Source organism: Ranitomeya variabilis, chromosome 6 (assembly GCF_051348905.1).
Source record: "Ranitomeya variabilis isolate aRanVar5 chromosome 6, aRanVar5.hap1, whole genome shotgun sequence".
NCBI lineage: Eukaryota > Metazoa > Chordata > Amphibia > Anura > Dendrobatidae > Ranitomeya > Ranitomeya variabilis.
The window spans coordinates 132,031,965-132,104,053 of NC_135237.1; the positions used below are offsets into that span (position 1 = coordinate 132,031,965).

The 72,089-nt window shown below is 43.8% G+C and overlaps 1 protein-coding gene across 1 annotated transcript; it reads right to left on the reverse strand.

The window, feature by feature from the left end:
• Nucleotides 1-9,535: 9,535 nt before the first annotated feature.
• Nucleotides 9,536-58,878, reverse strand: LOC143783230 (uncharacterized). Its single transcript, XM_077271648.1, has 7 exons — nucleotides 58,702-58,878; nucleotides 55,267-55,329; nucleotides 52,291-52,341; nucleotides 37,822-37,857; nucleotides 31,423-31,485; nucleotides 29,612-29,677; nucleotides 9,536-10,507 (listed from the first exon to the last, which is right to left on the reverse strand). Exons 1-7 carry the CDS (start codon nucleotides 58,876-58,878, stop codon nucleotides 10,388-10,390), a joined length of 576 nt encoding a protein of 191 aa, XP_077127763.1. The 3' UTR covers nucleotides 9,536-10,387.
• Between the last annotated feature and the right edge of the window lie 13,211 nt (nucleotides 58,879-72,089).

Genomic DNA, 72,089 nt, shown 5'->3' on the forward strand with positions numbered 1-72,089 from the left:
ACCCATAGACTTCAGCGCCTGTTACCATGGGAGGAAGCCACGGGCATGGAACACCGTATGCGAGCCCCAATCACCCCTACTCCCTTGCCGTGTGAGGTCAGCGCGGAGCGCACGGTGTGCCGCTGGGTGAACCCTGGATCCAATCTCATGGGGTTCCCCGGGATGGAGACCCAGAAGGGAGAAATGGTACAGGCCCTAAGCTGGGAGGAATACCAGATCCAGCTAGAACAGCGGTGGCGAGAGGAAGAGAAAACACATCAGGCTAAACGGGAGGCCTATCATCAAAAAGATTTGGCGGTCAAGGACCGGGCCCGTAAGGACCCCACCACTCACCAGGCCCCGCGCAGGCAGGGCATCATCACCGTCTTTAAACTCCAAGGAGGCTGGGGCTTCATCAAAGAACCGGGGCTATACGCAGAGGTCTTTGTTAACCGACGGGATGTCGAGTCACACCTTAGAGAGGGTCACCCCGATCGAGACCTCTATCCGGGAGACAGTGTTACCTACACCCGGCACCTTGGGGAAAAGGGGTGGTTCGCTCTGAACGTCTACAAGAAAGAGAAACCAGCCCCTGTGGCCAAAGTGCCGCCGTGTGACCGATCTGTAACCACCCTGGTCGGCCCCACCTGCCTGACCACAGAACTTGCGATCTGCCACCCGATCGCCGCCACCACTGTCGTGCCTAAAGGGGTGCCCCTTCGAGTGACCGATGTTCCGGATGTGCCAGCACAGAGAGAAGTGGGAACACAGACCTTGATCGCCGCGCACGACCTGGTCGTGCAACAGACCCGAACCCATGGGGTGTATCTGGCAGCGGGAGTGGACCTGAAACCTGGATTGCAGGGGTCCGCCCGCCAGGAGGCGCCTCATGGAAACTTCTGAAAGAAGAGTCACTTTGTGAAAATGTAAATAGTTACTGTTTGTCTTTTATTCCTTTAAGTTGCTGCTAAACCCGCCCAGGGTTAATGGATCCCTCTGTTGACCCGGGATCCTCTTTGTTTTCCTTTTCTGAAGTTGTTGCACAAAAGTTATACAAACTGCAGAAATCATGGACGGTGCATGATTCGAACTTCCCTTGTAAATAGTTTGCACCTTCTTAAAGGTGCTCCCTACTGGTTTTAGCCAAAGACACTTTGCGAAGATATTTGCCCTATTTGTTTGAGCCAAAGACACTTTGTGAAGATATCTTTCCTACCGGTTCTAGTTAAAGACACTTTGCGAAGATACCATACCGGAACCTTTGCATGGGCCGGTAGGCTGAGAAGACGAGCTACCTAAGAAAGACTTGGTCTCCTCTTAAAGGGGATGTGAGAAACTGAACTTGAGAGAGATACTGTTGCAGAACAGTAATGCCATAATGATGCCTTGAAAAGAAATGTAACTGTTTTACATGCTAAGTTATATGTGTTGAATTTGTTGAAATGTGAAATCTAAATAATGTTTTGCAGAAAGAAAAGATGCAGAGAGCCCGTAGGGGTAGAGATAGAGATCTGCATAGCTGAAAGTAAGCGAAGTAATAATGAAGGTGAGGATAGAAGGTAAACCCCGCGTCCCCATTGAAAGTTACTTTGTTACTAAGGACAGAGAGTGAACCCGTAGGGGTTAGAGAGTGAGTCCTTAAAGGAGCCGAGTAGAGCTGGCTCAGAGTTCTTTAAACGAAAGGAATGTTATGTCTATACCATGTATAGTAGAGAAAGGCAGTAGGCCCTGGATGAACAGGGCGGTCCTGTAAAAGAAAGGAGAGGCAGTAGGTCTGGTGCCATAGGGACAGGCGGTCCTGCAGGTTCAAAGTAGGAGAATGTGAAGTTACCTTACCCTGTAATGTGATTATAGGAAGGCCTTTGGTAAACTAAGAGTGTATGTTTCTTAAAGGCAATGTTAATTTATTGTTCCAGAATTTGCACTAAGTAGAATACCCGGTTGGGTAACAGGAGTTATGCATAGCCTGTAATTTATAATGTTGACTATGTTTGTAACGTTAAAAGTGTCCTCACCTCCCATAAAGGGAAGCCTGTTCAAGTATACTTATTGTTTTGCACTCAACAAAATTGTATGTCTGTTTACTAATCTGTATTGTTGTTTTTCTTCCCAGTCCCGGAGTACTGTGTTTAACCAGGGGGGAGTGCAGCGCCCCAGAGTTCTGGTCGTTGCATTACTGTGGCTTCGCCGCTAAGGGGAGCCATGGTACGTTCGATGGCACCGAAGGAGTTCCTCCAATCAGGTATCACAGACACCAATATGTTTCACAGCTGGGCCTCCGGGGGGAGCTAAGGGTGCTATTCATTAGGCCACTCCCCACCATAGTGGGTAAACTGGGGGTCAGGCAGGAAGTTAGAGAGAACGCTGACGGGATTGAACGGAGCAACACCCTGTGGCAGGGGGTGTTGTGAAGGGAGAGACTGTAGGGTCTCTGCCAGGGGTGGGATCCTGGCAGAGGCTTGGCATTGAAAGAACGTAACGGGTCCGCGCAGGCTCCTGGAAGCGGCGGGACTCAAGGAAAGGACTAGAAGCGAGACAGATTGTGCTGAGTGAGAAACGAGATCAAGCAGAAGGAGAATACCAGCAGGGGTTTTGTTGAAAGAGGCAGCACCCTGCTGAGGCGCAATACCGGTGGCCGGAACGCCGAGGGAGTGGATTAGAATACAGCTTCAAGCCATACTCCAAACAGCGGCAGGACAGTCGGTCTCAGGCGGGCTGTCTACCACATATCACCTATGAAGTCTTGGGGGGCAATTGCGGGAGAGGGGCGACTCTAGGGTCCCGGAAGAACTCCAGGCCTACCTGACAAACGGGTGCCATTCCAACCTGAATACAGGGAAGGGGTGGATTACAGAGGAACATCAAATCGAGTTGTGAGGGAACTTAAGAAACAGACACAACCGTTGTGGGGTTACTTTCCGTAAGCACAGCAGGGAAGGACTACAACACATAGCGCTAGAAGGAAGGCACAGATTTCCACCTGAGAGGAGAACTCTGGAGGTGCCATTGGACCGGCCGGACTTGCGTAGCCTGGTGAACCGTGTTCTGGACTGAGGACTCAGAGATCTCCAGTAAAGAGGTAAAGAGACTGCAACCTGGTGTCCTCGTTATTTACCGCGACTTACACCCCACCACTGCACCGCTCCATCGCTACTATTACTACCACCTATTACACCGGACGTCCCCCACTGACGGACAGGGCCACGGACCGGGTCTAGCCACCGTGACAACCCCGAGACTGAGAACTAGAGGCCCGGCTCCGGGTACCCCTCGGCCCTGCGGCGGTGTGGGGGCGCGCCGCAGTATGTACTTGAAATGAAAATCTACTTAGGACTACAGATCCGGAGGACTTGGATATTCTGGTTACAAATAACCTAAGCAGCAGCACTCAATGTCAGGCAGCAGCGGCAAAAGCCAATAAGATGTTAAGTGTATAAGATGAACGTGGCTGTGATCCCAATATAATATCACCTCTATTAACCCCCTAGTGACGGAGTCAATTTTGACATTAATGACCAGGCCACATTTTTAAAATCTGACCAGTGTCATTTTATGTGGTAATAACTAATGCTGCAACATATCACAGTGATTCTGAGACTTTTTTTGACACATTGTACTTTATGATAGTGGTGAATTTAGGTGTATATATAATTTGCGGTTATTTGTGAAAATTCCAGAATTTGGGGAAAAATTTTGAAAAATTTTCAAATTTTCAATTTTTACGTCTTTAAATCAGTTAGTCATGCTGCACAAAATAATCCATAAACAACATTTCCCATATGTCTACTTTAAATATGCATCATTTTTCAACCATCATTTTATTTTGCTAGAATGTTAGAAGGGTTTCTCATTTATTAAGAAATTTAGAAAACCTGTTTCTTTAGGGACCTGTTCAGATTTACATAGACTTTGAGGGGCTTATATATATTGGAAACGCTTTAGCTGCTACACAGCAATTAATGCAATGTGGAGTGAAAACATTTGTTTCCTCTAAAATGCTTCTTTAATCCCAATTTTTTGACTTTTATAAGAAATGGCACTAGAAAATGGACCATAAAGTGGTTTACCCGGTTTCTTCTGAGTGCGCTGATACCCCACATGTGGCGAGAAACCTCTTTTTGACAAATGGCAGGGCTTGGAAGAGAAGGAGCACCATTTGAATTTTGGAACACAAATTTGGTTGAAATTGATTGCCGGCGCCATTTTGCATATGCAGGGCTCCTGAGGTGCCAAAATAGCATAAACCGCGCACAATCAACCCTATTTTGGAAACTACTCCCTCAAGGATTTTATCTAGGAGTATAGAGAACATTTTGAACACACGGGTACTATACAGAATTTGATAATGTTAGGTCATCATATTGAAAATTTTCATTTTTTTTCACAAAAATATTGCTTTAGCTACAAGTTTTTCCTGTTGCAAGAAGTAACACGAAAAAGTGGACAATACAGTTTGCTACCAACTTTCTTCTGAGCTTGCTGATACAGTCAAAAAGTTCTGTTTGGACACACAATTGGGCTCGGCAGGTAAGAAGCGATATTTGGTATTTGGAATGTAAATTTGGCTAGAATAGATTGCAGACAAGATGTCTCATTTCCAGAGTGCCTGAAGTACTAAAACAGCAGAAACTCCCATAAGTGGTACCATTTTGGAAACTAGAACCATCAAGGAATTCATCTAGGGGTGTTGAGCTTGTTGAACCCGTAGGTGCTTCACAGAACTTTTTAAAATGTGCATGTGAAATCAAAAATTATGATTTTCTGCTAAAATATTGATTTGTCCCCAAATTTGTAATTTTAACAATGGATAATAGGAGAAAACAGACTCCATAATTTGTTGTGCAATTTCAACCAAACTCGATGATACCCCATATGTGGTCAAAAACTGCTGTTTGGGCACAAGGCAGGGATGAGAAAGGAAAGAGCATTATTTGATTTTTGGAGCGTACATTTGTCTGGAATAGATTGTGAATGCCATGTCGCATTTGCCGAGCCCTTGACATGCTGAAACAGCAGACACCCATCCAAAATGACTCCATTTTTAAAACTAGACCCCACAAGGAATTCATCTAGTGGTGTTCTGAGTGTTTTTAACCCACAGGTGATTCATGAAACTTTATAACATTTAGATGTGAAAACAATTTTTTTTATTTTTTTCAACTAAAATACTGATTTAGCACCAAATTTTAATTTAAGCGAAGGGTAATAGGAGAAAATGGACCTCATAATTTATTATGCATATTTTACCGAACATGGCAGTACCTCATATGTGGTTGTACACTACAGTTTGTGCACATGGCAGGGATCGGATGGGAAGGAACGCTACTTGGCTTTCAGAACACAGATTCTGTTTGAATAAATGGTGGGCTCTCTTAGCTGAGCACCTGAGGTGCCAAAACAGCAGAACCCGCCCCCTCTCATCATTGACCCCATATTGGAAACTTCACTGCTTAAGGATTTCATCTAGGTGAAATGAATGAGTATTTTGAGCCCACAGGTGCATCACAGAATTTTACTGGCTAAAAAAGTAATATTAACAATTGTAAGTACACAGTACTACATAACATGATGGTTGCAATATATTTAGATGATAAAAACATTGATGGTAGTGCTTTTTTAAAGAATGAGGAACATTGTATCACTGGCGTGAGTGTCCGAACACCTCACCAGAAATTTTACTCCAATCGATGACTGGGCAGATATTACTGGCGTAAGTTACGCAACAACTTTTGATTGGATGGGATATGACATACCCCGTTCTCCCACAGCTCTGCCCACTTTGGTAGAGCTGGCCAAAACTGTTTTGAAAAACTAAAAGCTGATTTTTTTTTTTCTGCAACTTCATGTTGTGCAAAAAAATTGCGACATTTGGATGTATCTTACCCCAGTATTCTGACGAAAACACCTTCATAAATCACAGGCGTTATTTTAAGACTAGGCTTATTTAAAGTTATAGTGGCACATTATTTAGTGTAGGGGAGCAGTCAGGTTTCCTGTAAGAATTTTATGTATAGTAGAAAAGGTTTATTTCATCACATTCCTATTCCGAGATTTGTGTTTACAAGAGAAAAGTAAATCTACTTGGATAAGAACACTGTAAGTTTTATGTGTTATCCGGATTCAGTTTCTTATACAGACTTTAATCTTGCATGCAGTCTAGAAATGTCTACACTATGACAAAATGAATGATACTCATTAATTTAACAATAGAACTTGGAAAAGTAATTGGAGAAGGTACAGTATTAAAAGTATCAAAAGTATTGTATTAAAAATGCTAATAAAGACAAATACTGTAAATAAAATATTTGTGAATATTTGGCCAACATTATTATTTTTATTGTGCAAAATTCCATACTTTAAAATGTATTCATGTTGACATTCTCATAAGGATCATCATTAGAGAGATTTTTTCTGCACTTTACATTTGTAGGTAGAATATACATGGACTGCAGTGTTCGGTCAGAGAGGAGTCCGAATGCTGATGGGCAATGCTGGTAAGCAATGGCACTGTATGTCGCCTACTGTAAGGTCCTGCGTGAGATATAAAAATACTTCTATCTGCTGATATGGCTTTTCGCTATCTTAGGCTGGTTTCACATTTGCGGTTGTGTCCGCAGCGTTTATGCCGCATACTTCCGCATGCGTCGTCTTTTCCTATCTTTAACATTAGGAACGCAGTTACATGCGATTGGATGCTTTCTGCGTTTGACAACGCATGCGTCATTTCGTTGTCTGCGGCTTGGCGCTGTAAACACTACATGTTGCAATTTCAGAGAAACGTATGCGGTTGTTTGCAGAAGAAATGCTCTCTGTATATGTACTAATAATTTTTGTCTATTTTTTCTTGCTGCATTCATCAGAATGTCGTCTTCTTCCGAAAAGTGTCTTGGTCCTGAACATGGTGGAAACGAAAGTGAAGTGAGTACTCACCTCTTCAGATTGGTAAGTATTCTCTGTCACATCTACACATGTGACAATTTTTTTTTTCTTTTCCAGAATAGTTCTTCAACTGCAGCAGAGGCCGAGCAGGAGCAGCATGGACAAGTTTGGGTGGCAAAGCGGCGTGTAATTTTACCTGACTGATTGGGCTCTGTTTATTGTATCCTGACTGTGCTATTCTTGACTGTTCATTTCTTTACTCTGCTTATTTCTTTACCTTCTTTATTTTACTCCTTTTTTTTCTTGACTTTAATATTTCTTGCCTGTTTTCTGTCTCTGTTGTTTTCTTTATTTTCCTTATTTTAATCTCTCCAACATTAATGTATTTCTTTATTTTCTAGGTTCTAGAACGGGATGAGGACCTCATTGAAAATTATATCCTCATCTCCCTGGTCCATGAACGAGTCCCGTTGTGGGACACCCAGGTTCCGCAGCACTCGGACAACGTGACGATCCAGCGACTATGGAGTGAGGTGGCCCAAGCGATGATGGATGGCTGGGATAACACCCCCGCTCGGGTCAGCAAGGCATTTCGTAAGTATTGCAATGCGATGTGATGCAGCAGTGACTTTGGCTGGGATCACACAACTGTGTGTGATGAGAGAAACTCCTGAAAGTTTTCTCAGTTGTGTGATCCTGGCCAAAAGTGCATTGTGTAACCATTTTTTTTTTAAAAACAGTGTTCAAAGTCAGAACACGTTGGCGTTCGATAAAAGATCGCTTCAGCAAGGCCCTTGTCGAGAGAGCCGGGTTCCCAGTGGTTCAGAAGCAAGGACCAGAAAATATAAGCATCATCGCATTCTGTCATTTTTGAGACCGGTTAGTGGCTTCAACCTTATGAATACACTTATCCAGGATGTCACCCGAAGACTTGACCAAGTGAAAGCCGACCTCCAGAGGCTAGCACATAATTTTTTTAATCAAATAGAAAAGGGCATGTCAGAACACCTTACTCCTGATCTCTAGCTCAGTGTCATGCAGGCCTGCAATGTTGCTTACGTGCAGGCTATGCAGCAGAGTCGGTAGTTTTAGCAGTCAGCGGTGGCATTTACACCTGTGCCAACACTGACACGCTTGACCTCAATGCCGAGCTCTGCTGCATACCACTGCACGGCCACTACCATTCCAAGCACTGCCAGACACCACTACAGCACCACCACCATGCCGAGTGCTGTTGGACAGCCCACCACCACCACCATTTCATCTGCTGCTCCTGCTTGGACATCCTCCACTGCCACCAGCATGCAGCTGCAGCACCCGGACCATGACAGGTCGGCCACCATCACCAGGTCCCAGCTGCAGCAGCAGCACCCGGACCCTGGCATGGCTTTCACCACCACCAGGATGCAGCAGCACCAGGACCCTAGCATGGCCTTCACCAGTACCAGCATGCAGCAGAAGCAGCACACGGAACCTGGTATGGCCTTCGCCACCACCAGCATTCAGCAGCAGCACACGGACCCTGGCATGGCCTTCGCCACCACCAGCATGCAGCAGCAGCACACAGACCCTGGCATGCCCTTCACCACCACCAGCATGCACTAGCACATGGACCATGACAGGCCGGCCACCATTACCGGGCAGCAGGAAATGAGCACAACGAGGATCCCCAGAAAAAGGGGAAAAAAAAGAAACAGCAGACTATCGCAATTCCTCCCCCTCACCTCCCCAATGTGTCTGTGATGTCAGGTTTGTCTCGCCCTTTCAGTGTGTCTCTGCTGTTCCATGCCTCCAGTACCATCCCTGAACTCCCTGACCCCACTACTTTAATCACCCCTTCTCCTGCAACCCCTGCATTGTCTTCAGCCAGCCAGGCCTCACAGTTACATGCCCCCCAGTTCCGTCACTCTACCCCAAGCTGCAGCAGTTAAAAAAAAAATTTTATGTTAAAAATAAATGTATTTTTTCCCCCAAAAAATACTGTTTGGTTCTTTGGGTATTTCACCACCGGCAACACACACCGTGTGCCTACTAAACACACTTCACCGTACACTTTGTGTTTTTGCCACCTCATAGCTCCAGGAGTGAGTCAAGTTGAATATCTCAGCTTTGCTTCTTGTGTTTGGTATGTAGCTGAGTTGTCACAAACTAATATGACTTGTATTTTGTCCATAATCTCTTCAGTCTGCTTAATCTATGTGAAGCAGAGTGAAGACACAATGGAGGCAATACAAGGCATATCTATACTCACCTGAGCAGCTGTCAGAAATAGTGAATTCAGGATGCTCAAAACCCTGCATCCTGAACTCACTATTTCTGACACCTGACCTGGTGAGTATAGATCTGCCTTGTATAGCCTCCATTTTCGCTTCAGTCAACGTAATCTATTTCACACAAACTGAAGAGACGATGGAGCTCATACAAGGCATATCTATACTCACCTGGACAGGTGTCAGAAATAATGAATTCATGATGCTGGGTTTTTTTGCATCATGAAATCATTATTTCTGACACCAGAATATAGGTGAGTATAGATCTGCTTTGTATTATACCTCCATCTTCTCCTCAGTCTGCATGCAATAGATAAAATACAGAAGAGATGCAAGACGTAATGACATCAACTACCTTACCACTGACATAATAAATGGTTTTTAGAGGAAAGACATAGGAGACTTGGTACAGGTATCAAAACATGTTGTTTATTAACAACAAACATTAGTAACATTTAAAACATGACTGGTACAGACCCAAATCCAACAGAAAATTTTACACAATATCATCTTGCCATGCCACACGTCCGATGTCAGAAACAAAGTAGGCAGCAAATTGGTTCCGCATGTGGCCAACTTCAACAGTTGACCGCAGAGGGTGATGCTGGTAATCTGGCAATGGGTTTGCAACTGGTTCATCCAGTTCAATGTTTGGTCACTCTTTAGCCATTATGTAATTGTGGAGAACCAGAAAGGCTTTGACAACCTCATCAACTGTCTCCATTTTTAGATTAATGGCTGTCCCAAGAATGCACCATTTTGAGACAAGAATCCCAAAGGTACACTCAACAGTTCTTCGGGCCCTGGTCAGTCTGTAGTTATAAATTCTTTCAGTGTGGTTCAAGTCCCGACTGGAATATGGCTTCAGTAGGTTTTCACACATCTGAAACCTTAAAGGCCTTATCCCCGACCATAACAAATGGCATCGGTGGGCCTTGAGTGTTGGGGAGAGGTCATGGCAGGAGAAAATTAAAATTTTAGCCATACAAACGTCCGCCCATATCCGAGTTCTTGAAAGTCTGGGAGTCATTGCCACGGCCAAAAGCTCCAATGTCCATGGCGATAAAGCGACAGTCCGCATCTGCTATTGCCATGAGCACTACTGAAAAATATTTCTTGTAGTTAAAGTACTCCAAACCAGATCTGGCGGGTTTGGTAATCCGTATGTGCTGCTCCCAAACAGTTGGGGAAATTACACACTCTCCAGAATTTGTCAGCAATTTCCATCCACATGTCCGCGGTGGGTGAGGGGGATAAATTCATCCCGGAGAATGTTCCACAAAGCCCAGCAGGTGTCCGCAACTATTCCAGTCAAGGTGGAAATTCCAAGCTGGTACTGAAAGTGGAGCGATGATAAGCTCTCTCCGGTAGCCAGGAATCTGAAATAAAATAAAATAAACAAATTACAAACAATTCTATTTATGGTGGGGTTTTGCTAAACCCATAAAGGAAAATACAAATAATACTGTACATGGCAGAACATTAATAATTATGACAGGCGTTTGTTTAGAATTATTACGTACCTTAATGTGACCAAGAGGCGTTCCTCTGCAGGAATCGCTCTATGGAGCTGGGTGTCCTGTCTCCGAATATTTCCTTGGACATGACCAAGCAAATCCCGAAAGTCTCTTGAGACATCCTGGTATATTCCGGGAATTTGTCTGGGTTGGCATTTAGCTCGCTGTATAGCGTGTGGCAGGCTCCACGGCTCTCTCGGGGTGTCTCCAATAACGCCGTGTTCTTCTCTGTCTTTCTCGATTTCTTTGTTGCTCACAAGCAAACGCATAGGCAAGAAACAGCTTTATACTTAAATCCAGGTTGAAATAAAAGCTCTCCATGCGAAGATCCATCGTTACACAGGATACAGTAGCCAGCTGTGAAGATTTCAGCTGTCCAAGGGTCTATATATAGATATCCCATCACACACACCCATTGTTGTCCCATTGGCAGTGTCTGTTTATCTACATTTTTCTCCTGTAAAATTTTCCACCATGCACACAAAAACGCAAACAAATGAAAAACGCATGAAAAAGCATGTAAACGCTGCGTTTTCTTGACCGCATGCGTAAGCTTATGCGTCTAAAAAACTCTGCGTTTGAATGCGTTTGCATGCGGTTTATCGTGCATTTCACGTTGCGGCATAAACGCTGCAGATTCTACGGCAAATGTGATACTGTCAAGGTGAAAATGTATTTTCTTATATACCTTTGTATTTTTATATAAATCTTTATACTCTTTTTGTACTGCTATACTTTTATACTGTGAAACAATAAGTTTTTTCCTATCTGTTAGTTAATGATTTAAAATGGCTGCCAGGCAGTTTCGTTTCTGGTTTGTGTCTGGAGGGATGAATCATTTCTTTGGAAACGAAACTAAAGGAATGATAAGAAGAGGAGGAATTCACCAGGAGACGTTCGACGAATCAGAGAGACTGGGCACTAGATGTATGCTGCTTAAACCCCACCCATTGCATTCCCTTTTTAGTACTATGTATTGAAGAATAAAACACAGTTGCTGCTCAGCTCCTCACTGAGGTGATCGCAAGAGCATCAGCAAAGATTGAATCAGCTACGTGTCTGAATCATTTCTTTTTCCGGTACCAGAAGTTCTGCGCTCACATTACAATTTGGAATGACTGGTGAATGAGGATTAATTGTCGTTATTACGGCCCCGACAATTTTGGCAGCCCAACGGGGGGCGTGGCCAGCGATCCGAGACTCTCTGGACCCATGCCTGGATGTCTGTGGATGATACCCGTAGTGGCTGACCTCGAGGACTGATCACCCTCCGTACACGGTAAGTGGCGATCATGTACACTGTATATGTCACACTTGCTAGTGTCTCAGCCGTTATTGGTTTGTCTGTAGTCTCCTTGGGTCCGGGAGGTGAATGATCGAGTGGTGAGATCAAACGTGATCCTGTGCCACGCTCTGAACCAGCAACTGAGAGACGTCGCATCCTGTGCGACCTCTGTACACCACACCTCCCTCACCGGTCATTGTACTCCGTTCAACCACCCTACCCGTGACTATTGTCCAGTAGTGAAGTGGACTGAAAAATTGAGCCAGTTGTAGATTGTGGGGCAACTTAGAGAAAGGGATAGGAGACGCAGCCTCTGTGATATTGTGCTGACAGGTAAATAAGACGTTCCGTGAGGGGACCACCTGTCCAGGCAGGTAACTAAGGCGTTCCGTGAGGGGACCACCTGTCTAGTTAGGTAACTTAAGACGTTCCGTGAGGGGACCACCTATATTTTTGTGGAGGGGTCTCATTAGGAGGCTGCCTCCCGACTGTTTGGGATATCGTGGCAGGATAGTCTGTAATCACTGTGTTCAGGTTAGGGACAGGAAATATTGAGCGCGAGGCTCTTTTCCTAGTACGTCGAACGTGAGGCTCCGTACTGTGGAACACCGTGTTGGTATCGCTGCCAGTGGTTTTACTGCAGAAAACCATAGTATCCTGGGAGCCAAGCTGCGTATCTTACAGCAAAAGAAGTCAGTGCCCCACAAGTTAGATGAGGATGCCGTGGAAGTCAAGACAATGGTCACGGGAGGGCAAGAGGCAGTCAAGAAGCTTATCTGCGAGTTGCGCGAAGCTTAAAGAACGAAGGATGAAAATAGGTTGAGGGAGGATCAGATAATGTAGAGCCCGTGTTTGGTTATAAAATGCCTTTGAACTGTGATCTTACAGATTGTAAAAATGGCCGCCGTGCCACTGATGATGAAAATGTAGTCTCAGCCAGCGCCCTGTAATGGCGGCGGAAAGAGATCTCCAGAAGTGTAGGTGTGTCCTGTTTGTGTTGTGCAGAATCCAACCTGGGTGGAGACCTGCCTTGTGTGTGTGTACGGACCGTCTTTGGGGCTCCGCCCAGACCACGGAGGATTATAGGAAAGTTTTGTTGAAATTAAGTCTGAAAACTGCTGCCGTTTGTGACTGTAGAAGATACGGAGCTTTGTGTCAGTGTTGTGTAGTATGGGGGAGGGGCAGCAGCAGACCGCTGCGAGATTTCTTTGTCAGTTTTCCTCTCTTTTCTACTTATCTACGCTACAAGCCGGAGAGAGGGGGGCAAGGTGCTGGGTTTCGTTTCTCCCTCTTGCGCTGTGGATTGCAGTGAAGGTTCTTATCTCCGCGTTACTAGATGGGAGGGGCTGTGTGAATCCCTGCGCGACTTGCTTGCAATTTTTCCCCTCGGTGCTGTGGGCTACGGGGGAGGGGGGGGGCCATGTATTGCATTCCAAAGTTTTCTCTGTCCTTGGTTTAGTAAAGACAAGGGGTTAAATCACTAGCCCCCACCTTTGCAGCTGCGAGATCAGTGTTTCTTATCTCCATGGGCAAACACCACTGCCCCCTCCTATTGTACATGCAAGTCCAGCTTCACACTCCAATATCCCTTTTAACCCTGTCTGGGAATCTCTCTCCCCAGCCCCGACATGCCAATTCTCAGATCAAGAGCTTGTTTTAATTAGAGTAGATGACAGACCCAATGAATATACTCTTATAAAACCTATCCCTGTGGGACCTTTCCCTGAAGTTACTGCTCAGTTCGTAATCTTTTCTATATGTTCGGTAAATTTACTGGGGGCAGATTTATTATTACAGTTCTGCTCCAGGATATAATTCCAAGATGATGGTCAGATGGTCCTTGCGTTATATAACTCCTATGCAGATGAATATAAAGAGATGTGTATCCTACTTGCCCTTCCCTCAGTTATGATGGTCCTGATAGACCCAGATTCTCCCCCAATAATGCCTGTAGAACCAGTAAAAGTGTTTCTCAAACCTGGTGCTCCTTTTCCCAAAGTCCATCAGTACCCTTTGAAACATGATCAGGAGCAGTGTCTCAAGGGGCAAATACAAATGTTATTCGATAATGGTGCCCTGATACCCTGTGTTTCCCCATGTAACACACCCTTGTTTCCCGTTAAGAAAAACACCCCACCCGGCCAACCCCCTGTGTACCGGCTGGTACAAGGTCTACAGGTATTTAATGCGGTTACTGTTCCAGAAACTCCGGTGGTGCCTAAGCCACATACTCTTTTGTCCCAGATATCTCAGGATGCTGCTTGGTTCATGGTTATCGATCTTGCCAATGTCTTTTTCAGCATTCCATTACACCCAGATTGCCAGTTCTGTTTGCATTCATTTATCAGGGATGATAATTGACGTGGACAGTTATGCCAAAGGGGGGCCAGTCATAGCCCAAGAGTGTCAGGCCTACCTTGCCACTTATGGCCCCTTGCATCCAGGAGACGCTATGTCCACCCAAAGAGGGAATCTGCCCTGTGATATAGTGTTACACACTGCAGGCCCTAGATACTGATTACAAGACACCCGAGCACTGCCGTACAGTATTGCAGACTGCCTTGCAGACAGAGCTCACCTATGCAGGACATGTTACAGGTTTGCTGATTCAGCTTCATGGAGACAAATAGAGACCTGTTGCTTATTACAGCGGCCGCCTGGATAGGGTGGCAAGAGGAAGTCCCTCCTGTATTTGGACCGTGTTGTCTGTCCAGCTGTTGCTACACAAGTCTTCAGAGATTGTTTTGGATCACCCACTGATGGTCCACACCCCACACGATGTATATAGTATCCTTAACCAGTTATAACCTAGCCACATGTCCATGGCTGGACAGCTGCGACTTCGGTGTGCTATTCTCATGCCTACTAATGTGACTTCGAAAAGGTGCACTGTTCTGAACCCCGCTACTTTTCTCCTAGTTCCCCTGGATCCAAAGGGGGGAGGAGTAGGTGACATGAGCAAGGACACTCTTTTTCTTTCTAGAATGGATCCAGAGGAACAAGATTAGGTTTCCAAACCACATGATTGTCTAGAATTGATGTCTCAGGAAACGGCTGGTTTCTAGTGTGCCTATTCTAATGCTGATTTTGAGCTTTTTGTAGATGGATCCCGTCACCAAGATGACCGAGGATGCTACTGTACCAGATATGCTGTGGTCTCAGAACATGAGATAATCAAGGCAGAGTTAATGCCAGCTCATATGTCTGCACAAGAAGCAGAGCAAACTAGCAGAAGGTAAGACTGTAAATATCTACACTGATTCTAGGTATGCTTTTGGCATTACACACGATTATGGGCCTATCTGGAGAGCCAGGACTTTCCTGACAGCAAATGGCCACCCCTTTAAATGTGCTGAGGCAGTCCAGCAACTTATGAATGCACTACAGCTTCCCACCCAAACAGGCATCATAAAGGTAAAGGCACATAGCAAAGGCACTGATGGACGGACAAAAAGGGTAAGCACTGGTAGACCAGGCTGCCAAGAAAGCAGCAAGCACTCCTGTAGCCTCTCAAGTACATCACCTAGACACCCCACCATCTCCACTTGTGTTGAAAGACATCTTAGCCCGGTTACAAGAACAGGCAAGTAAGGAGGAGAAAAATAGGTGGCAAAAGATAGGGGCTTGCTCTGATACCGTTACCGGACTATGGGGGAGGGGTGAAAAGGTCTGCCTACCACAGGTACTGTACCCAATGATGGCACAGGTTCTGCACGGGAATGTGCACCACTCGAAGACGGCCATGTGTGACACCTTACAGAAACAATGGATTGCCCCCGAGTTTTCCACCTGCGCAGAAAGGCAGGTACAGAGCTGCATGATATGTGCCACACATAATCAGAGTAGGACAGTGAAAACCCCATCCAAACACACTCCCCGGCCCTTTAACCAATTCCAGAGACTGCAGATTGATTAAATTCAGTTACCCAGGGTAGGGACGTATGAGTATGTGTTGGTCTGCATTGATTTATTTTCAGGTTGGCCAGAAGCCTACCCAGTTGCCAAAGCTACGGCTAAGACAACGGCGAAGACACTGATGGCTGAGATCATATGCAGGTATGGAGTTCCTGAAGTCATTGAGAGCGATCGGAGTTCCCATTTTACTGGAGAGATCATGTCAGAGGTAATGGCAGCACTGGGGGTAAGTCAAGCATTGCATACTCCATGCACAGAGTAGTGGAAGAGTGGAGAGACTAAATGGAACTCTTAAGCTTAAAATCCAGAAGGCAATGACAGAGACTGGTAAACCATGGACAGAATGCCTTCCTCTGGCTTTGTTTTCAGTAAGATATACCCCAAACAGGAAGACAGGACTGTCACCGTATGAGATTCTGTTTGGCAGGAGCCCCAATCTTGAATGTTTCTTTCCACAACAGTTGTAGCCCAAGTACCAGGACTTGACTAGCTATGTGCAGGCCTTACATGGACACCTTGCCAAAGTGCATTTAACTGTCTTCAGTTCTCTTCCAGACCCAGACAAGGTTCCTGGACACCATCCCTTTGTGCCAGGAGACCTGGCGTATGTGAAAAAGTTTGTGCGCAGAGATTGTCTCCAGCCGAGATTTGAAGGACTTCACACGGTGATCCTGGTCACCCCCACTGCAGTAAAACTTGAAGGAAAGAGCACCTGTATTCACGCTTCACACTGTAAAAGAGACCGAACCAGTGTTTAGTCACAGAAGTGACTGAAGGGAAATGTTGCTGTTGTTTTTGATCCTGGAAATGGGGGCCATCCTTGCCCCTACCTCTTTGGTCCCTATTGTAAATAAGAATTCTGGCCCCACTATTCTCTGGGGAAACCGGACAGCCCCGGCAAATATCTGACGATTTGATTTCTGTGATGTAGTCAAGTGTCCCGAGACTGAATGGGTGGTAGAGGGAATCATCCAGTTTTTTATATGTGTTACCAGAAATGACAACAATAATTGTTATTATTGGACAGATGCTGCCTGGAACACGGGAGATGATTGGGGATATAAACCTAGTGAAGCCATGTTCCCAAGGATGGGACGGGTAGGAGTCTTCGTGAGAGAATGCATCTAACAGCCCTTCTGCAACCACTTAGGGGCTGTAAATGGGGTAAAAGTTGTCACCCCCTCATCCTAAATCTTGAAAGCCCCCAATCTGCTGATCTGCAGACGTTTGTACTGGGAAGGCATTTTAATTATGTATTTAATAGTGGATACCATGGGAATTTAGGCCATATACAGCTCCAGGATATTAGTTTCAGACCAACCAAGGCCCCTGTTACCAGTACACCTAAAACAGGCCCAGGTGAGCGTTTGCAAAATATAGTTAATGAAGTAATCCCCATTCCAGGTCTTAGTTGGCAAGAGGTTTTCTCCATAGAAACACAAACAGCCCCAAGGAAAAACCTATGGTTAGAATGGGTGAGATACAATGTAAGAGTCCAGAATATCTCTGTAGGATGTATTGCTTGTGCTGCTGCGAATACATATCTCTACACATATGCATTGCTTTTTCCTGATGACAACACTACTGCCTGTGTCATGAATCTGTTGAAAGTTTTGAAGTCCACTGATTGCCCAGATTACGTCCCACTGATTCATAAGAAACCCAAACTAAAGGTCCCAGGAGAAGTAATCGTATTAGCTGACAATTACACCTGCTATAATTCCCACGACACCACAGGTACACCAGTAGGGATCTTCAAGACAAGTTTCTGCAAAGAGAACAGTTCTCTAGATACTGATTTGCTAATTAAACATACACAATATATGTACACCAAAGATACCTGATGAACCTACCAGAAAGAGGAGAAGTCTCGATCAGCTCCACATGAGTTATGAAGAAGATCCACTAGTATATATTGATGCCATTGGAGTGCCAAGGGGGGTGCCTGACCAGTTTAAAGCCCAGAACCAGATTTATGCCGGCATTGCTTCTATAATCCCACAGGTGCAGATTAATAAAAAATGTTGAATGGATCAAATATATATATGTATGTATATATAACAGTGAACAAAGATTTGTCAATTATAGCTGTGATGCCTTCCAGGGTATAGTTGAGGATTTGGGCCCTAGCACTTGTATGACCAGTGCTGCAACCCGACCTAAGAGAATTACACTGAATCCTGTCCAGACAAGATCACATGCAGTGATATAAGAAGCTGACACAGGATTGTGGGTGGCGGATAGTGGGGACATTAACTTTTAGGAGTAGGCTGACAGTAATCCTTTTGGGAAGGAGCTGTAGATCAGCATGTCATGTCGCCCCCACCACCAGAGAACCAACCACATCAGGTAGGGTAAGACAGATACAGGAGTATTATCCCTGGAGGCCCTCTGACTAGCTAGCTATGCAAAAACAATTGGCTGACCCTGAGAACCAACCTTTCTCATTCTACAGACAAATAATGACCATATGATGGACGTATTAAGTGCACCTAGGCAGGCCTAGGTAGTTAGTGAGCACAAAAACAGGTGACGTGCTAGGACACAAATTAAGATCTTTTTGCAGATGTGACAAAAGGAGAGAGTGTAGAGCTATACTTTGGACGGTTACAGCTGAAATAGGAAGACATGGAGTACAGTCCCATAAACCCACTTGATGTTAGAGTATTGGTAAATACATTCATTGACGGTATGACCAAAGACTTACGAGACGAAATATAGACAGCCAGACCTGAATGGCGAAATGTAGATCCAAAAGACCTGAAGGTTTCTAAAGAAGTTGAACAAATTAGGACAATAAGACGACGTGTCATGTATGCTGGAGCAGACACATCTTTCTTCTCCAGTTGGTTAGGTGGGATCAAGGGATTCCTTCAATAAGTTTGTTTGGTACTAATTGCCCTCCTTATAGTTGAATCGATAATTTTCTGTTGTGTTATTCTTTGTACAAAAAGGTTATTGCCAAAGTAACTCCGACTGGCACCGTCCTCAATCAAGAAGTAGATCCACCAGAGTACAATGGTACTGATCCAGGGAAGATCCCGAAGTACATTCCCCCTCAAGAGAGTAGACAAAACCCCCCATTCTCAGATGACGCTAAGAGACTTAGTTTAGGGACAGTGGGAGAACTCCATGTGAGGTTAGTGAAGGGTTCAGCTGCCTGGAGGCCTCTCGCTAGGGGAGAGTTTCTGAGGTGTCTGGATGAAGAAATCCACCTCCCCTTTTCCCATCACATGGACAGTCTCGAAGGATCTTTCTTTAAGGGAAAAACTTAGTGTTTAGGGGGGATTGTCAAGGTGAAAATGTATTTTCTTATATACCTTTGTATTTTTATATAAATCTTTATACTCTTTTTGTACTGCTATACTTTTATACTGTGAAACAATAAGTTTTTTCCTATCTGTTAGTTAATGATTTAAAATGGCTGCCAGGCAGTTTCGTTTCTGGTTTGTGTCTGGAGGGATGAATCATTTCTTTGGAAACGAAACTAAAGGAATGATAAGAAGAGGAGGAATTCACCAGGAGACGTTCGACGAATCAGAGAGACTGGGCACTAGATGTATGCTGCTTAAACCCCACCCATTGCATTCCCTTTTTAGTACTATGTATTGAAGAATAAAACACAGTTGCTGCTCAGCTCCTCACTGAGGTGATCGCAAGAGCATCAGCAAAGATTGAATCAGCTACGTGTCTGAATCATTTCTTTTTCCGGTACCAGAAGTTCTGCGCTCACATTACAATTTGGAATGACTGGTGAATGAGGATTAATTGTCGTTATTACGGCCCCGACAATACTAGCCTTACTTGTCTAAAATGTCCCAGTACTTGAGTATTTAGTACTTCTCTGTCTTTCTGTTGTGTACAGTAGACACAGCAACGCTCAAGTTGTGTTTGTGCAATCATCGGTGGTTCAAGCATTCAGACTTCTGCCTATCAAGCATTTATGATATGTTTATATCCTATGGATATTAGTGTAGTTAGGTACACACTGTGTGCACAATTGTTAAGCAATTTGTACTTTTGATGATCAATTTTATTATAGAACAACTACAGTGCTGTCGGTGAATCAAAAGGTTAATAAACCTGAATATTTCAGAAAGTAAAAGTGAAGTTTTGCCTTTCTTAGGACAATATCTATGTGTGTATAATTATAGAGCAACTATTAATGTACAAAATTATTATTAAACTAAATGAAAAATGACATTTTTTCATCTCAATTGTTTATGTTCATCGGTTATAGTGAGAATAATCATCAAACCTCTCAAAATGTACAAAATACATTTCTTAATAAGCTCAGTGATCAATATAGTCCTCCTTCATTTCACTAACAGTCATAAATAGTGTTGAGCGATACCTTCCGATACTCAAAGGTATCGGTATCGGATGGTATCGGCCGATATCCAAAAGTATCGGTATCGGATGGTATCGGCCGATATCCAAAAAATATCGGATATCGCCGATACCGATACCAATGCAAGTCAATGGGACACAAGTATCGGAAGGTATCCTGGATGGTTCCCAGGGTCTGAAGGAGAGTTTCCTCTCCTTCAGGCCCTGGGATCCATATTCATGTAAAAAATAAAGAATTAATATAAAAAATATGGATATACTCACCCCTCCGGCGGCCCCTGGACCTTACCGATGTAACCGGCACCCTCCGTTCCTAAGAATGAGCAGTGAAGGACCTTCGATGACGTCGCGGCTTGTGATTGGTCGCGTGACCGCTCATGTGACCGCTCACGCGACCAATCACAAGCCGCGACGTCATCGCAGGTCCTAAACTCACTGCATTCTTAGGAATGGAGGCTGCCGGTTACATCGGTAAGGTCCAGGGGCCGCCGGACGGGTGAGTATATCCATATTTTTTATTTTTATTCTTTATTTTTTACATGAATATGGATCCCAGGGCCCGAAGGAGAGTCTCCTCTCCTCCAGACCCTGGGAACCATACACTGGGAACTTCCGATTCCCGAAATCACAAAAATATCGGAACTCGGTATCGGAATTCCGATACAGCAAATATCGACCAATACCCGATACTTGCGGTATCGGAATGCTCAACACTAGTCATAAACCTTCATCCATAAAGTCTGTTAGTTTCCTAATCTGTTGTTGGGTACCAACACTTTTTGGGTCTCACCCACAACCTCCTAAACACTGTTCAGAGAGGTGAATGTTTTTCTTCACTATTACTCTCCCATTTAAGAAGGGCCCACAAGTTCCCAATAGCGTTTAGGTCAGTTGGGGAAGGGGCTGTGTCATTATTGTTTCATCTTTAACCTTTTCATGACATGCGCCATACATGTACATCACAAGTTGGAAGAGGGTGTATGGAGCGGACTCACAGGGTGAGCTTGCTCCATACTCAGCAGGTGTTGGCTGTGTTTTTTTTCAGTTAAGATGGGGTACAGAGTGTACATTAATGAGAAAAGAATTAACTTTTTTGAATTTACTAAATGGCTGCAATGAAACAAAGAGTGAAAAATGTAAAGAGGTCTGAATACTTTCGGTACCCACTGTATGCCCAATAGTTTTCTACCACATATGGGTTATCAGGGTACTCAAGAGAAATTGCACAACAAATTTTATGGTCTATTTTTTCTTGTTACCCTTGTGAAAATGAAAAATTTGGGGCTAAAGCAACATTTTTGTGGGAAAAATTTAAATTTTTCATTTATTCCTTCCACATTGCTTTAACCCCTTTCTGACCTCGGACGGGATAGTACGTCCGAGGTCAGATCCCCTGCTTTGATGCAGGGCTCCGCGGTGAGCCCGCATCAAAGCCGGTGTAAACAACTGTGTACCAGCGCACTACAAAATATGGAACAATATATAGGGGGTGCAAAAGAAGCAGTATAGAACCATGAGAAAAAGAAAAGAAAAAAGGAACCGCTTCATGTAAATGCACACCACACAAATAATTTATATATAAAAAGGTAAACTTTAATTAACACACAATTAAAAACCATTAAAATGGCATCATACCATAATCCCCACACATGCCCACCAAAACCATATAATGTAAACAAATAGAGGCCTCGAAGATGGATGGGAGATACAGAAAATCACCCCGGTGATAATCCAAGGAGGGTTGAGACATCTGGATTGAGACATCTAGAACAAAAAGGCACCATGTTAGATTAACCCAAAAAAACGGTAAACAGGAGGTCTTCATTAATGCCAGAAGGAGCCATAGACTGTAGTAAAAAAATCCAGCGGGCCTCTGCTTGCAAAAGCCTGCTCTCCAATGATCCCCCTCTATCAGACCCACGGATACGCTCAAGACCAACTACCACAGTGCCAGAATGGTTACCAGCATGATGTCTCAAAAAGTGGGCTGCCACCGTGGTGAGCGTTTTATCCTTACGGGAGTCTGTGACGGCGACACGCGTTGGGTCTTCTCCCCACGCCCGCCTTGCCTTGGCGCCTCACACCCTCAGTGGGTCTTTTTTCACCACAGCTCCGTGTTCTGTCTGGCCGGACCTGGGACCTGGATACACCTTTCTTCCATGTGGTAGTCATCTTTTCACATAGGTACTGTCACGGAGAGACAGCTTTTTGCTGTCATTATTGAGTCTGGATCCAGACGCATAGGTACCCCGTTGTCTCCACACGCCACTTTAGTGTGCATTGACTTATTCCATGTCCCACAGTGGGCTACGATTGTGTCTATTCTGTGGGGGTATTGGTTGTACTCTTTACATCATCTCAGGTCTGACATGTTGATGCTGTGCCCTACAGGACATTGATTAGTGTGCTGTGTTATTTATGGTTATTTAGCAATTTTGCACAATTGCGCCTCTATTTGTTTACATTATATGGTTTTGGCGGGCATGTGTGGGGATTATGGTATGATGCCATTTTAATGGTTTTTAATTGTGTGTTAATTAAAGTTTACCTTTTTATATATAAATTATTTGTGTGGTGTGCATTTACATGAAGCGGTTCCTTTTTTCTTTTCTTTTTCTCATGGTTCTATACTGCTTCTTTTGCACCCCCTATATATTGTTCCATATTTTGTAGTGCGCTGGTACACAGTTGTTTACACTAGTTTAGTAGGTTTCCTCTTGGTAGCCTTTCTGACCAGCAGCACACGACTTACCAAAGTCGAGGGTTTGTTTATTGAGCTCATTATATTCTTATTAATTAGCGTTCAGGGGCTTTTTGTGTGAGCTTTGCCGGGCTCATGGATTGGGAGGCGCGGGAGGCAGCGTGGAGGGCTGCTTCATCCAGTGCCTTTCTTGGTGCCAATCAAGTGTCAGGAGATGCAGATTTTTCAAGCCTCACTACTGAGTTAATTGCTTCTCAGAAACATGGTATAAGATTGCTTTGGAACATTCGGTGTTTGGAAGAGTACCTGAAACTTAATATTATCCCAAGGGGATTGAGGGTCTCTATCTTTCCAGCTTGGGAACCGTCTCCGACGTTTCGGATATTATGGGAACAGGGTTTGACACGCTGTTCCAATATCCTTATTAATCTTTTGATTACCCATGATAGAGAGCTTTTGACTACTGTCAAAACTGAGATTATAAATTTGGAGGCTAAATTGAGCAAATTCGATGAGGTCTCTCAGGTCCAGCCTTTCAGAATTAGGCTCAAGGACTTCCTGGACAAGTATGACAAGGAAATTATGGCTAAAAAACGTTCCAAATTTTTAAGGGATAAGACGGACTTTGAGGAGAAAACTGTTTTTATTTGGACACATCATGGCAATAGACGCCGGGGCTTTAACCATAGACAAAGAGGATTCAATTCGGAGAGACGGTCATCGCCCACAGATGGGCATACTTCGAGCGATTTTTTGTCATCGGCAGAAAGCGAGATCGACCCAGGACCAGGCGAGGGCGCAGGAGGCGGCGTCATACGGACCGCCAGGAATTACAACTACAAGCCACCGCGTCGCAATCCACGGAGACATCAACAGAAGTGATTCCTCTTAACTCAGACAATACTTGTGAGTATGATCCAGCAAATGCCCTGCAAGTGATTAATCTGTCTGAATATGTTCTCTCTGCGCATGAGATTTCAGTCCTTTCGAAGGGCTTGACCTTTTCGCCGGTACAACAAGTTGACAAATTCACCTTAATTAAAGACCTTTTTCTCTTTTGTAGAAAAATTGTTTTACAGGTGCTCCATAACAAGTCTCAAATTACCCCATTTTTGGATCAAACAGAACAGAGAGTCTTTCAGGATCTCATGGACCTGTTACAGGAAGGACAAGTGGACACGGGTAGGTCTAAATTTCCCCACAGAAACAAATCCCGCATCTCACCTCCCTTTTCAATTGTCCCAGCCGTAAGAATTTTTTTTGAAATGGCTAAGAGGGATATTGAAAATCTACCTACAAAAATCCCCTTTGTGGACAATTTGACTGCGCAGGAAAAGCGGGCTTTGTTTCACCTCAAAAACAACAACGATTTCATCATACGTGAAGCTGATAAGGGGGGTAACATCGTCCTCTGGCCCCATAATCTATATACTAAGGAAGCTTATAGGCAACTTGAGAATCCTAGGTTTTATCGGAAACTTCCGTCTGACCCTACGGGTGTCTATTCAACTAAACTGAGAACATTACTTGATAGGGCCCTGGAGTTAGGTATTATCAATACTGGGGAACGAGACTTTATTTGGGTGAAGCATCCCATTACATCAACATTCTACATGCTACCCAAGATCCACAAGGACGTCCATAGACCACCGGGACGTCCTATTGTGTCCAGTATAGGGAGTTTATGTGAGAAGGCCTGTACTTATATAGATTTTTTCTTGCAGCCACTCGTGTTGAAGCTTCCGTCATATACTAGGGACTCATCCGACTTCATAGCATCTCTACAAGTTATCACTCTGGCTCCAGGTGAGATCATGGTGACATGTGACGTTGAGTCTTTGTACTCGAACATTGATCATGACCACGGCTTGCAAGCAGTGCTTTTTTTTCTTGACCAACAACAGAACTCTGATAGGCTACATGATTCCTTCTTAGTGGACCTCCTTGATTTCATTCTGAGACATAATTTTTTTCTTTTTGATAGGAATTTTTTTCTTCAAACCTCTGGTGTCGCCATGGGGGCTCGTTGTGCCCCGGCCCTAGCGAATTTATTTCTGGGGTGGTGGGAGTCCACTGTTGTCTACAAGTCTGTTTGGTTCTTATCTAAGGTACGATGTTGGCACAGATACATCGATGATGTATTCTTTATTTGGACGGGTGGTCAGGATGAGGTTGAGACTTTCATTGGTTTTCTCAACGACAATCCATACAATATCTTCCTTACCTCCTCATGTTCTTCTTCCTCAGTGACCTTTTTGGACTTGAATGTGGCTTGTCAGGATGGTGCTCTACTTGCCTGTATCGAAAGCCTACTGCCACTAACAATCTATTGGAGTTTCGGAGTTTCCACCCGTCCCATACGAAGAAGGGCATCCCGGTGGGACAATTCCTTAGAACAAGGAGGAACTGCACACGGGATGAGGATTTCTTTAGGGAGGCACATGATCTGACTCAGAGATTCAAGAAGCGGACTTATCCCAATAAATATATTTCTCAGGCATACCAACGGGCTAAGGGGCAGTCACAAGTTGCCCTCTTACAGCCAAGAGAGAAGACATCGGATAGATCTGTTCGCTTCATCACCGGGTTTAATACACACTGGTCTCAGGTAAGACATATTCTGCAGAGGCATTGGGGTATTCTTACAACTGATCTGTCAACATCTCAGATTGTCAGTAAACAACCACTAATAACTGCAAGAAGAGCACCTAATCTTCGTGACATCCTTACAAGGAGTCACTATGCTAGGCCCACGGTAAAATTGAATAGGGGCATTTCGTTGAAGGGCTCTTTCCCCTGTGGCGACTGTAACGTCTGCCAGTTTATACATCCCGTGAGGGATAATTTCTGTAACCCCATCGATCAGAAGGAGCATCGGCTTAGGAGCTATATTAATTGTAGGACTACAAATGTCATCTATGCTATTATATGCCCCTGCCCACTGGTCTACGTGGGACAGACGTCCCAGGATTTACGCCGGCGCATACAAAAACATCTTTCTACCATTAGTTTGGCCGCGGCAGACTCCCGTAAGGATAAAACGCTCACCACGGTGGCAGCCCACTTTTTGAGACATCATGCTGGTAACCATTCTGGCACTGTGGTAGTTGGTCTTGAGCGTATCCGTGGGTCTGATAGAGGGGGATCATTGGAGAGCAGGCTTTTGCAAGCAGAGGCCCGCTGGATTTTTTTACTACAGTCTATGGCTCCTTCTGGCATCAATGAAGACCTCTTGTTTACCGTTTTTTTGGGTTAATCTAACATGGTGCCTTTTTGTTCTAGATGTCTCAATCCAGATGTCTCAACCCTCCTTGGATTATCACCGGGGTGATTTTCTGTATCTCCCATCCATCTTCGAGGGGTTGCCTGTACCCCCTGATGTACGAAGCTTTCTGGGATTGGGATGTCTTTGGGATTCCCTGATACATGTTCCTGCGATTGTGGATGAGGACTCCTGTTTCAGCAACAAGAAATATATCGACCGTTTGGACATTTTAACAAGAGTTCTATATACTTCTGATTTATGTGTTCCAGTTGACCGTAGTGCCATTATATGCCATGATATGGGCGTCCAAGTTAAATCCACCTGGCAGACTTATAAATTCTCAGCATCCTTTGGTGCGTTTCTTGGACTTCGGCCTACCTGGGTATCTTCTCCACCTGTTCCTCTCTATTTGGGAATCAGACACGTAGTTTTACATCTTATTCATGTTGTTTATTGGATTCACATCTACTATTTACCTTGGTATCAGTACTCAATTTGTGATCGTGGGAGGGCTTGTTGCCCCCATTTGTATCTGTATGGGCACAGGATGGCAGCTCTCCTTTCTCTCTTTTTTTTGGTGGTGTTATTTTACCATTTGGCCCATATACACTGCTTCATTTTTGTGTTGCATTATTTGTTTTTCTTTTTCCCTCCCTTCTTGTATCCAGGTCCATTGGCCATTTGTTATCTTTTGGTATTGGTTCAGGTGGTACGATCCCCGGGCGGCCGGAAATGAGCGCATCGCCGACCCCCGTCACATGATCGGAGGTCGGCGATGCTTCAGAATAGTAACCATAGAGGTCCTTGAGACCTCTATGGTTACTGATCCCCGGCAGCTGTGAGCGCCACCCTGTGGTCGGCGCTCACAGCACACCTGCATTTCTGCTACATAGCAGCGAACATCAGATCGCTGCTATGTAGCAGAGGCGATCGTGTTGTGCCTGCTTCTAGCCTCCCATGGAGGCTATTGAAGCATGGCAAAAGTTAAAAAAAAGTAAAAAAATGTGAAAAAAAAAATATATAAAAGTTTAAATCACCCCTTTTTCGCCCCATTCAAAATAAATCAATAAAAAAAATAATCAAACCTACACATATTTGGTATCGCCGCGTTCAGAATCGCCCGATCTATCAATAAAAAAAAGCAATAACCTGATCGCTAAACGGCGTAGTGAGAAAAAAAATTCGAAATGCAGAATTACGGTTTTTTGGTCGCCGCGACATTGCATTAAAATGCACTAACGGGCGATCAAAAGAACGTATCTGCACCGAAATGGTATCATTAAAAACGCCGGCTCGGCACGCAAAAAATAAGCCCTGAATCGACCCCAGATCATGAAAAATTGAGACGCTACGGGTATTGGAAAATGGCGCAATTTTTTTTTCTTTTTTAGCAAAGTTTGGAATTTTTTTTCACCACTTAGATAAAAAATATCCTAGTCATGATAGGTTTCTATAAACTCATACTGACATGGAGAATCATAATGGCAGGTCAGTTTTAGCATTTAGTGAACCTAGCAAAAAAGCCAAACAAAAAACAAGTGTGGGACTGCACTTTTTTTGCAATTTCACCGCACTTGGAATTTTTTTCCCGTTTTCTAGTACACGACATAGTAAAACCAATGATTTCGTTCAAAAGTACAACTCATCCCGCAAAAAATTAGTCATCACATGGCCAAATTGACGGAAAAATAAAAAAGTTATGGCTCTGGGAAGGAGGGGAGCGAAAAACGAACACGGAAAAACGGAAAATCCCAAGGTCATGAAGGGATTAATTTAGGTGAAACACATAAAAGGTATATAAACTTCTTGGATGTGTTTTTGATCACTTTGAGGGGAGCAATTTTTAAAATAGTGTCACTTTTGGGTATTTTCTATGACGCAGCCCCTCAAAGTCATTTCAAATGTCATGTAGTCCATGAAAAGAAATGTCATTTGTAAATTTTGTTGGAAAAATGAAACATTACTGATTAACTTTTAACACTTCTAACGTCCTAACAAAAAATAAGGTTTAAAAAATGATGCAGATGTAAAGAAATGTATCACTCACATGAAGTATAACATGTCATGAGAAAACAGTCTCAGAATCACTTGGGCGGTTGATGGTTGGCCTAATTAGGCTGGGAAGGGGCCAATATCCATGGACCTTCCCAGCCTGTTAATATCAGCCCTTATCTGTCTACTTTGCTTTAACTCATTATTAAAAAATAGAGGGGATCCCAAATAATTTTTTTTGGGTCCCGCCATTTTTACTAACCAGCAAAGGCAAAGCAGACAGATGGGGGCTGATACTAATGGGCTGGGAAGGCCCTTTCCCGGCATGATAAAACCAGCTCACAGTTGTCTGTTTTCCCTTGGCTGGTTATAAAAAAAATATGTGGGACCACACATCATTTTTTAAATTAATTATTTTACGCTGTTCCTCAGTCGAGCTGTCCCTAAACAAGTTAGAGCACAGGCCGGATCATGGGTGGCACCAACCAATCACTGCCATGTCAATCCTCGGCATGACTGTGAAGGCTGTGGAAGTGCCCACAGCCAGAAAGCTTGTTGATTGGCTGTGCTGCAGCACTTCAAGAAGATTTATTAAGCATTCAAACTTCGAACAGTAACGCAGACTTCTCAAGGACTTTCTGGAGAAGTCCGTGTTCGGGATTCAGCACCGGATACTAGGTGTCTGGTACGAAGCCCTAACTTTAAAATTTGGATTTGCTCATCCATAATTACCTCATAAAGTGACACTGGACAGAATTGTAAAATTTGGCCTAGGTAGGAAGGTGAAAACATGCTGAGGGCTAAAGGGGTTAAATATCACTTTCCTGCCTGAGACTTTTACAGCCACAGAAATTCCAATTTCTTGGTCTTTTAGTTGTTCTTTTTCCATCTCTTTATATGTAGTTATTATATAATATACTGGCTGATTTATACAGCAATTAAAGAAGCACTCAAGTTAAAGTTTTTATCCTCTTAATATATTGCAATCATCATATTATATAGCTCTGGGTACTTACAATTGCTCATTTTGCCTTTCTACCCAGCTAATACTTCTCTTTTCCCTGCATGAATCATCCCCCTCTTCAACTTCTGACCCAGCTGCTCCACTCCTCAACTTCTCTATTTTCTAAATAGAGATGAGAGGGATTTGGCTAGTCTGTTTTTAATCATGTGATGTTATAGACCTAATTAAAAAGAAAATAATTAACTGGGTAGAAAGGCAAAATGAGCAATTGTAAATACAAAGTGCTATGTAATATGATGATTGCAATATTTTAAGAGGATAAACATTTTGATGGGAGGAGTGCTTCTTTAAATGTTTTTATGTAGAATTCACCTCATTCACATTGCGTTGCTGATAAAATGCATTTTAATGTAATTTTAGTTTCCTACATTTTCATGAAAATCATATGTCTATAAAGGAAATAATTTGTTAAATACAAAAACTATAGCACTTACTTGTTCTCCTTGTGGTCCAGGATACCCCTTATGTCCTCTTTCCCCTTCTTTTCCAGATTGGTAGTTCTGTAAAAAGTAAAACATTGTGTGGGAGTGCAGACAAATTGCTCAGATTTAAAGCATGTTACATTGCTTTATCTGTGACAAATGAAGCAAATAACTCAATACTGTCACAGCACATGTCCAGACTTTCTGTTAAAAATATCCTTAATGGATTTTTCACAACAATTTCAGAATGGTGGGTGTCCACACACAGCACCTGCATTACTAAAAAGCTGGAATTTTTAAGTTTGAGTTTACCTATATTACGCAGCAGCAGAAGGATATAGACAGTGTACGGAGCAGAACACCACAGCTCCATTACACTTTTTAGTGGCCGCTGCAACTAAATCAGCTCCTATGCAAATAATAACGGCTGATCTGTGGGTTTGCCTGATATCAGATGTACTCTGTTCTAATAATGATGACTGATCTTGGGGATAGGCCATGAATATCTCACCCCCGGAGCTTTTTCCGTTTCTTCGTTTTCGTTTTTCGCTCCCCTCCTTCTCAGAGCCATAACTTTTTTATTTTTCTGCCAATTTGGCCATGTGAGGGCTTATTTTTTGCGGGACGAGTTGTTCTTTTGAACGACATCATTGGTTTTACCATGTCGTGTACTAGAAAACGGGAAAAAAATTCCAAGTGCGGTGAAATTGCAAAAAAAGTGCAATCCCACACTTGTTTTTTGCTTGTCTATTTTCCTAGGTTCACTAAATGCTAAAACTGACCTGCCATTATGATTCCCCAGGTCACTACGAGTTCATAGACACCTAACATGACTAGGTTATTTTTTACCTAAGTGGTGAAAAAAAATTCCAAACTTTGCTAAAAAAAATAATAAAAAAAATTGTGCCATTTTCCGATACTCGTAGCGTCTCCATTTTTCATGATCTGGGGTCGGTTGAGGGCTTATTTTTTGCATGCCGAGACGGCGTTTTTAATGATACCAATTCGGTGCAGATGCGTTCTTTTGATCGCCCGTTATTGCATTTTAATTCAAATCACGGCGACCAAAAAAACATAATTCTGGCGTTTCGATTTTTTTTCTCGTTACGCCGTTTAGCGATCAGGTTAATGCTTTTTTTTTATTGATAGATCGGGCGATTCTGAACACGGCGATACCAAATATGTGTAGATTTAATTTTTTTTATTGATTTATTTTGATTGGGGCGAAAGGGGGGTGATTTAAACTTTTATGTTTTTTTTATTTTTTTCACATTTTTAAAAACTTTTTTTTTTTACTTTTGCCATGCTTCTATAGCCTCCATGGGAGGCTAGAAGCTGGCACAACCCGATCGGCTCTGCTACATAACAGTGATCATCAGATCGCTGTTATGTAGCTAAAATGCAGGTGTGCTGTGAGCGCCGACCACAGGGTGGCGCTCACAGCCACCGGCGATCAGTAACCATAGAGGTCTCAAGGACCTCTATGGTTACCATTCTAAAGCATCGCCGACCTCCGATCATGTGACGGGGGTCGGCGATGCGCTCATTTCCGGCCGCCCGGCCGGATGCGGTAGTTAAATGCCGCTGTCTGCGTTTGACAGCGGCATTTAACTAGTTAATAGCGGCGGGTGATCGCGATTTCACCTGCCGCTATTGCGCGCACATGTCAGCTGTAAAAAATCCACTGTATCTCATTATTACAATTTCATGCAGCAGGTCCGACCAATTGTACATATGAAAAATTACGTTCTCACAGAGCAGGTTCAGTAAAGTTATTCCTAAAACTGTGACTGAATCTAAAGATTGTGTATAAATGGACTTACATCACCTCCATCATCTCCAGCTAATCCTTGTTCTCCTTTCATTCCAAGAAAGCCTTTTATTCCCTAAAAATAGGAAACAAATGATTTATCTATCATTTATCCATCTTCATTTAACCCCTTCAAGTCGCGGCCCTTTTTCGTTTTTGTGTTTTCGTTTTTCGCTCCCCTCCTTCCCAGAGCCATAACTTTTTTATTTTTCCGTCAATATGGCCATGTGAGGGCTTATTTTTTGCGGGACGAGTTGTACTTTTGAACGACATCATTGGGTTTACCATGTCATGTACTAGAAAATGGGAAAAAAATTCCAAGTGCGGTGAAATTGCAAAAAAAGTGCAATCCCACACTTGTTTTTTGTTTGTTTTTTTTGCTAGGTTCACTAAATGCTAAAACTGACCTGCCATTATGATTCTCTAGGTCATTACGAGTTCATAGACACCTAACATGTCTAGGTTATTTTTTATCCAAGTGGTGAAAAAAAATTCCAAACTTTGCTTAAAAAAAAAAAAAAGTGCAATTTTCCGATACCTGTAGCGTCTCCAATTTTCGTGATCTGGGGTCGGGTGAGGGCTTATTTTTTGCGTGCCGAGCTGATGTTTTTAATGATACCATTTCGGCGCAGATACGTTCTTTTGATCGCCCGTTATTGCATTTTAACGCAATGTCGCGGCGACCAAAAAAACGTAATTCTGGCGTTTCGGATTTTTTTCTCGCTACGCTGTTTAGCGATCAGGTTAATGCTTTTTTTTATTTGATAGATCGGGCGATTCTGAACGCGGCGATACCAAATATGTGTAGGTTTTGTTTTTTTTTATTGTTTTATTTAGGATGGGGCGAAAGGGGGGTGATTTAAACTTTTATATTTTTAATATTTTTTTCACATTTTTAAAAACTTTTTTTTTTCACTTTTGCCATACTTCAATAGCCTCCAAGGGAGGCTAGAAGCAGGCACAGCCCGATCGGCTCTGCTACATAACAGCGATCATCAGATCGCTGTTATGTAGGAGAATTGCAGGTGTGCTGTGAGCGCCGACCACAGGGGGGCGCTCACAGCCACCGGCGATCAGTAACCATAGAGGTCTCAAGGACCTCTATGGTTACCTTCCTGATGCATCGCCGACCCCCGATCATGTGACGGGGCTCGGCGATGACGTCATTTCCGGCCGCCCGGCCGGATGCGGTAGTTAAATGCCGCTGTCTGCATTTGACAGCGGCATTTAACAGGTTAATAGCGGCGGGTGAATAGCGATTTCACCCGCCGCTATTGCGCGCACATGTCAGCTGTACAAAACAGCTGACATGTCGCGACTTTGATGTGCGCTCACCGCCGGAGCGCACATCAAAGCAGGGGACCCGACATGCGCAGTACATGTACGGCGCATGTCGTGAAAGGGTTAAGGAAGCACCATTGACAGTATTTTATTATTTAAACTCTATATATCACTAAATTGGGGGAGATGGGCTGATAAAGTCAACAGTGTGATGCAGCAGCAAAAAATTCAAATGCATTTCTGGGATGTATTAACAGAAGCATACAGTCTAGATCATGTGAAGTCATTATTGCCCTCAACTCCTCTTTGGTCAGACCTCATCTGGAATACTGTGTCCAATTTTGGGCACCACATTTTAAAAAATACATCAACAAACTCGAGCAAGTATAGGGAAGAGAGACCAGAATAGTGACTGGTCTGCAAACCATGTCCTATGAGGAACGGTTACAGGATTTGGTAATGTTTGGCTTGCAAAAAAGAAGACTGAGAGGAGACTTAATAGCTGTCTACAAATATCTCATGGGCTGTCACATTGTAGAAGGATCATCTTTATTCTCATTTGCACAAGGAAAGACTAGACGCAATGGGATGAAACTGAATGGGACGTGACACAGATTAGATATTATAAAAACTTTTTGACATTTAGGGTGATCAATGAGTGGAACAGGCTGCCACAAGAGGTGATGAGTTCTCCTTCCATGGAAATCTTCAAACAGTGGCTGGACAGACATCTGTCTGGGATGATCTAGTGAATCCTGCTTTGAGCCGGGGGTTGGACACGATGACCCAGGTGGTCCCTTCCAACTCTACCATTCTATGATTCTATGATTAAAACTTTTAATTCACTGAATTGTGGAGATATTGGCTTTTGAAGGTTAGGGCACCCAATGTGTAAGTTGTTTCCTCTTCAACCAAAAAGGGGGTAGATTCTTCTTCTTTGGTGCGTCTATTTTTTTCCCTCTAATACGATGCCAGTCATAAGAAGAAGGCATCATAAAGGGGCAAAAAAAATAATAGAAGTTAAATAAGTCATTTTTGGCATGGTTTGATGAGACTTTATGTGGCTCATTTGACCAGGCTGAGAACTCTTCTTCTATCACTTCCTGTCATTACAGCTATGGGAGAGGAGGAGAGCAGCAGAAGGAGCTCTGGATCAGAGAAAATCATACCATATCACATACCACTTTTTGTACCTCCAACATGTGTTGTCTGGACATACGGTCAATCGTCTTATTTCCAGATATCTGTAGAGCATTGTGACAAACGCTATGCTCAAACTGATCTTCACTCCTCTTGCCCTCCCACTCAGCAGTTCTCATTTCCTCCTGACGCTTTAATAACAGGAAGCACTGGGAGTGAGAAGATCTTATTAAGATCAAGTGAGACACATCAAGTCACCCTGAAAATGCCTGTGCATTCCTCATGGGCTTTACTTAACTTCAAAAGTCCTTAACTGAAAAGAGTGGAAAAAGAAAAAAGTCTGAATTAGCTTTTCAGCCCCTTTTTATTGATATGCACAGTTCAAAATGAAAATTTTTTTTTTGTAAAAGGTAATCTTTAAAGGCAGTTATTTATTTCTGCAACACTTTGTATATTTATTATGTTTTCTAAATTTTAAAAAATGCTGCTGAAATAGCATTGAAGAAGTTTTTACCAATTTTTTCTGGACTATTTGCATTTGTCTTTTCTTTAAAGGCAACCTGCATCCCAAAACCACAGGCAGCATGAATCAGATACAGATTCTGCCATGTATAATGCATTTAGAAATGCTGTATCATTTTCAGAGAAAATGTTGATATCAGCGGGAGACCATGTGACTAGGATTACTAGTCCAAGACATAGGTCCCCTACGGCTTCTACCCACATGCTCCCATTGACTGACAGATCTTTCCTTATATACACACATCAAGAGAGACCTGTCAGTCAAGGGGAGCAGGTTGGGGAGAAGCCGACAGAAACCTGCCTCTTGGGAGAGGGTCAAGGAGAAGCCAACAGAAACCTGCCATTTGGGAGAGGGTTGAGGATAAGCATTCAGAGACCTGCCTCTTGGACTAGTAATCCGAGTTGCGTGAGGCCTAGCCACCATTTCCAGTTACAGTATGTGTTCTCTGAAATGCTGCATTAGTTCAGAGTGAAACATACATGGCTCCAATAAGAGAACCGGTCACTGATTCATGCTGCCCGTGGTTCTGACAGCACAGATCAGCAGATACACTCTCTTTAAGCATAATATAAACATAAAGGTGAAGTAAATAAAAAAAACACAATTAGAAACTGGCTTAGCAAGACCATAATGAACGGCTCACACAGGAGGTACCTTTCTTATTTGAACTTCAGATATTTAGCTTGGACAGGCTTTTGTTAATGAAATGTGTGACATCACCATTTTCAAAGTTTTTCCTACATATTGTGTCACCCGGTCAACCGCTATGTAAAGATCTTTAAAATGGGGTAGCAGATACACATGTCTGCTTTTATTATAAATAAATATTCACAATAGGAAAAAGATCTAGGGAAAAGAGCCTGATTCTCCATTTCCCTACCTGCCAGCGGAAGCTGGCACCCCAAGGGAAATCGCTGTGGCACCCTCGTTCATCGTCATCTTGCCCTAACTGACCCTGATAGGGATCCCTTAAAAAAAAAGCCACCACCAACACCCATTAAAAGTGCTTAAGTACTATATGAGTATTTCCTGAAACTTGACCCTATATGTAGCTGTGTGAGTGCCCGTACAGATAGATAAATATATGCTCACTTGATTTTCTTCCAGATGAATCTCTCTTTGAGGCTTACACAACTGTGATTAAACATGTGATAGATAATTCAAATATCAATATTAGTCTCAAATGTGACCAAGCAGTAGTAAGTTTACTCGATTTACTCTCACATGTGTGACCCTCTCTTCAATAGGCACTTGTGTGCAGACAACTCACAGATGCCACCAGTTTTGCAAATGGCACATATGGGGTTGTAGACCCCTAGCATATTATGATAGTACGCATCAAGTAGAAAATAAAAATGTGTGGTGAGCAGAATCGCAGTTAGGGCATATGTGGGATTGCCATACACCCCTTCACACTGCTCTGATTATATATATATATATATATATATATATATATATATATATATATATATATATATATATATATACACTCACCGGCCACTTTATTAGGTACACCATGCTAGTAACGGGTTGGACCCCCTTTTGCCTTCAGAACTGCCTCAATTCTTCGTGGCATAGATTCAACAAGGTGCTGGAAGCATTCCTCAGAGATTTTGGTCCATATTGACATGATGGCATCACACAGTTGCCGCAGATTTGTCGGCTGCACATCCCAAAGATGCTCCATACAAGGCAGGATGGATCCATGCTTTCATGTTGTTTACGCCAAATTCTGACCCTACCATCCGAATGTCGCAGCAGAAATCGAGACTCATCAGACCAAGCAACGTTTTTCCAATCTTCTACTGTCCAATTTCGATGAGCTTGTACAAATTTTAGCCTCAGTTTCCTGTTCTTAGCTGAAAGGAGTGGTACCCGGTGTGGTCTTCTGCTGCTGTAGCCCATCTGCCTCAAAGTTCGACGCACTGTGCGTTCAGAGATGCTCTTAGGCCTACCTTGGTTGTAACGGGTGGCGATTTGAGTCACTGTTGCCTTTCTATCAGCTCGAACCAGTCTGCCCATTCTCCTCTGACCTCTGGCATCAACAAGGCATTTCCGCCCACAGAACTGCCGCTCACTGGATTTTTTTTCTTTTTCGGACCATTCTCTGTAAACCCTAGAGATGGTTGTGCGTGAAAATCCCAGTAGATCAGCAGTTTCTGAAATACTCAGACCAGCCCTTCTGGCACCAACAACCATGCCACGTTCAAAGGCACTCAAATCACCTTTCTTCCCCATACTGATGCTCGGTTTGAACTGCAGGAGATTGTCTTGACCATGTCTACATGCCTAAATGCACTGAGTTGCCGCCATGTGATTGGCTGATTAGAAATTAAGTGTTAACAAGAAGTTGGACAGGTGTACCTAATAAAGTGGCCGGTGAGTGTATATATATATATATATATATATATATATATATATATATATATATAGTAAGGGCAGGTTTCATAGAGCAAAATTAAAAACATATAATACATATAGCATTATAATAAATTCCTCATATGTGATATTCACTTCACTTATTTTTTCAAGCAGAGTATTCCACCTGACGCGTTTCTCCCCTCCTCAATACCGTGAGGAGTTAATCATACGCATGGACAACAGTCTACCGGACACATGCGCTCTATTTGGCAGGAGCTGCTTTGAGCCCCTCACTTTTTCTTCCCCTGATGAACCCACACACACAGCTACATATAGTGTCAGGTTTCAGGAAATACTGGTATAGGACTTAAGCACTTTAAACAGGTGGTGGTGGATTTTTTGGAAGGGATCCCTACCAGGGTCAGACAGGGCAAGCCGACGACGAGCGGAGGCACCACAGCAATTTCTCTTAGGGTGCCAACCTCCGCTGGCAGGTATGGAAAAGAAGAATCAGGCTCTTTTCCCTAGATCTTTTTCCTATTGTGAAGATTTATTTAGAATTTATTAATAAAAGCTATATTTTAGAGGTTTGTTTTCTTTTGGTTCTATATCTATATATCGGACCCTATTCATTGATTTTGTTTTATTTTTTTATTTTAAAGATCTTTAAAATGGAGTCTGATAGGAAAAATTCTGAATTGATGCATTCTAGACAGATGAGGCAAAAGTAAAGGTTTTTGATCTCGGCATGTTGGGTGAAAACAAAAACAATGGCAACTGTACAACATGTTGTTAAAAATGTTATGGTTAGGTTTTGCTGCATTGGTGCATGAAGAGGTCACAATCAAAGAATCTATCATGAAAGTTAGTTTCAGCATTTAGCAGTCTTCATCACATGATTATGTGTAGTACCTACAAGATGGTAATGTTTTATAGAATTTGTACATGCTGTTAAGTATGGGATAAGAATCAAATTAAGGGAATTCTGGCAGCTAATTATGTTTCAGTTTGTTACTTTTTTCTCAATAGTGTATTCTTCATATTGTCTCTATGTTATTGATTTCTTGAATACAAATACATAAAAACCCAGCATATTAAAGTATGTACCTTAGGACCATCTGCACCTCGTAGTCCAGGAAAACCCTATAAGAAAATATTAAAATTAAAACTTTAGACTGGGCTTCTTTTGCCAAGCAAAACAACATATTGTGCTCAGAAAAAGCCACCCTTAAAGAGGATTCCTACTTATCATAAATTGCATTAAATAGAGTGAACAAAATGTAAGAATTTGGTGTCTGAACATGACTGAGTCGAGGGAGGGAGATTTCCACATCTGCTCATGCTCTTTTAAATTTTTTAAAATTAGATAACCACTTTAGCTTAATATGCCCCCCTAGTTCTTATCAGTATTAATGCAGAGAAAATAAATCATTATAATTTGCTGATTGCAATTGGATACGAATTCCTAACAACTACTGCAAGCTGAGATCCTGTTGTGAAGAATTGTGTGCAGTACCTGGTATATCTAACAATGTATGTGGCGACAGTAGGCTCTATGCCATGGAACACTTAGGGTACCGTCACACAGTACCATTTTGATCGCTACGACGGTACGATTCGTGACGTTCTAGCGATATCGTTACGATATCGCAGTGTCTGACACGCAGCAGCGATCAGGGATCCTGCTGAGAATCGTACGTCGTAGCAGATCATATGGAACTTTCTTTCGTCGCTTGATCACCCGCTGACATCGCTGGATCGTTGTGTGTGACAGCGATCCAGCGATGTGTTCGCTTGTAACCAGGGTAAACATCGGGTAACTAAGCGCAGGGCCGCGCTTAGTAACCCGATGTTTACCGTGGTTACCAGCGTAAAAGTAAAAAAACCAAACAGTACATACTTACATTCCGGTGTCTGTCCCCGGCGTCTCAGCTTCTCTGCACTGTGTGAGCGTCTGCCAGCCGGAAAGCGAGCACAGCGGTGACGTCTGACGTCACCGCTGTGCTTTCCGGCTATGGCGCTTACACAGTGGAGAGAAGCAGAACGCCGGGGACAGACACCGGAATGTAAGTATGTACTGTTTGTTTTTTTTACGTTTACGCTGGTAACCAGGGTAAACATCGGGTTACTAAGCGCGGCCCTGCGCTTAGTTACCCTATGTTTACCCTGGTTACCGGGGACTTCGGCATCGCTCCAGCGCCGTGATTGCAACGTGTGACCGCAGTCTACGACGCTGGAGCGATAATCATACGATCGCTGCGACGTCACGGATCGTGCCGTCGTAGCGATTAAAATGGTACTGTGTGACGGTACCCTTAGAGATTTCATGCTTTTAAAAAGGTAGTTTGAAGTTAATGTAAAGGGAATGTGTCAGCTGAAAAAATGTTTTATGTCAAACATACTTTTAAACATTTGGCCATTTATCCTAAGGGTATGTGCACATGATCAGTAGACGCAGTATCCAACCCGCGGTGTCCTGCTGTTACAGCATAGTGGATGCATTCACAGACACCCGAGGCTCACCCTCAGAGACAGACTTGGGGCGCGTCTATCCAGACCGCAGAATGTCAATTTCACCCTTAGCGTGGTAGAGAAGTTCAGTGACCCTTTCCACCTACTTGCTTTCCATTTATCTCTGCCCTCTTTTAGCTCCTGAATGGCTACAGCTGTTAATCAAGGAAGAGTGGGGTGGAGATAAATGCAAAACAGCTAGCTGGAAAGATGCACTGAACTGCTCAGCCATGCCAAGGGTGCTCCGAGCACCTCATTGTAAGTTGTAATGAAGAACATTTTTGGGAATGCAACAATGGATTTGGATACTAAATTTGATTTTCTTATTAGTGTTATGTCCCCTACAACGTGCTCTGCGTGATTTGAACAGCTATTATGTACTCACAGTTTGCCTTTAATATATAAAACTGAAGTTTAAAGTTATTCTTTGGCTTTTCAACAAGGAATCCACCTGAATAATAAAGTTGCTTTGTTTTTAAATTGGTATCGCAGTTTAAAAAAAAAAAATCTTAAAATTTTTATCATCCTTTTTTTCTGAAATGAAAAAAAACCCACATTTGTATCCTTGCATCTGTAAAAGTCCAGTCTATCAAAACATAAAACGATTTAACCAGTTGGGTTCATGCTGTAAAGCAAAAACAATTAGAAATGCAATTTTTGCCCATTTTTAGTTGAGGCACATCCCCGCAAAAATGCAGTGAAAAAGAGATGAAAACAAAATATAAGCAAAAAAAAAAAACAGGCCCTCACAACACTGAAAAATCAAAATTTACATCTGGGTTTCAGAAAATGTACCCCATGATGAATAGCGTAAAAACAAAATCCAAAAAGCAATTGTGGAATTGTATTTTTTTTTTCAATTATTTCCCGAATTTGGAATTTTTCATATTTTCTAGGATATTGCATAGAAAAATTAATGGCACATTCAAAACTACAACTCGCCTTGTAAAAGACAAGCCCTCATGTTGCTTCATTATCCTGAAATGAAAAGAAAAGACTGAAAAGGAGGAAAAAATTGAAAGCTAAAAAATGAAAATAGTCAGCAGCGAAAAGGAGTCCAAATAAGTTACAGTAAATATATTTTTTGCAGGTGTCTTTCTTAAAAACAGTCAGTCTTAAATCATCCCTGCAGTGATGGGTAACAACCTTGGTGATCTAAGGCAGTGAAGAGGTTAATATAATCTCTGGTGGTCTAAATCAGTGATTGGCGAGCTGGGATGATGAAATTAGACTCACAGAATGTGTGAACGGGGAGTAAATGTGAAAAACACAATATTAGGTTTTAAAGGGACCCCGTCACCATCTTTTGAAACTCTGAATAAATGCCACCCATTTTATCTGCTCTTATGCTGCATTCCACAATGTGTCTATCATCTCCGGATTCCCCTTGTATAATCTTACAAAAATAACATTAATTGCTCCTGTGCTGTAAATGAGGATGGTCTGTTCTCATGGATGTCTTCGCTGCGGCATCTGTTCCTCCACTCTGCTACTAATAACTGTCCCACGTGTAATGCTGCTGCAGTGCAGTATAGCATAACCTCCACCAGGGGATGCTGGTGAGGGAAGAGAGGTTGCACACACAGCGTAACACAACTGAGCAGCAGCACAAGTGCCACCAAGTGGCGAAAGAGTGGTCAGACGAGCCGAGTCAGAAACCATCAGGACAAGAAGTACCAGAGGTCACAGCAATACACATGGTCAAATACAAGCCAGAAGTCAGAGCCAAATGGGAGCAGATATAACTGAGAAGAGAGACAGTAAACAGATCAGAAGACAAGCCAGGTCACATACCAAGAGGTCCAAGTACAGGGAGCGATCACTAAGACAAAGCAGGGAGGCAGGAAAGGGAAGTCACAGGAACAGAGTACACAGGCAGAGGACAAAACATGGTATCAAGGGGTCAGCTGCTCTAGCCTGGGAGCATGAACTCTCACTGACATTGGTCTGCAGGCCACAGCAGACTGAAATAGCCACACAGAACCCAAAACGAGGCAAAAGTTAACCCCCACATGACCATACCAGGGAGAAAATAACAAGAAACAAACCCTGGCCTGGATCATGACACTCCAGCTTTATTTGATGTGGATAAAGCATACAGTATCATCCTCATAGCAAAGCAAAATATTGTGCTTACTCAGTAGCTTTGCAGGTGCATTTTGCTCTGCCCTACAGCAGACAGAGCATAAAACATCAGTGCACAAGCCTCAAATTAACCTTAACCCCTTCAAGACCTTGGGATTTTCCATTTTTGCGTTTTCATTTTTTGCTCCACTTCTTTCCAGAGCCACAACTTTTTTATTTTGGCTGACACAGCTGATATACAAGCAGTAACCTGCTCACAGGCATGACTGATATACAGGCAGGCAGCTACTGGCAGGCACGGCTGGAATACTGGGACACAAGACAAGTACGGGCAGAAAGGTACAGAGCAGGTAAAGTGACTGGCAGGTACTGGGGACCTAAAACTAGCAAGTGTTAGGACCACTGACTGTGTGCTATATGTATTTTTCACTGACCTATAGACTTATATTAGCCCTTGTGATCCATGCTGCCAGAAAAAAGTGGACATGTGCATAGCAGCATAGGTTATTATGGATACAGGTGGTATCTGTGACAAAAACAGGTGTCACATGTACTGGAAACAGGATGTGTAAAGAAGGCCTTACAAAGACTTTTTAAAGGCTGGTTAACCCCTTCTATATTCTGCATCTATGCCTTGCTCTTTGGAGTTGAAGTACCGTATTGTGATAGCTGACTGTCCATCTGACATACAGGCAATATTCAGTATGGTTGCCTGATATGAACTAATACCTCGATATCCCTTCAGCATAAAAACTATTGGACATCAAAGAGGGTGCTGAAAATAATGACAACAGCTTACGCATCTGTGCCTACTTCATTAGAGCCTTGCCAATGCTTGATAAGAACTGTGGACTATCATGTTGTTTCAGAGCGGACATTTTCAATTTCTGCGCTTTCATTTTTCATCTCCTTTCAAGAGCCATAACTATTTGATTTTTCCATCAACATAACTGTAAGAGGTCTTGTTTTTTTGGCTGATGACTTGTTGTTTTAAATGACACCTATGCCAATGAGCACATAAAGTGAGAAGTTACTTGTTTTCTATTGCTATCATCTTTCTGGGTGCCTTTTGAGACTGCATATTATGTGACTGGATAGTTAAGGTTACTTATAAGCTGGAATTACTTTTACACAGAGATTTATGTTTATTACCCTACTATTATGAATTGGATTGACAAGCTAGCTGTGTTTTAAGTCCTTTTATATGTGACTTTATTGTCTATATGTTTTAATTGTGTTTAAATGCAGATTATGCGATTAAGACACGTTTAGCCCTTCATTGTTTAGATTAGACACTGAATTATGTCTTAGATCATTTACAAACAGAGGCTTATGGAGAAATAACATTGTATATGTTAATACCATAGTATTTCAGAATATATAGAAAATCATTGTTTCCTTTGAAGCCTAGCTCCAGTTGTTGCAGGTGGGGCAGATGGACATGTTGAATGGAGTCTCCGAGACCACGTGCTTTAAATGCTACTGTCAGAGATTGAAAGCGGAGTCTAAGTGGTTAATAGCACTGAGGGGCTCACAGCCTGCATCTAATTGTTGGGTATGGAGTAAGATGCCAGTATGTCCAATATTAGCATGGGGTAATAAGAGAACTGGTTACACTGAACATGCAATGCGTTCTGCAGGTTATATACCAGGTGGAGTTTAACCGAGTTCGCATCTCGGCTTCAGGAAAATGGCCACCGCGATCTCCATCTGCGCACGCGCGGCATCCCGTGGCCATTTTCCTGAAGCCCCGGGCAGCAGAGCACTCCATCTGCGCACGCGCGGCCTCAGCAAGATGGCCGCCCCCACGATAACCAGGGGAATAGCGCAGATCGCGCTCTTTTTCTTCAGCTGCGCAGTGGATTCGGCTGTTGGGCATGCGCACACCACTACGCCACCAACGGAAAGATAAGCAAGATCTGGGGGAGAAACAGCGATTTCACCATGCCCATTTGACCAGACCACCTTGACTGACAGGCGAAAACCGCGACTTTGGTAAGGTATTTCGGCGGCATAGGTGGGGAATCAGGGTACACAAAATGCACTATTGTAAAGCACAGCTCAGGCCCTATTTAACGGTATTTTTACCTCGTACTGAAAAAACGGGGTGACAGGTTCCCTTTAATCCCACTTCCCTGCCTTTCCTATGCTCTGACGTTGTGGTTCAAACTTTCCACTGCTCGTTATATTACTGCAGAGGCCATCTTGGATAGGGTCATTCCATGTCAAGTGAACCAATGATTTTTACCACTATATTTTTAATTCTTTTGAGATTTTGTTATTTGGTAATAGTGTGTCAGAGAATGCAAAATGTGAAGAAAAAAAAATTCTAGATTTTTTTTTTTTTTTTTAACCCCTTCATGACCCAGCCTATTTTGGCCTTAATGACCTTGCCGTTTTTTGAAATTCTGACCAGTGTCCCTTTATGAGGTAATAACTCAGGAACGCTTCAACGGATCCTAGCGATTCTGAGATTGTTTTTTCGTGACATATTGGGCTTCATGTTAGTGGTAAATTTAGGTCGATAATTTCTGAGTTTATTTGTGAAAAAAACGGAAATTTGGCAAAAAATTTGAAAATTTCGCAATTTTCACATTTTGAATTTTTATTCTGTTAAACCAGAGAGTTATGTGACACAAAATAGTTAATAAATAACGTTTCCCACATGTCTACTTTACATCAGCACAATTTTGGAAACAATTTTTTTTTTTGCTAGGAAGTTATAAGGGTTAAAATTTGACCAGTGATTTCTCATTTTTACAACAAAATTTACAAAACCATTTTTTTTAGGGACCACCTCACATTTGAAGTCATTTTGAGGGTTCTATATGGCTGAAAATACCCAAAAGTGACACCATTCTAAAAACTGCACCCCTCAAGGTGCTCAAAACCACATTCAAGAAGTTTATTAACCCTTCAGGTGTTTCACAGCAGCAGAAGCAACATGGAAGTAAAAAATGAACATTTAACTTTTTAGTCACAAAAATGATCTTTTAGCAACAATTTTTTTATTTTCCCAGCGGTAAAAGGAGAAACTGGACCACGAACGTTGTTGTCCAATTTGTCCTGAGTACGCTGATACCTCATATGTGGGGGTAAACCACTGTTTGGGCGCACGGCAGGGCTTGGAAGGGAAGGAGCGCCATTTGACTTTTTGAATGAAAAATTGGCTCCAATCTTTAGCGGACACCATGTCATGTTTGGAGAGCCCCCGTGTGCCTAAACATTGGAGCTCCCCCACAAGTGACCCCATTTTGGAAACTAGACCCCCCAAGGAACTTATCTAGAAGCATAGTGAGCACTTTAAACCCCCAGGTGCTTCACAAATTGATCCGTAAAAATGAAAAAGTACTTTTTTTTCACAAAAAAATTATTTTAGCCTCAATTTTTTCATTTTCACATGGGCAACAGGATAAAATGGATCCTAAATTTTGTTGGGCAATTTCTCCTGAGTACACAAATACCTCACATGTGGGGGTAAACCACTGTTTGGGCACATGGTAAGGCTCGGAAGGGAAGGAGCGCCATTTGACTTTTTGAATGAAAAATTATCTCCATCGTTAGCGGACACCATGTCGCGTTTGGAAAGCCCCTGTGTGCCTAAACATTGGAGCTCCTCCACAAGTGACCCCATTTTGGAAACTAGACCCCCCAAGGAACTCATCTAGAGGCATAGTGAGCACTTTAAACCCCCAGGTGCTTCACAAATTGATCCGCAAAAATGAAAAAGTACTTTTTTTTCACACAAAATTTCTTTTAGCCTCAATTCTTTCATTTTCACATGGGCAACAGGATAAAATGGATCCTAAAATTTGTTGGGCAATTTCTCCTGAGTATGCCGATACCTCATATGTGGGGGTAAACCACTGTTTGGGTGCATGGCAAGGCTCGGAAGGGGAGGCGTGCCATTTGACTTTTTGAATGGAAAATTAGCTCCAATCGTTAGCGGACACCATGTCGCGTTTGGAGAGCCCCTGTGTGCCTAAACATTGGAGCTCCCCTACAAGTGACCCCATTTTGGAAACTAGACCCCCCAAGGAACTTATCTAGATGCATAGTGAGCACTTAGAACCCCCAGGTGCTTCACAGAAGTTTATAACGCAGAGCCGTGAAAATAAAAAAATAATTTTTCTTTCCTCAAAAATGATTTTTAGCCCAGAATTTTTTATTTTCCCAAGGGTAATAGGAGAAATTGGACCCCAAATTTTGTTGTCCAGTTTGTCCTGAGTACGGTGATACCCCATATGTGGGGGTAAACCACTGTTTGGGCGCACGGCAGGGCTCGGAAGGGAAGGCACGCCATTTGGCTTTTTGAATGGAAAATTAGCTCCAATCATTAGCGGACACCATGTCGCGTTTGGAGAGCCCCTGTGTGCCTAAACATTGGAGCTCCCGCACAAGTGACCCCATTTTGGAAACTAGACCTCCCAAGGAACTAATCTAGATGTGTGGTGAGCACTTTGAACCCCCAAGTGCTTCACAGAAGTTTATAACGCAGAGCCGTGAAAATAAAAAATGTGTTTCCTTTCCTCAAAAATATTTTTTAGCCCAGAATTTTTTTATTTTTGCAAGAGTAACAGGAGAAATTGGACCCCAAAAGTTGTTGACCAGTTTCTCCTGAGTACGCTGATACCCCATATGTGGGGGTAAACCACTGTTTTGGCACACGTCGGGGTTCGGAAGGGAAGTAGTGACGTTTTGAAATGCAGACTTTGATGGAATGCTCTGCGGGCATCAGGTTGCGTTTGCAGAGCCCCTGATGTGCCTAAACAGTAGGAACTCCCCACAAGTGACTCCATTTTGGAAACTAGACCCCAAGGGAACTTATCTAGATGTGTGGTGAGCACTTTGAACCCCCAAATGCTTCACAGAAGTTTATAACGCAGAGCCGTGAAAATAATAAATGTGTTTCCTTTCCTCAAAAATATTTTTTTAGCCCAGAATTTTTTATTTTTGCAAGACTAACAGGAGAAATTGGACCCCAAAAGTTGTTGTCCAGTTTCTCCTGAGTACGCTGATACCCCATATGTGGGGGTAAACCACTGTTTGGGCACATGCCGGGGCTCGGAAGGGAAGTAGTGACGTTTTGGAATGCAGACTTTGATGGAATGGTCTGCGGGCATCATGTTACGTTTGCAGAGCCCCTGATATGCCTAAACAGTAGAAACCCCCCACAAGTGACCCCATTTTGGAAACTAGACGCCCCAAGGAACTTATCTAGATGTGTGGTGAGCACGTTCAACCCCCAAGTGCTTCACAGAAGTTTACAACGCAGAGCCGTGAAAATAAAAAATCATTTTTCTTTCCTCAAAAAAGATGTTTTAGCAAGCAATTTTTTATTTTCACAAGGGTAACAGGAGAATTTGGACCCCAATATTTGTTGCCCAGTTTGTTGTGAGTATGCTGATACCCCATATGTGGGGGTAAACCACTGTTTGGGCGCACGTCAGGGCTCGGAAGGGAAGTAGTGACATTTGAAATGCAGACTTTGATGGAATGGTCTGCGGGCGTCACATTGCATTTGCAGAGCCCCTGATGTGCCTAAACAGTAGAAACACCCCACAAGTGACCCCATTTTGGAAACTAGACCCCCGAAGGAACTTATCTAGATGTGTGGTGAGCACGTTCAACCCCCAAGTGCTTCACAGAAGTTTACAACGCAGAGCCGTGAAAATAAAAAATCATTTTTCTTTCCTCAAAAAAGATGTTTTAGCAAGCAATTTTTTATTTTCACAAGGGTAACAGGAGAATTTGGACCCCAATATTTGTTGCCCAGTTTGTTGTGAGTATGCTGATACCCCATATGTGGGGGTAAACCACTGTTTGGGCGCACGTCAGGGCTCGGAAGGGAAGTAGTGACATTTGAAATGCAGACTTTGATGGAATGGTCTGCGGGCGTCACATTGCATTTGCAGAGCCCCTGATGTGCCTAAACAGTAGAAACACCCCACAAGTGACCCCATTTTGGAAACTAGACCCCCGAAGGAACTTATCTAGATGTGTGGTGAGCACTTTCAACCCCCAAGTGCTTCACAGAAGTTTATAACGCAGAGCCGTGAAAATAAAAAATAATTGTTCTTTCCTCAAAAATTATGTTTTAGCAAGTAATTTTTTATTTTTGCAAGGGTAACAGGAGAAATTGGACCCCAACAGTTGTTGCCCAGTTTGTCCTGAGTACGCTGGTACCCCAAATGTGGGGGTAAACCACTGTTTGGGCGCACGTCGGGGCTTGGAAGGGAGGGAGCACCATTTGACTTTTTGAATGCAAGATTGGCTGGAATCAATGGTGGCGCCATGTTGCGTTTGGAGACCCCTGATGTGCCTAAACAGTGGAAACCCCTCAATTCTAACTTCAACACTAACCCCAACACACCTCTAATCCTAATCCCAACTGTAGCCATAACCCTAATCACAAACCTAACCCCAACACACCCCTAACCACAACCCTAACCGCAACACACCCGTAACCCTAATTCCAACCCTAATCCTAACCCTAATCCCAACCGTAGCCCTAATCCCAACCCTAACCACAACTGTAACCCCAACACACCCCTAACCCTATCCGTAACCCTAACCACAAGCCTAATCTTAACCCTATTTCAAACCCTAGCCCTAATTCCAACCCTAACTCTAATTCCAACCCTAACCCTAAGGCTATGTGCCCACGTTGCGAATTCGTGTGAGATTTTTCCGCACGATTTTTGAAAAATCTGCAGGTAAAAGGCACTGCGTTTTACCTGCGGATTTACAGCAGATTTCCAGTGTTTTTTTGTGCGGATTTCACCTGCGGATTCCTATTGAGGAACAGATGTAAAACGTTGCGGAATCCGCACAAAGAATTGACATGCTGCGGAAAATACAACGCAGCGTTTCTGCACGGAATTTTCCGCACCATGGGCACAGCGGATTTGGTTTTCCTTAGGTGTACATGGTACTGTAAACCTGATGGAAAACTGCTTCGAATTCGCAGCGGCCAATCCGCTGCGGATCCGCGGCCAATCCGCTGCGGATCCGCGGCCAATCCGCTGCGGATCCGCGGCCAATCCGCTGCGGATCCGCTGCGAATCCGCTGCGGATCCGCTGCCAATCTGCTGCGGATCCGCTGCCGATCCGCGGCCCATCCGCTGCGGATCCGCTGCCAATCCGCTGCGGATCCGCTGCGGATCCGCTGCCGATCCGCTGCGGATCCGCGGCCGATCCGCTGCGGATCCGCTGCCAATCCGCTGCCGATCCGCTGCGGATCCGCGGCCGATCCGCTGCGGATCCGCTGCCAATCCGCTGCCGATCCGCTGCGGATCCGCGGCCGATCCGCTGCGGATCCGCTGCCAATCCGCTGCGGATCCGCTGCCGATCCGCGGCCCATCCGCTGCGGATCCGCTGCCAATCCGCTGCGGATCCGCTGCCAATCCGCTGCGGATCCGCGGCCGATCCGCTGCGGATCCGCGGCCGATCCGCTGCGGATCCGCGTCCGATCCGCGTCCGATCCGCTGCCGATCCGCTGCGGATCCGCGGCCGATCCGCTGCGGATCCACGGCCGATCCGCTCTGTGTGCACATGCCATAACCCTACCCCTAATTACCCTACCCGTAACCCTAACCCTACCCCTAACCCTACCCCTAGTTCTAACCCTAGTTCTAATCCTAACCCTAGAGGAAAAAAAAAAAAAAAAAAAATTCTTTATTTTATTATTGTCCCTATGGGGGTGATAAAGGGGGGGGGGGTTATTTATTATTTTTTTATTTTGATCGCTGTGATAGAACCTACCACAGCGATCAAAATGTACCTGTAAGGAATCTGCCGACTGGCAGATTCGGCGGGCGCACTGAGCATGCGCCCGCCATTTTCCAACATGGCGGCGCCCAGCGAGGAGACGGACGGACACCGGGAGGATCGGTAAGTATGAAGGGGTGGTGGGGGGGTGGATCGGAGCACGGGGGGGGGGAACGGAGCACAGGGGGGGTGGGTCTGGGCAAGGAGGGAGCGGACAGGAGGACGGGGGAGCCGGCAGGCGGACGGAGGGGACCGGACCCCATAACAGAGGACGGGGGGGGCGATCGGTGGGCGTGGGGGGGGGTACTTCAGTATTTCCAGCCATGGCCGATGATATTGCAGCATCGGCCATGGCTGGATTGTAATATTTCACCATTTTTTTAGGTGAAATATTACAAATCGCTCTGATTGGCAGTTTCACTTTCAACAGCCAATCAGAGCGATCGTAGCCACGGGGGGGTGAAGCCACCCCCCCTGGGCTGAAGTACCACTCCCCCTCTCCCTGCAGATCGGGTAAAATAGGAGTTAACCCCTTCACCCGATCTGCAGGGACGCGATCATTCCATGACGCCACATAGGCGTCATGGGTCGGATTGGCACGGGTTTTCATGACGCCTACGTGGCGTCATGGGTCGGGAAGGGGTTAATTGATTTTCAAAGTTTGGAAAAAGTGCGAATTTCGGTGTTGCCTGCCTTTACATTTCTCCCCATAACTCAGGCTAGAAAAGAGATAGAGAAACAAAATAAACACCATTCTACTCAGAACTGTACAGGCTTTCACCAGATATGTCACAAGAGTATCTTTAATAATATTTTACCTATGCGAACGCAAGCACAAAACTTTAAAACGCATTTCCGAAAAAAATATTTAATTTAAAAATTTCAAAAACTGCACATGTGCCTGTTATGCTCCTAGCCACTTCTGCACCAAAATACAAGCTGGGATCGTGATGGGATCATATTTTAAAAAATAAAACTATTACAGTGTCAGTTCAAAAATCTTGATCTCAGATCTGTTCAGCCTGTGGTCTAACAGTGTGGGGTCCATATTTACCAAATAATCCATGATTGCTAGATATTACTGTATTATTTTATTATGTTACAGCTTAGAAGCAGGAGAGGACAGAGGAGAAGCTTTGTTAGGGCCCAACCTGAGAATGAGCAGGGGTAGACGGTGACTGCAGAGCAGATGACAGGCCGGCAGCTCGGGCCTCCAGAGGCCATATTCACACCAAATCTTATCACCCAGGCAACTCCTCAAATGGAGGGAGAAAAATATTCTTACCATCCAGTTCATGTATTGTACAAACCAGGACTACGAAGAGGAGGAGAGTTTGTGAAAACATCGGTTACAGGAAGCAGAACCCATCACAGAGACTCAGCAATACCGGACTGTCATCCCATGTAGTGGAAATAAAGACAGTGACGTCCATGACGTGGTAAAAGGCGGCACAAGATCGGCAATGGATGGCACAACTGGCTATGTGACCTGTGAATATGATCGGTGCTGGCGGCTACTGGACTCTCCAAAGATTGTGAAAATGAAGACGTAGAAGTGACTTTTCTGCACCTTCTGGTCCAGCATCGTCCTTTGTGTATCCAAGAAAACCAGACATTGTAAAAGTTACACAAATCAGGTATTAATTCAGGTGAAGCCGAGCACCATGACAGAGGCACATACTCACACAGAAGGAAACAGCCATTGCTAGTGAGCGCTTATGGGCAAGATGACATTTCATCCTCTAGAAGGGACACATTGATGATAGAAGGCCAGTGTAAAAACCTACTATTAATTGTTTGATTAGTTCATATTTTATAGTACGAGGATTTAACTACTGGACTATTCTTCTTAAACACTTCAGAATCATAAATGACATGTTTAGTGATATAGTAGAAAAAAAATTGTTCCATGTATAAATAGGTGGTAGAAATATTGGTTCTTTTAATCTTGTTTTTAACATATAAATAGGCCGAGACTGTATTTAGAAAACCACACTTGAGGATATGATCACGTTCTTTCTTTTGGCTTGTTCAATGCATTCAGGTTGAAAATGCTGAGCAAGTTGTGTTATGATTATTAAGATGTATTTATTCTGGCACTTTGGTAGTTGTTTTTTGTGTTTCTTTATTGTTACATATAAATGTTGAATGCAATAAGTTGTAATTTGAAAAGAAAAAGGGAAGAAACTCACACAAACATAAATTCAGATGATTCAAGGCTTAAAAAAAAATACAAATGTGATAGATCCCAAGTTGAATCCCTGTACAAATATAAATAAGGACACAAGTAACACACATGCATGTTTTCACAATTTTAAAACATACGTTTTTTTCAGAATTGCGCATCAAAATGTTTAATTTGATTTCACCAAAACAAAATATAAAGAAACATAGTCTTGTGACATATCAAATGAAAGCCGGTACCGTTCTGAGAAAAATGATGCCTCTCCCACCTCTTTGTCTTAATTCTAGCCCGAGATATGATAAAAAATGTAAAGCCATACCAGGCCAAAATCTGCGCTTTTTTAAAACTTTAAAAATCTGTAAAAAATTAACTGATGAAGGAAAAAATTCTAAACTTTTAATTTGTAATTAACTAAAGTTGTACTTCAAAAAAACAAAAAATAAAAAAAATCTAAAGACGTCAGTTAAAAAAAATATTCATATTTGGATCACTTGATATGGAATGACCCGATATAGAAGGCCTGGAAAGCATGTGAGGAGACTATGGGAGGCATACTGAGGGCACCAGGTAGGGTGACTATGCATGACGAATGTATAGTTACATTTCTGTGGCAGAGGGTAACTTTAAATCTCTGCTTTTTCTATGATTAGGAGTCCAATGGGCGGTCCTACTCAGTGATTGAAATCTATCTATGTATACAGTCATATAAGGCTGGCTATTGATCACTAGCCAGGACCACCCACTGGACACCTAAGCATAGAAATAGCAAAGATTTAAGGAAAACATGTAACATTGAATCTATTAGGTTGCTTTTTTATGACTAATACACAAGTAAATACACTACAAATAATTGTTATTTCAGTGGGTTGTCCACAAAACAGCAGTCTTCTGTCTATGGGCAGCATCTGCCATTAAAGCTCGGTCTCATTCACTTAAATGAGGGTGTAAATAATATACGTGTAAATATGGCACTGCTGCTTCGCCTTTTTTTTCCTAATCCCATACAAACACTTTAATTATCTTACATGAAATCCATTTGATCCAGATATTCCTTGACCAGGTTCGCCTTCTTCACCCTGTTAACAAGAAAATGTTATATCTCATTACATAATGTGGTCTTTTTTTTTTTAGGAAACAAAAAACATGCCAGATCCTGGTACAAATGACTTTTTGTCTCTAATGTTGCAGAATGGTTTATTGATAACATTATGCCCAGCTCACTGAGATCTCTCATAAAAGTGAATGGAGAAAGACCCTTTCCCAGCAGCATTAGATGGGGTGAGTTGGGTGACTACCTTTCTAGACTTAGGTTTGAGTTCCTGAGGTGGGACTCCTGGTATTTATGACATATCCCACCCTGCTTAAATGATGTTACCCCTTAATATTTATCCATTGATGAAAAACGTATACATTAGTCATACATCTGCTCCCCATCACATACCAGTGGCTTATTTCCCGCATTTCTAAGACTAGAAATTCTGCAGTCTATTACTAACAGAGTGTTAGTATTTAGTTAATAGAGCTTTGTTGTCATTGTGATGGATAACGTATGTTGAAGTCCTGAAAAAGCAATGAAATCTAGATTCTGATAAAGCATTTTTTTAGGTGACTTTTGTATCCTTTCTTTGAGATTTGCCACCCCTCTGCAGCTCCTGCTGGGTAATCAGTGCATCTTCATTCTGTATTCTCACATACAGTTTGTACTCCCTATGTGGCTCAATGGTGAACTACATGTCTCAAAACTCTGTAGGCTAATTTAGCTATAGCAAGGAAGGTGTAAGTGTGACCCAACCCATAAAATTCCTAGGCCCCTCATCACTGCTGAAGCAATAGTACACTTTTTGTGTATTTGAGGAGCAGTTATCATTTGCGTTATTTATTTTGGTGACCCAACAATTTGGCCTCAATTCAATTAATTAAAGTGTTTATACCTAATATAAAACTAGCACGAATCACTTTGTAGAGTCGTAAATTTTTTGCACAATGCAAGTTGCCAAAAATGTTTACAACTTTTTATATTTTTCCGCCAGTTTCAGTAGCTCCACCAAAGTGGGCAGAGCTGGGGAGGAGCCAGGGCAGGATACGACACTGCTATGCCCACCCATCTAATTCATTAAAAGTGGAGGAATTTAGATGATCACAGTCATTTCTTATTACACCTAAAATACCCACCAATCTGCTGTCTTTTCCAACTTGCTCAATCTTGAGGAGGAGCGTGCGCAAGGAACCACACTACTCTACAGAATCTCCAACTGCAAACTCAATGCAAAGCTTGATATGTCCTCTAACCGCCCACTAGAAAGCTCCCCACCGCCACCACTCTCTACAGAGGTCACATCCACCAATGGGTAGACCTATGAAGAAAAATGCACCTGTCAGTTAATGATTGCACTAATGTTTCTCCACACTACTTCGTATTTAATAAAATAGACCATATTAAAAAGAAAAAGTTTCTGGACTGACTGTAGACATTGCGATCTCTCCACCATTGAATGAATAGGTGCCACTCCTTCTAGCTGGCAGTACATAAGAAAGGATGAAGATAAAGAGCTGGCATTTGCAAGAACATTAGAAATTTGTTTATTCCTGCATTTGTTTACAAAGTTACAAGAATGGCTCCATATTGCACTATAGCGCGTGACAAAAATCCTTATCAGCATGGATGAGAGATAAATGTAGCCGGACAAAAACATTGTAGAAAATGCCCCAAAAACTAAGCAAAAATGCAGCAAAAAGTGTTTTTTGTAAGCAGCTTAAACTTGGCATAAAAAAAGCAACGTGTGAACATAGCCTAAGTATTTTACACTGCAGTAGTTGAGGACATTTCACCTTCTCTCTACAATTCATTTTTTTTCTCTTTCTGCCTCTTTCTCTCTCTTTCACTCTCTTTCTCTTCTGTCACTTTTTCTCTTTCTTTCTCTCTCTCTCCTTCTCTTCTTCAGTATATACTGTATATATAAAACAAAAAGGGCTTATTCATAACATCATATTTTACATTCAATGTTTCAATTGGAGGTTTAAGGGACCAGCAGTTATTACTTGTGGCCTTAGCACAAAATATGCCGGCTTTACGGTTATGCGAATAACCTTTAAGAGCCGGCAAAGCACTCAGTACACAGGGACACTCATGTCTAATTATGTCCTAGATTGGGGATGTGCACCATATCAACTTGACTTCCACTGAGGGCACATCAGGCAAATGGGAGCCATGTGTAGACCCAGGGAAATTAATTGACCATCCCTGGACTAAGGGCAATTGGTAATAGGCCCCAAGCTCATGGCCAAATAGTTAATCTGCCCCTAAGCCCTTATGCACTGAAGGATGGGAGAAAGGCTTTGTTTCTTTCCCAGCCGCTACTCAAACATTATGTTACGACCTCTCTTGTACAAGTGCACACTCTCATACATTAGATGAACAAATGCATGAATGAGTCTACAATTCTCGGAAACCACATGACTTATTTCCTGTTAAGATATAAGAGGATAAAACAGTCTGGTTGTTAAGAAACTGAAAAAATCTATATAACAATAAATACATAGTAAATTATATCATCTTGAAGTTGTTTAAGCCAGCAAAGTGGAAATTGTGAATTATTTTATCTTTGTTTGATGCTTAGCCATTTGTAAAAGTCAGATGTGGCTGAGACCAGAACAACTACTATCCAAGATATAATCGGAGATATAGCCTATTAGAAATACGCTAATGGATGTGCAATAGTTTAACATGACGTTTAGCATGACGCATATTGAATTAGTGCCAAAATAATTAAAAAGCGCTCTGTCTCAATTACAGATAATTGAAAGACTTGTGTGTTCTTTTAAACAGAGGTCAGCATTGTATACTGTGATTAATCATGTTAAGAAAGGCTGCTTAGAGGCAAAAAAATATATATCTGATCTGGCAATGTGCGATACTTTGTAGAGTTTGCACACCAAGGAATATATTTTTTTACATGTCAATAAACCCCTATTAGCCTTGGTCTAGGAAACATATCACTTACCCTATTCCCAGGTGCTCCTTGCTCTCCTAATGACCCTGGTAATCCCTTTGACCCCTTTTCTCCCTGCATAAATAAAAGAAGCCATGGTTAACCAATTATAAAATTCACAATCAAGTCATCTGTTACGTGATCATTAAATTGAAAAAGTAAGTAAGATTTCACTACCAAAACTATTTTTTTGCATCGCGTTGTCTTGATGGAATCACACAGGGAACTCATTCCCTGCGTGATGCTCATCTATGTCACTACTGACAGTGGCATCAGATGGGTTAAATGCTTTCGATCGGTACTAGCACCGATTGTGGGCATCACAGCGGGGTGTCAGCTCTCACACAGAGCTGACACATGCACCCGATTGCCGCGGTGCTCAGCGTGAGGCTACGCAATTGTTTCGCCATATCTGTGCTGCTGTTTGCAGGAACGCAGCTCACGTGGAGCAGTACATGGACCACACATGTCGGGAAGGAGTTAAATAACAGTCAGAGTGCAATCGGATTTTTGTCGGATTGCAGTCCTCCGATTTATACGCAGATGAGAACTTGCCCTAATCCTGATAATTTTTGTCTAATCATTATAAAGGAACTAGGTAACCCATTTAAGGCTAGGTTCACATTTGCAGTTGAGTCAGCAGCGTCTCGTTCGCAACCGCATTGCAAAACGCATGCAAACGCATAACTCTGCGTTTTTTTCCGCAGCAACTTACGCATGACGGATAAAAAACATGCAGCGTTTGCATGCGTTTTTGCATGTGTTTGCGGGTTTTTTTGCGCATGCGTTTGATAGGAAAAATTGTTTCAAGAAGAATTTCCTTGAAACAAGCCACGCCAAATGGGTGTGGCTCATGGGATTTCTCTATAAAAACCCTTGTACAGATAAAATCCTCACATTTTGCTACAGTATCCTGTGTCAAGATGGATCTTCGCATGGAGAGTTTCTATCGGAACCTGGATTTGGATGTCAACTTGTTTCTTTGCTTTGCATTTGCTTGTGAGCAAGAACGGAAAAGAGAAAAACAGAGAAGACGATGTGCTTTTGGCAGCACTCGATTCTTGAACTCCGACACAGCCGTGGAGCCTACCACTCCTTATTCAGTGAGCTCCGTGAAAACCCACAGAAATATTTTGAGTACACGAGGATGTCTCAAGACAGTTTTATGGAATTGCTGGACCGTGTACAAGGAGCCATCAGGAGGCAGGACACCCAGCTCCGTAGAGCGATTCCTGCTGAGGAATGTCTGCTGGTGACACTAAGGTATGTAATATTTAAACATTAACGCCTGTCATAATTATCATTGTTCTGCAATGTGCTTAATATTTTCCCCTTTTTTTGTTTTGCTTAAATACTGTCCTAAATATTATTGTTATAAAGCCATGTTCTTTCTCTTTTTTTTTCTTTCTTTCTCTTTTTTTGCAAAACCATAAGTCGTAAAAATTATTGTTCTTATTTATTTTTTTCTTTCTCTTTTTGGCAGATTCCTGGCTATCGGAGAGAGCCTATCATCGCTCCATTTCCAGTTCCGGATAGGAATTTCCACACCCTCTGGGATTATCGCAGACACCTGCCGGGCTTTGTGGGATGTTCTCCGTGCAGAATTTATCCCCTACCCACCACGGAAATCTGGCAGCAAACTGCAGATCAATTTTTTTTAAGTTTGTGATTTCCCCAAGTGTTTGGGAACAGTGCATGGAAAACATCTCAGGATTACCAAACTGGCTGGAACTGGATCCGAGTACTTTAATTATAAAAAAATATTTTTCCATAGTGCTCATGGTGATTGCAGCTGCGGACTGTAGATTTTTCGCCGTGGACATTGGATCTTTTGGCCGTGGTAATGACTCCCAGACATTTAAAAACTCGGACATGGGCCAACAGTTGTATGGGAATCATTTTAATTTCCTCCTGCCACAACCTCTTCCCAACACTCAAGGCCCGCCAATGCCATTTGTCGTGGTTGGGAATGAGGCCTTTGAGATATGTGGAAACCTCCTGAAAACATACTCCAGTTGAGTCCTTTATATTAGAATAATAATTTTTAAAGTTTAATAAGGTGATAGTAAAAAGAAAATCGGCAAAAGCCATAGCCAGCTCACCAACCAGACCATCAGAAATGGAGCGCGGAGATTCGTCCTGACTTTAGACGCCAAACAGCTGAGATGTACGGAAATCGTAGATACTCCAGCTCCAGTAAGATGATAAAAAAAATGTATTTCTTTATTCGTCCAACATGTAGTTTTAAAAGGACAATCCTTACAAGTGAAACGTGGAAACAAGTGAATTACAAGATAATAAAGAAATAATTTTTTTTTATCATCTTACTGGAGCTGGAGTATCTACGATTTCCGTACATCTCAGTTAATAAGGTGATCACCGGTTCACAACTACAGATTTTATATAGTTCACTCGCTGTATCATGGATATTGCATGATATAGGGATTGGATTATAACCAAACTGGGTTATGTAACCCAAGGTTTTCACTACACCTCTTCTCTCTGAGGTTAGTGCTATGGTAGGTGACATTGGATTAGCTCCATCGTCTTTTCAGTCTGCATTTCTCTATTTCTACATATTACTGCAGACTGAAGAGATAATGGAGCTAATCCACCTCATATCTTTACTCACCGTGTGTCAGAACTAGTGCACTCAGGATGCAGAAAACATTGCATCCGATTCCTGAGTGCACTAGTGCTGACACCTGGGCAGGTGAGCATTGTTGACCCCTGACCTTTTTTGCTGTATTAATATATACTGTATATTTTTGGAGGATTTTCAGTCCTCTTTGTGTTTTTGCCATCTCATAGCTCCATTACACACACAAGAAGCAAAGCTGCTGTGTAAAGCAAATAAAAAAGAGGAGCAGTAGATTGTGTGTCAGGGAGCTATGAGGTGGTAAAAACACAGTGTGTGTAGACTGCGACATGTGTGTTGATGGCGCACGGTGTGTGCTGCAGTCTATGAAAGAGCCACAGATCAAGCAGTGATTGGGGAAAACAACACAAATTTATTTAAAAAAAATATATATAACACAAATTTATTTTAAAAAAAAATAACTTTTACGAACCGATGAGGGGGAAATGTTATGGACCTGGGAGGTATGGAGCTAGGAGGATTGGCTATGGGTGGACGATGAATGGGGTTCCAGGGGAAGTAGTAACTAAACTTGTGGAGTCTGGGAGGTCAAGGATGGAAGTAGACACATTAGGAGTGGAAGCATAGGACGGAAGAGACACATTGGAAGGGAGAGAAAAACTTGACAACACAGACATATTAGGAGCTGAGGGTGGAGGTAGTACAACATTTCTGCTGCCTTTAGTCCTTTTTACTTTCTGTTCAGTTTTCTGTGACATCCTCCTTTTTTTGTTTCGCCTGGTGGTCGCGGTGGACAGCCATGCAGGTTCTTCTGGTGGCCTAGTGGTGGTGGACAACTGTGCAGGTACTTCAGGTGGTCTACTGGTGATGGTGGGCAGATGTGCAGGTACTTCAGGTGGCCTACTGATGGTGGCAGTGGTCAGCCATGCAGGAACAGGACTCGGCATGGTGGTGGTGGTGGAGTGGATTGCAGCAGCACCCGGCATGATGGTGGCGGTGTAGTGGGGTGCGGCAGGACTGGACATGGTGGTGGCCGTACAGTGGTATGCAGTAGAACTTGGTATTGAGGTTAAGTGTCATGTCGGACGCTGTTCATACCAGGGCGTTCGACAGACATCAGTAATTCCGCTTTTGTCCACTATGTGTTCAGTGGCGTCGGCTAGATTTTATCTAGCTGGTCCAGGGTTAATTTAGCTGGTGCTGGGATTGGAAGCTGGGCCACGCCCTCTGCCTTTAAATAGTTCTTCTGAACATTGGGCGTCGCCGATTATAGCTTCTGTCTTGTGCTTGGTTATCTCGGTCTGGAGTGGTGAGCTAGGAGTTGGAGTATCGTTGCTGGTGGTGTATTTCCCTTTGTCTTATTTTCTCCTTCCTATATTTGTATTTATTTTGCCCTGTGCACTTATAGTGTATTCCTGAGTGACTGCGGCGTGTTGCATATTTTTCCGTTATCCTTGTCTGTGCTAACTGTGGGTATTGGTGTGTGGTCTCTTCACTGGGTAGTGGGTGGTGGTTTCAGCCTAGGGTTGAAACAGGAGACAGGGTGAGGGTGGAGGCTCAGACATGCACACCATCAGTGTAAACTCTGGGAGAGGGTCAGTCTGGGTTTCCCTAGTCTGAGGGAAATCGCAGGGGCCCGGGTCATTAACTCTTGCATACCTAGGTCTCCCGTGACATTATAATCGGCCAACATTATTTGAAATTCCATGGATCCCATGAATTCCATACCCCCAGTTGGAGGCGCTGTCCCTACAGGTCACTGAGTTGAGGGGGGCAGTCCAGCAACAGGGACTAGCAGTATCTAATGTGCAAGCCGGAGTGACAGGTAGAGTTGCTGAGCCTAAGTTTCCTTTGCCTGAAAAGTTTACTGGGGAACGCAGTAAATTTGTTACTTTTCGTGAAGCTTGCAAACTGTATTTTCGGATGTGTCCGATCTCCTCAGGTAATGAGGCTCAGCGTGTGGGCCTGGTGTTGTCATTATTAAATGGGGACCCCCAAGCATGGGCGTTTTCTTTGCCATCTGATTCTGCTGCATTTAACTCTGTGGAGAGTTTTTTTTCTGTTCTTGTAAACATTTACGATGATCCTGACAGAATGGCTCTAGCAGAATCTAAGATACGCACTATTCGCCAGGGGGAGCATGTTGCAGAGGATTATTGTTCTGAAATTCACCGCTGGGAGGTCGACACTCAGTGGAATGATCCCGCGCTGCGGTGTCAGTTTATTCATGGGGTTTCTGGAAGGGTTAAAGAAGCCCTCCTGATGTACGAGACTCCTGCTTCACTAGATTCCGCTATGAGTCTTGTTGTCTGCATTGATCGCCGTTTGCGTCAGGGGGAGCATGAGACGCCGCCTGTGGGAGAAGGTTTAGGTTCACGTGAGGTTGCTGCAGGTGAGCCCACGGAACCTATGCAAATCGCAGGGGTGTCACATGTTAAGCATTAAGCCCCTGTGCTCAGGAAGCAGGGAGCCTGTTTTTACTGCGGTAAAACTGGTCATTTTGTTAATATTTGTCCTCTGCTGTCAAAGAAAAACGCAACGGCGGAAAACTTCTAAGCTCAGAGGGTGTGGAGGAGTCCAATTTGAGCTTATGAATATCCTCCATGGTGGTTTCTCAATGCATGCTCCCTGCCAAAGTTATTGTCGCTGGCAGAGAGCTGCCAATCACGGTTTTTGTGGATAGTGGTTCTGCCACAAATCTCATTGATGAGGAGTTTGCGCGCACAGCCGGTTTTAGGGTCAAAAAACTGCCTCATCCTATCCGTGTGGTCACCATCAATGCTGCTCCTCTCCCACGGGGGGAGATTACTGAGTTTGTGGCTGAGGTGAAACTCCACATTGGGGTTCTTCATTTCGAGCAGGTAACATGTAAGGTGCTCAAGAGTCTTCCTGCACAATTGGTTCTGGGTTTTCCATGGTTGTCTATGCACAACCTGGTTATTGACTGGAAAACTCAGGACATAATTCAGTGGAGCGAATTCTGCCAGGAGAATTGCTTGGCCACATGTGTGTCTGCTGTGACTTCAAGCGTTCCTGAGTCACTTCTGGATTTTGTGGATGTGTTCTCTTAGAAGGGTTGTTCAGAGTTGCCGCCACATCGTCCTTATGACTGTTCTATCAGGTTTAAACCAGGGGCCAAATTGCCTAAAGCAAGGATGTTTAACATCTCCGGTCCGGAGAGACAAGCGCTAAAGGATTACATTGCTGAAAGTTTGAGCAAAGGGCACATCAGGCCTTCATCCTCTCCAGTGGCAGCAGGGTTCTTCTTCGTTAAGAAGAAAGATGGCGGACTACGCCCATGTCTGGATTTCAGGGAGTTAAACAAGATTACGGTTTGTGATCCATACCCTATGCCATTGATACCGGATTTGTTCAACCAGGTGGCAGGTGCTAAGTGGTTTACCAAGCTTGACCTCAGGGGGCGTACAACCTCATAAGAGTCCGTCAAGGTGATGAGTGGAAGACGGCTTTTAATACCCCTGAGGGTCATTTAGAAAATTTGGTGATGCCATTTGGGTTGACAAACGCACCTGCAGTGTTTCAACATTTCATAAATGATGTGTTCTCGCATGTTTTGGGGAAATTCGTTATTGTGTACCTAGATGACATTCTCATATATTCTTGCGACCGTGATACTCATTTAGATCATGTCAGGCAGGTGTTACAGCTTCTCAGAGAGAATAAGCTATATGCAAAACTTGAGAAATGTTTTTTTTCGGTTCAGGAGTTGCCTTTCTTGGGTTATATTGTTTCTGCTTCTGGTTTCAAAATGGACGCCGCTAAGGTGCAAGCGGTGTTGCATTGGGAACGGCCTGATAACCTAAAAGGTCTACAGCGGTTCCTTGGGTTTTCTAACTACTATAGGAAGTTTATCAAAGATTTTTCTATCATTGCTAAACTGCTTACAGACATGACTAAAAAGGGTACCAATTTCTCCGTTTGGCCTGAGGCCGCGGTGCGCGCATTTGAATTTCTTAAAAACAGTTTTGTTTCGGCCCCCATTCTTGTGCAGCCAGACGTATCGAAACCTTTTGTTGTGGAAGTCGATGCATCGGAGGTTGGTGGGGGGGGGGGGGCGGTGCTGTCACAAGGCTCATTCTTGAGCGGTTTGCGACCATGCGCATATTTTTCCAAGAAACTGTCGCCCGCCGAACGTAACTACGATATCGGCAACAGGGAGTTGTTGGCAATCAAATTGGCCTTTGAGGAATGGCGACACTTCTTGGAGGGGTCGGTTCATCAGGTTACTGTTATTACCGACCATAAAAATGTGCTTTATTTGGAGTCTGCCAAGCGTCTGTCTCCCAGGCAGGCTCGCTGGGCACTGTTTTTCACGCGGTTCAACTTTGTTGTCACTTACAGACCTGGGTCTAAAAACACTAAGGCGGATGCTCTGTCCAGGTGTTTTCCGGGGGGAGAACCTCGGGAAGATCCAGTACCCATCCTCCAAAAGGGTGTTGTGGTTTCGGCTCTCACTACCGAGGTTGAGGCTGAGATTGCCGAGGCCCAGGAGGAGGTACCATCTGAGCTTCCCATCAACAAAACGTTTGTACCGCTTCATCTCCGCTTAAAGGTTTTGGCGGAGCATCATGATGCTGTCCTGGCTGGCCACCCAGGGGTTAGGGGTACCTTGGAGTTGGTGTCACGTCGGTTTTGGTGGCCCAAGATCCGACAGGACGTGGTCTCATACGTGTCAGCTTGCACCACGTGCGCTAGGGCTAAGACGCCCTGCTCCCGTCCTGTTGGCACACTACTTCCTCTCGAGGTACCTAGTAAGCCATAGACGGAAATCTCCATGGATTTTATCACTGACTTGCCCTCCTCAGCTGGGTACACGGTCATCTTGGTGATTGTTGATCGGTTCTCAAAAATGTCACACTTTGTGTCTTTGCCTTCGTTGCCTAACGCTAAGACTCTGGCTCAGGTATTTGTGCAGGAGGTGGTCAGACTTCATGGGGTTCCATCTGACATCGTTTCTGATAGGGCGTCTCAGTTTGTGGCAAAATTTTGGAAAGCATTTTGCTCACGGCTGGGGATCAAGTTGTCTCATTCTTCGGCGTTTCATCCTCAGTCAAATGGTCAGACTGAGCGTATAAACCAAAATTTGGAACAGTACTTACGCTGCTTTGTTTCTGATAACCAGGAGGAGTGGTCGACGTTCCTTCCTTTGGCTGAGTTTGCCATCAATAATCACCGTCAGGAGTCTTCTGGGGAGTCTCTGTTTTTTTGTGTTTACGGGCTACATCCTCAATTTTGTACTTTGAGTCAGGGGGGCTCTTCCGGCGTCCCGGAGGAAGACCAGTTAGGAGCACAATTATCATCAGTCTGGAGGAGAGTTAAACAGCGCCTGTTGAGTGTGGGTGCTAGGTACAAACGTGTGGCTGACAGTAGGCGTGTGCCAGGTCCGGACCTGAGTGTGGATGACTGGGTGTGGTTATCCACAAAAAACATAAGACTCAAAATACCGTCCCTTAAATTGGGTCCAAGGTTTATTGGTCCATTTAGGGTCGTCGCCGTCATTAACCCAGTAGCGTACGGGTTGGAGCTTCCTATGGTGTATAAGATACACAACGTGTTCCACAGATCGTTGCTAAAAAAGGTGGTGGGTCTTGTGGACGCAACACCAATGCCTTCTCCAGTCTTGGTGGATGGTAATTTGGAATTTGAAGTCTCCAAGGTGGTTGACTCTTGTGTAGTGCGCCGCACTTTACAGTACTTGGTACACTGGCGTGGTTATGGGCCTGAGGAAAGGTCCTGGGTACCAGCCTCGGACGTTCATGTGGATCGGCTGGTCAGTATGTTTCACCGCCATCATCCGAACAAGCCGGGTCCTATAAGCCGTGAGGGCCCTGGGGTCCCTCGTAGAAGGCGGGGTACTGTCATGTCGGACGCTGTTCATACCAGGGCGTTCGACAGACAGCGGTAATTCCGCTTTTGTCCACTATGTGTTCAGTGGCATCGGCTAGATTTTATCTAGCTGGTCAGGGGTTAATTTAGCTGGTGCTCGGATTGGAAGCTGGGCCATGCCCTCTGCCTTTAAATAGTTCTTCTGAACATTGGGCGTCGACGATTATAGCTTATGTCTTGTGCTTGGTTATCTTGGTCTGGAGTGGTGAGCTAGGAGTTGGAGTATCGTTGCTGGTGGTGTATTTCCCTTTGTCTTATTTTCTCCTTCCTATATTTGTATTTATTTTGCCCTGTGCACTTATAGTGTATTCCTGAGTGACTGCGGCGTGTTGCATATTTTTCCGTTATCCTTGTCTGTGCTAACTGTGGGTATTGGTGTGTGGTCTCTTCACTTGGTGGTGGGTGGTGGTTTCAGTCTAGGGTTGAAACAGGAGACAGGGTGAGGGTGGAGGCTCAGACATGCACACCATCAGTGTAAACTCTGGGAGAGGGTCAGTCAGGGTTTCCCTAGTCTGAGGGAAATCGCAGGGGCCCGGGTCATTAGCTCTTGCATACCTAGGTCTCCCGTGACATTAAGTGTGTAATTGCTGGCACAGGTGGAAATACCACCTGTGCCTGGTGGAAGTACCGAGTCTGCTGCATAGCCTGAACGTAAGCAGCGTTGCAGGCCTGCATCACATTGAGCTGGAGTTCAGGCGTAAGGTGTTCCGACATGCCCTGCTCTATCTTGTTAAAAAATGGTGTGCTGGTCTCTGGAGGTCGGCTTCCAGACAGTTAAGGCGTTGGTTCACATCCTGGAAAAGTGTGTTAATATGGGTCAGACTACTTTCCAGTCTATCTACCAGCGCCTTAAGGCCATTCTGGAACACCGAGCTCGAGTTAATAAACTCGGGCATGAGTGACCTGTCCGAGGCCTTCTGCCGCTGGCGGAAGAGCCCCCCCAAAAAGAGGCAGAGGACTGGGACAGGGGAACACCTGAAGGACCAGCTGCCTGTTCTCCAGCCTGTGACTCTGGCAGTTCGATGACGGACCTCTCCAGAGGACGATCCAGGTTTGAGGGTGCTGCTACAGGTTTTGTGAAAAGAAAAGAAAAACATTACTACCAAAAAATAACAATTGTAAAAGCACCAACTCCTGTGGAAAAGAAAAATTCAGATTAGTGAATACAACACAATGGAATACAACACAAAAATACTTACATTCTCTGAGCAAGGACAGGCTTCAGGAAAGACAGCAACTGGTGGTATTTTTATTTCCCGATCCTGGCTGCAGCACCACTGCGATCTTGGATCTCCTGTCTCAGGTCCTTGTTGAAGCGATCCTTCATCGAACGCCAACGGGTTTTGACTTTGATCACTGTGAATAGGAAAAAAAAATTGTTAAATAATGCACTTTAGGCAGGGATCCCACAACCGTGTGTGATGTGGCAAACTCGCAGGAGTTTATCGCATCACACCCGGTTGTGTGATCCCGGCCTTCAGGTTCACTGCCACATCAGACCACACTGCAATACTTACAAAAAGCCTTTCTGACACGTGATGTGGCATTGTCCCAGTCATCCATCAATGCTTGGGCCACCTCAATCCACAGCCGCCGAATCACCACAGTGTCCAAGTGCTGCTGCTCCCGGGTGTACCACAACGGAACTCGCTCCTGCACCAGGGTGATGAGGAGGTTGCTATCAATAAAATCCTCCTCCCAACGTGGGACCTAGAAATAAAAAAAAAAAAATGTTGGAAAGATAAAACACTAGGGCAGAGACACACTGCTGTATTTCTCGGTCGAGAATCACATCGTAAAACTCGTACTGGCTGTCGGCTCTCCTGACCTGAGCTTGACAGCTGCATAGTAATCCATCATGCTGTCATGCTTGGGTCAGGAGAGGTGCCGGCCAGTCCGTGCAGTACCATGCGATTATCGCAGGAGAAATATGGCAGTGAGTCTCTGCCCTTAAAACAAAAACAGTCAAAAAGAATAAAAAAAGTCAAGCGTCCCAAAAACAGTCAAGAATAAATTATAAAAGGCAAGAGTACCAGCAACAGTCAAGAATAAATAAAAACAGTCAAGAATACTTACATGCCGTCTTGTCACCGAAGCTTGGGCCAGAGTCTGCTGCTCCTGTTCATCTGCACTGGAAGGGTTCTGTAAAAATAAAAATAAATATTTTGCAACATGTGTAATAGTGACAGTGAATACTTACCAATCAGCAGCAAATGTACTCACTTCAGTCACCTGTCCACTGTGTGAGCTCTGATCTTCAGTGGAGGACATGATGAGGAATGCTGCAAACTTGATGCTGCAATGCTTGTATCACTTCCAGAGTCTTGAGAGTAATGGACTTCCACTGCCCACACCTTCGTTTATAACCTTTGTTTGGGGGGTGGCTTCAAACAAGTTCCTAGACATGTTTACTCAGAAGAACCCATGTGTACGCAAACGCAAGTGAACGCAAGTCCTCGCGTATGCATGCGTTCCCATAGACTGTAATGTGTTTATTTGACGCACTCCTTCTGCAAGCATCCGCATGCGTATGGCGGCAGAAATTTGCCTCCGCAAAATTTCTAACATGGTGCATCAGCCGCGCCCAGCCGCAGACCGCGAAAATACGCATGTATAAGCAAACGCGGGCTAACGCATGCAAACGCATGCACCTGCGTCTACAATGTCAAAGATAGTAAACAAACAACTCAAGGCACGGGATACACAGAACTGCACGTGTACTCAAATGTTCAGTATATATTTGTGCATAACACATGTACCCCAAAAGCTGGACGTAATAGCGGACAACTCGGAAAATTAAATGCAAAAAACAGAGAACAAACAACCGATCTGATGCCCATATAATCAATAAATAGAGTTTATTAAGGAAAGGTAATACTACATAAATTGGTAGGGGGGGGAAAAAGAAACCAAAAAATGGGGCACACAGAGGAGACACAGCAGCATACAAAACACAGTCCCAAAATATTACGGTACTAACATGATATAAATAAATAAATAAATATATATATATATATCATTGAATATCGGACTGATAAATGTTAATATTACTCTGTTTAAACCAGCATAGAGTGCCAAGAAAATATATATGTGGCCAAAGTGCAAAAATGAGTGCAAATATAAAGTGCACAAGTGCAAAAAATCGGCCGCTGGAATAACTAATTAGAGCAGGTAACTGCTGTAAGGTATGGTGGGCACTGACACAGGTATGGTTAATAGTACTATCAATAAATAGTTAAATATTGTAGGTATAATAAAAGGAAAGTGCCCAGAGCAGGATTTACCCGAATTGCTGCTGTCTCCTGGATGTGCCAGTCCCCAACGCACGTTTCGGCGTGAGCCTTCGTCAGGGGCCCCACGTTCGGGATCTGTGGAAGCGCATGTAGCGCGAAACAGCTGTCATCCCTGGACACCATGCTCTCCCTGTCCGTGTCCATGTCCTAATAAAGACTTTTTATAGCATCAGGAATGGTGAGTGCTGATCATTTTTTTCTCTTTTTTATATTATTACCTCTTTTTGGTTGAGCACCCCATACGCCCATGCACTGAGTAGGGGGTATAGGAGCTGGTACAGCGTATTGTAGCACGCTAATAGGTGATCGCATGGGACAGCAGTGCGAGTATATTATCTTTTGTTTGGAAAATCACAACAGTACCCCCCCCTTAGTGAGGGGTCACCGAACCCTCACCACGACCACCAGGGCGATCAGGATGAGCGGCGTGAAAGGCACGAACTAAATCGGCCGCATGAACATCAGAGGCGACCACCCAGGAATTATCTTCCTGACCATAGCCCTTCCACTTGACCAGGTACTGAAGCCTCCGCCTGGAGAGACGAGAATCCAAGATCTTCTCCACCACGTACTCCAACTCGCCCTCAACCAACACCGGAGCAGGAGGCTCAGCAGAAGGAACCACAGGCACAACGTACCGCCGCAACAAGGACCTATGAAACACGTTGTGGATAGCAAACGACACAGGTAGATCCAGGCGAAAGGATACAGGATTAAGAATTTCCAATATCTTGTAAGGACCAATAAAACGAGGTTTAAATTTGGGAGAGGAAACCTTCATAGGAACAAAGCGGGAAGAAAGCCACACCAAATCCCCAACACGTAGTCGGGGACCCACACCGCGGCGGCGGTTGGCAAAGCGCTGAGCCCTCTCCTGTGACAACTTCAAGTTGTCCACCACAAGATTCCAGATCCGCTGCAACCTATCCACCACAGAATCCACCCCAGGGCAGTCAGAAGGTTCCACATGACCCGAAGAAAAACGAGGGTGGAAACCAGAGTTGCAGAAAAACGGCGAAACCAAGGTGGCGGAACTAGCCCGATTATTAAGGGCAAACTCAGCTAACGGCAAGAAGGTCACCCAATCGTCCTGATCAGCAGAGACAAAACACCTCAAATAAGCCTCCAAAGTCTGATTAGTTCGCTCCGTCTGTCCATTAGTCTGAGGATGGAAAGCAGACGAAAACGACAAGTCAATGCCCATCCTACTACAAAAGGATCGCCAGAATCTGGAAACGAACTGGGATCCTCTGTCTGACACAATATTCTCAGGGATGCTGTGCAAACGAACCACGTTCTGGAAAAACACAGGAACCAGATCGGAAGAGGAAGGCAGTTTAGGCAAAGGAACCAAATGGACCATCTTGGAGAAGCAATCACATATCACCCAGATAACAGACATGCCCTGAGACACCGGAAGATCAGAAATGAAATCCATGGAGATATGTGTCCAAGGTCTCTTAGGGACAGGCAAGGGCAAGAGCAACCCGCTGGCACGAGAACAGCAAGGCTTAGCTCGAGCACAAGTCCCACAGGACTGTACAAATGACCGCACATCCCTAGACAAGGAAGGCCACCAAAAGGATCTGGCCACCAGATCTCTGGTGCCAAAAATTCCTGGGTGACCTGCCAACACCGAGGAATGAACCTCGGAAATGACTCTGCTGGTCCACTTATCAGGCACAAACAGTCTGTCAGGTGGACAAGAATCAGGCCTATCAGCCTGAAATCTCTGCAACACACGTCGCAGATCAGGAGAAATAGCTGACAAGATAATACCATCCTTAAGAATACCAACAGGTTCAGCGACTCCAGGAGCATCAGGCACAAAGCTCCTGGAAAGAGCATCGGCCTTCACATTCTTTGAACCTGGTAAATACGAGACAACAAAGTCAAATCGGGAGAAAAACAATGACCAGCGGGCCTGTCTAGGATTCAGGCGTTTAGCAGACTCGAGATACATCAGATTTTTGTGATCAGTCAAGACCACCACATGATGCTTAGCACCCTCGAGCCAATGACGCCACTCCTCAAATGCCCATTTCATGGCCAACAACTCCCGATTGCCCACATCATAATTTCACTCCGCAGGCGAAAACTTCCTAGAGAAAAAGGCGCAAGGTCTCATAACAGAGCAACCAGGGCCTCTCTGCGACAAAACGGCCCCTGCTCCAATCTCTGAAGCATCCACCTCAACTTGAAAGGGAAGCGAGACATCAGGCTGGCACAAAACAGGCGCCGAAGTAAACCGACGTTTCAACTCCTGGAAAGCCTCCACGGCAGCAGGAGCCCAATTAACCACATCGGAGCCCTTCTTGGTCATATCCGTCAAAGGTTTCACAATGCTAGAAAAGTTAGCGATAAAACGACGGTAGAAGTTAGCGAAACCCAAGAACTTCTGAAGACTCTTAACTGACGAGGGCTGAGTCCAATCAAGAATAGCTCGGACCTTGACTGGGTCCATCTCCACAGCAGAAGGGGAAAAAATGAACCCCAAAAAGGGAACCTTCTGTACACCAAAAAGACACTTTGAGCCCTTGACAAACAAAGAATTTTCACGCAAAATTTTAAAGACCATCCTGACCTGCTCCACATGCGAGTCCCAATTATCAGAAAAAAACAGAATATCATCCAGATAAACGATCAGAAATTTATCCAGATAGTTCCGGAAAATGTCATGCATAAAGGACTGAAAAACTGAAGGGGCATTAGAGAGCCCAAAAGGCATCACCAAGTACTCAAAATGACCTTCGGGCGTATTGAATGCGGTTTTCCATTCATCCCCTTGCTTAATGCGCACAAGGTTGTACGCACCACGAAGGTCTATCTTGGTAAACCACTTGGCACCTTTAATCCGGGCAAACAAGTCAGACAACAGCGGCAAAGGATACTGAAATTTGACAGTGATCTTATTTAAAAGCCGATAGTCAATACAAGGCCTCAAAGATCCGTCCTTTTTAGCCACAAAAAAGAATCCCGCACCAAGAGGGGAAGAAGACGGACGGATGTGTCCTTTCTCCAGAGACTCCTTGATATATGAACGCATAGCGGTATGTTCAGGTATCGACAGATTAAACAGTCTTCCCTTAGGAAATTTACTGCCTGGAATCAAATCTATTGCACAGTCACATTCCCTATGAGGAGGCAATGCACTGGACCTGGACTCGCTAAAGACATCCTGATAATCAGACAAGTACTCCGGAACTTCCGAAGGCGTAGAAGAAGCAATAGACACAGGCAGGGAATCCTCATGAATACCACGACAGCCCCAACTAGACACTGACATAGCCTTCCAGTCAAGGACTGGATTATGGGTCTGTAACCATGGCAGCCCCAAAACAACCAAATCATGCATTTTATGTAGAACGAGAAAACGTATCACCTCGCGGTGTTCAGGAGTCATGCACATGGTAACCTGTGTCCAATACTGCGGCTTATTTTCTGCCAATGGCGTAGCATCAATACCCCTAAGAGGGATAGGATTTTCTAATGGTTCAAGAATAAAACCACAGCGCTTAGCAAATGAGAGATCCATAAGACTCAGGGCAGCACCCGAATCTACAAACGCCATGACAGGATAAGATGACAGTGAGCAAATCAAAGTTACAGACAGAATAAACTTAGGATGCAAATTACCAACGGTGACAGGACTAACAACCTTAGATATACGTTTAGAGCATGCTGAGATAACATGTGTAGAATCACCACAGTAGTAGCACAAGCCATTCCGGCGTCTATGAATTTTCCTCTCATTTCTAGTCAGGATTCTATCACATTGCATCAAATCAGGTGTCCGTTCAGACAACACCATGAGGGAATTTGCGGTTTTTCTATCACATTGCATCACATCAGGTGTCTGTTCAGACAACAACATGAGGGAATTTGCGGTTTTGCGCTCCCGCAACCGCCGGTCAATTTGAATAGCCAGGGACATGGTATCATTCAGACCTGTGGGAATGGGAAAACCCACCATAACATTCTTAATGGCCTCAGAAAGGCCATTTCTAAAATTAGCGGCCAGTGCACACTCGTTCCAATGTGTCAGCACGGACCATTTCCGAAATTTTTGGCAATACACCTCAGCCTCGTCCTGGCCCTGAGACATAGCCAGCAAGGCTTTCTCTGCCTGAATCTCAAGATTGGGTTCCTCATAAAGTAAACCGAGCGCCAGAAAAAACGCATCAATATCAGCCAATGCCGGATCTCCTGGCGCCAACGAAAAAGCCCAATCCTGAGGGTCACCCTGTAAGAATGAAATAACAATTTTTACTTGTTGAGCAGAGTCTCCAGACGAACAAGGTTTCAGGGACAAAAATAATTTACAATTATTCCTGAAATTCCTAAACTTAAATCGGTCTCCTGAAAACAGTTCAGGAATCGGAATCTTGGGTTCAGACCTAGGATTTCTGGTAACATAATCTTGTATACCCTGCACACGAGCGGCAAGCTGGTCCACACTTGTAATCAAGGTCTGGACATTCATGTCTGCAGCAAGCTTAAGCCACTCTGAGGTAAAGGGGAAAAGAAAAAAAAAAAATGAGAGAGGGAAAAAAAAAAACCTCAAAGTTTTCTTTCTTATAATCCCACTTCTGCAATGCATTAAACATTTAATACCGGCCTGGCATACTGTTATGACCCCAGTGGACAGGGTCTCAGAGGAACGTGTAAGTCTGCAAGATACAAAAATCCAGCTCATAGGGCTGTGGTAACTGGGTTGACCAAATAGCTACTCCTAACGCCAACACTAGAAGTAGCCGGGGATCATGCCTACGGTGATCGCTAGATGACTCGCGCCAGCTGGAGAATCTAACTACCCCTAGGAGAAGAAAACAAAGACCTCTCTTGCCTCCAGAGAAAGGGACCCCAAAGCAAGATACAAGCCCCCCACAAATAATAACGGTGAGGTAAGAGGAAATGACAAACACAGAAATGAACCAGGTTCAGCAAAGAGAGGCCAGCTTACTAATAGCAGAATATAGCAAGATAACTTATCTGGTCAACAAAAACCCTATAAAAATCCACGCTGGAGATTCAAG

Excerpts from the sequence above, each read along its gene's own strand:
- LOC143783230 (XM_077271648.1), bottom strand. The coding sequence starts at position 58,878 with ATGTCCAGTCCTGCCGCACCCCACTACACCGCCACCATCATGCCGGGT. Across the intron at positions 55,330-58,701 it reads TCACCAGTAGACCACCTGAA|GGAGAAAAGGGGTCAAAGGG; the intron begins GTACCTGCACAG and ends TTATTTATGCAG. Across the intron at positions 29,678-31,422 it reads CTGGAGATGATGGAGGTGAT|AACTACCAATCTGGAAAAGA; the intron begins GTAAGTCCATTT and ends TACTTTTTACAG.